General features: G+C 39.7%; 2 protein-coding genes and 1 non-coding gene across 11 annotated transcripts; 1 reads left to right on the forward strand and 2 right to left on the reverse strand.

Annotated features, from left to right (window-relative positions):
• Window positions 1–1,047: 1,047 nt before the first annotated feature.
• AGGF1 (angiogenic factor with G-patch and FHA domains 1) lies at window positions 1,048–28,633 on the forward strand. Its single transcript, XM_007079823.3, has 14 exons — window positions 1,048–1,606; window positions 4,272–4,374; window positions 5,471–5,670; window positions 6,602–6,766; window positions 9,535–9,723; window positions 11,687–12,017; window positions 13,017–13,128; window positions 14,374–14,425; window positions 17,118–17,219; window positions 18,084–18,249; window positions 20,030–20,112; window positions 22,785–22,912; window positions 24,537–24,636; window positions 26,432–28,633. The coding sequence occupies exons 1-14, from the start codon at window positions 1,397–1,399 to the stop codon at window positions 26,630–26,632; spliced, it is 2,142 nt and encodes a 713-aa protein (XP_007079885.1). The 5' UTR covers window positions 1,048–1,396; the 3' UTR covers window positions 26,633–28,633.
• Window positions 28,634–41,551: 12,918 nt separating this feature from the next.
• ZBED3 (zinc finger BED-type containing 3) lies at window positions 41,552–59,123 on the reverse strand. Of its 9 annotated transcripts, none has more exons than XM_042988815.1 (6): window positions 59,040–59,116; window positions 52,572–52,719; window positions 49,503–49,640; window positions 46,199–46,271; window positions 44,559–44,694; window positions 41,552–43,696 (listed from the first exon to the last, which is right to left on the reverse strand). In XM_042988815.1, exon 6 carries the CDS (start codon window positions 43,677–43,679, stop codon window positions 42,978–42,980), a length of 702 nt encoding a protein of 233 aa, XP_042844749.1. In that variant the 5' UTR covers window positions 43,680–43,696; window positions 44,559–44,694; window positions 46,199–46,271; window positions 49,503–49,640; window positions 52,572–52,719; window positions 59,040–59,116; the 3' UTR covers window positions 41,552–42,977. The 9 variants fall into 9 exon arrangements, with proteins under 9 accessions (XP_042844749.1, XP_042844745.1, XP_042844768.1 ...); XM_042988811.1 differs by having other exon boundaries at window positions 49,503–49,688; XM_042988834.1 differs by lacking the exon at window positions 49,503–49,640.
• Window positions 46,398–46,535, reverse strand: LOC122232402. Its single transcript, XR_006209753.1, has one exon. It is a non-coding gene; the product is annotated as a small nucleolar RNA SNORA47 (small nucleolar RNA).
• Window positions 59,124–72,089: the final 12,966 nt, after the last annotated feature.

Here is a 72,089-nt window from a genome sequence, read left to right on the forward strand (position 1 = left end):
GGCTGGTGAACAAATGCCTGTTCTACACAGGTGAAGCAGCACATAAATCTGCTGAAACAGAGCATTTTTCTCTCCCGTTTTCACAGGATATAGCTGCTTATTTTCTCACCAGAGATGTTCCTCTCTGCAACTCGGCTCAGACTTAATGAATCTGCTTTCATCTCCTGGGGGCCTCAACTCACAAAATCAGCAGAAATGGTAAGTAAGCAGAGCATCCGAAAACTATTTTCTAGTCCTTGTCTGGCATTATCTCTATAAACCATGACAAATTATTTCTGGAGTTTCAGTGTTCTCATCTGTGAAATGAGGAGCTAGAACGTGGACTCTGCAAAAAGTGTGAAAACTTTTTGCTAGTAGGTGAAGGGGTTTAGGACAGTTACTGCCCCCCTCCCAATATGCCACTTTGCCATGTGGATTATCCTGAGCTGAAGTCACTTGAGGCCCTGAGAGCTCGAAGAAATTTTTGTCCTTCCTTACCAACAGAAGAACCTAAATTGGGTCTTTTCCAGAATAAGGGTTATTAACAGAGATAAATTTTATCCGAGTGACCCATCTGCATGGTAGGGCAAACATCTAAGTACCAAACAGCTACCCATTTTATCATTCTGTGGAAGTGCATTCCTTTCCTCTTAAGTCCCAGACCTCTACCTTCTTTTTAGTTCAGAATGACATAAAAACCTCATTTTGCTTATCTTTGAAATTTCCTCTTCTATGTGCATTTCCCCATACCTACGCCTGTTAAATTTGATTTTTCTCTTGTTAGTATGTCTCATGTGAATTTGATTCTTAGAGCAGCTATAAGGACCTTTGAGGAGACACGAATTCTTGCTCCCTGACTTAGCCAAGTGCAAAAAACGCAACCATTGGAAGCGACCTTCAGCCTAGCTTCCCGGGCCTTGCACACAGTTTCATACCGATTCTCTTGAGGCGCGCAGAGAGGTTCGGTGGTAAGGTAGAGAGAATGCGCATGTGTCGTAAGGCCCTTCCCAGTTCCCGTAGTTTCCTTTTAGGCTTTGGCCCCGCCCACCACCAGCGTTTCCGGCTCGGCCCAGGAAGCTTCCGAGTTTCTGGCCACTGCTCTTCTGGCCGACCATTTCTCCAACGTTTTTTTCAGCTTTTTCGGTTGTGGGGAAGGTAGCTGCCAATAAAGTTTCCCCGTTTCAAAGTCTGGCGGATTGGGCCGGGCTCATCCTCTGTCCCCTTGCTTATTGCCCGCAGTCTTTCTAGGCTACTGGCAAGGAGCTTTAAGGTGTCATGGCCAGGGGCCGATCGGGCCCGGCCGGTCTGAGGCCAACTTCGGTTGCCCGCGGGCTCTCATGGCTTTTGGTCCCGCCGGCGACCACCTCAGCGTGAGCGCAGTCCCTCCACGCCCGCGGGCCTCCTTGCGCAAGACTCCATGGCCTCCGAGGCTCCGTCGCCTTTGCTGTCGCCGTCGTCACCACCCTCCCCCGAGCCTGAACTGGCCCAGCTGAGGCGGAAGGTGGAGAAGTTGGAATGCGAGTTGCGGAGCTGCAAGCGGCAGGTGCGGGAGATCGAGAAGCTGCTGCATCACACGGAGCGGCTGTACCAGAGCGCAGAGAGCAACAACCAGGAGCTCCGCACCCAGGTGCGCGGTCCGCTTCCAGCCTCGTGCCCCATTCCACCCAAGGCGATGCCTCCGGAGCCTTTGATAGCCTTGGAAGGGCTGCCTGGCAGGGGCCCAGAACTGCTTTATAGAGTTATCTGAAATAAAAGTTCAGGGCTGTTACAAATCCAAGTACTTTTGGAACTAGCCTAAGAGTTTGGGTTCCTCGTTTTAGACAAGTGCGTGAGCTGATGGTGGGAAGTGAACTTCATTACCTTAGTTTTGGTTCTCATTTGTAAAGTTCCCTTGGCGTTAGGAACATTTATACTATTTTTTCTAGATCGTTTTTGAGTTTGTTAAAGCTCTGGCCTTGAAGTAGGGTCCCATTTATCACTCATTTGGTGTGAACTGATGTTGAGCCTCGGTTGGCCGTGAAATGAGAATGTTAGTACCACACAAGCAAATTAAGTGTGAGCAAATGGTTTTAGAGTTTTACACACTGTTGAACGCTATATATTTGCCAGGTGGTTATTCTGGGCATTTACCATCTTGAGTTTTCTGGTGAAAGTAGGGAGGCCCAAACTGTCTTTGTTAGAGACTTTAACCAGCTGACTTCATTTCCATAAAATGGCGTAAGCATAAATATTTAAGCAGTCACACTTCTTTTTTTCTCACTTTTAAAAACGAGCATATTTTTTTTTTTCCTCAGCTTGATTTGTTGGGCAGTTACACTCTCCCAACAAATTATTTTCCTTTAATTATTAATGTCAGTTAAATTGTCTAGTTCTTTGTGATATACTGGTACATTTCCCAAAATTGCACATAAAGGCTCTACATGAAATGGCAGCAAACTTTGTTATGCTTTGTTATCAAATGATCTGTGAAAAAAACTGCCGAGATGCAGTGACTTGTGTGTCCGTTGTATAGGTTGTTGATAGGACGTTATAGAAAATATATTTGTTTGCTCAGTAACTAGTTCTTGAACACTTAACATGAGTGCATAAGGACTGTGCTAGGAGATTACTCAAATGGTTAAAATATGAGGAAAGGGGAGCAAAATATGACAGCTTTAAAAAAAACCTTTTATACTTATAAATTGTTAAAGTACTGCTTGTTACAGAGATCTAAAAGAACATTTTTTAGTCTTTGAAAAGCCAGCATCTTGTTACTAGTATTAATTTGATATGGTGGTCTTAACATGAAAATTGGAATGCATAAAAAACCTTGAGTCTACTGTTGATAGTAACTCCTCTTTACCCTCCTCCTAGTGAGCCTCCCCTGGTGGTGGGTATGGTTTCAATGTTAACTGTCATCCCAAATCACTAGTATTTTATTTGGAGTGGCTTGAGAATTGAGGGTGAACTGATAAACATAATACAGGTTTGGGAGTCAAAAGAACTTTGTGCAAATTACTTTGTTCAGATTTCTCGTGCAAAATGGTGGTTAGGGTCACTATTTTGTAAGGTTTTTGGAAGAATTAATGAGAGGTTATCCAGAGTACCAAGTTCAGGGCCAAGGATGTAGCAAATACTAAGTAAATTATCTAGTAATAGTGGTAGTAGCCAGAGCCAGGACTGGGGCAAGGCAATCAGTAACCCAGGGCAAAAAATTTAAGGAGTACTCATTGTCTGGTACAGACCCTCTACTTCTGTGAAGCTGAGAATGAGTGCCTCCTTAAATTTTGTGGTCTTGGTGCCTTGTTTGGTTCACTCTAGTTCCACTGGGTGGTACTAATAGGATCTGATAACTAATGAGGTGGCTAGATAATCTGTGTAATCAGATTACCACCTTTCGCCTTTTAAGCTTTATGTGTCATTAAATATTTAACTTTTTCATTTTTTCTTTTTGTTTTTTAGTTTTATGCCTATAATAGACGTTGTCTCACACTGAGATATTTCCCAAATGAGATGTATTTATGGGATTGCTTGTCATCTGCTTATGGGTGTTTCCATACTGCTGCTCTGACCTTGGCATTCAGTGAGGCACAGGGAGGATAGATAGCCCTCTGAGGCACACCTCCATTCCCTTTTGCTGCAGTTACTTAGTCATGAGACTGTTTAAAGAACAGACTGTTTAAAGAACATGTCTGCTGTTTAAAGAAAAAAAGTGCATTAAAGCATATGAGTATTAATATATTTAGGTGAATAGTTAATTCCAGGTGGAGGACACTGAATAATGCTAGATAGCTTCATCTGATGAGTAAGAATTAATGTTTTTTTAAAATTAATTCTTTAGGGAGAACTGATTAAAATTTTAGTATAAAAACATTTGTATTGTTAGAAATAAGGGATCCTTTTTGAAAAGTCCTGTTAATTTAATTCATCTGATTTTTGGAGGAAATATTTTGAGATTTGGCAAGAGATTATAAGAATAAAAACATCTCTGGACTGCCTGGCTGGCTCAGTCGGAAGAACTTGTGACTCTTGGTCTCGGAGTTGTGAGTTCAAGCCCCATATTGGGTATAGAGATTACTTAAATAAAAAAAATTTTAAAAACCTAAAAAAAGAAAACATTTCCCTATGCAAATGTGAAAGGTGAAAGAAAGTCAGTTATAGCATTTTTTATTTTTATGAAAAGGGGACTAGAAGCTTTGGTACTTCTCTAAAACTTTTACCAAGAAATACGATTGTTATAATTTCAGGAGCATGGTGTGTATATTATTAGGTTGCTATACGATTTATTTTCCTTAAGTCTTGTTTTCTTTTAGGTAGAAGAGCTCAGTAAAATACTCCATTGTGAGAGAAACGAGGATAATAAAAAGTCTGATGTAGAAGTACAAACGGAGAACCACCCTCCTTGGTCAATCTCAGGTATTCAACTTATAATGAAATTATCTTAATGCTGTTACTTTCACATCCTGCTAAGGCAGAGTTTTCTTTAAACTTAAAATAGACAGATATCTAAATAAACATGAGAACTGTTACATTGACTTCTCTCCATATGATTTGGTGTTTTCAGGTAATCTATATGCTGCTCTGGTGGGAAAATAGAAATGTCATTCCTGTAAATATGTAGTATTGCTAATATGTTTTCAGTGGCACATTAACTGAGTAATGTTTGCCATGCTGTGAACCATCTACTCATATCTGGCCTTCCTGGTGACCAGGCACATGTGTTTTCTTGTTGTTGCATTCCACTTAGTGTTGTGTTCAGTGCCATTCTCTTAGGCTCTCGTGAGAGTGATGAGCTCACAGCTATGACCTCATCAATGACATTGTGAGGCAAAATAACTGAGCAACTGAGTTTTAATAAATACGGATCACAAGAAATGATCTTTGCATTAAGTTTTGCTTTTTTTAAATTCAGTATGTGATTTGACTAAATTGTTAAACACAGCAGTAGAATTAACATTACATATATGCATGATATATATATATCATATATAATATGATCACATATATTATATATGTATATGATATATAACATATATAACATGATCACACACACACGTATATATATATATATATATATATATTTTTTTTTTTTTTAAGTCAGCATCATGAGAGAAACTTGACCAAAAAAAATCAGCTTGATCTTTATCCCATGATCATTTGATAGGCAACTATATTAAGGTTGTACATGATGAGAAGCTCATTTCTTTTGACAGAACACGACCTATATACCTTTTTTCTTTTTTTACTCTTGCTATGGAAAAATCCAAATCTACCACTTTTTTTCCTTTTTAGTTTGACAGCAGGGGTACTGAAGGTGATGTTACAATCAAAGATACCTACTTCTGCAGGTTTATCTGCACTATTCATTTTAATCTGTTAAATTGTATACAGTTATAAAAATACATTATGTTTGCCTTGTGTGCTGTTTTGTGTTCAGTGCCAGTGGTTTGGAATTAACTTCTTTTATATATGTTTTTATAATATGATATAACCTAATTTGTTTTTGCTACAGATTATTATTATCAGACATACTATAAGGATGTTAGTCTTCCAAATAAGGTGACTGAACTCTCAGTTCACCAAGATCAGGATATCGAAGCTTCTACTTTTAATTCTGAAGACCAGTCACAAGTAGAAAATGATGCTTACGCTGGTACTGATATAACAGAACATGTTAAATGTACGGAAGACCATTTTGCCTCAAATTCACAGGTAACGTTTAGTGTGAAACTGTTGATGGGGCATCTGGCTGTCTCATGTTGGGTGTAGAGACTACTTAAGTAAATAAAACTTAGAAAAGAAAAAAAAAAAACTGTTGATGCCCCAAACATATCTTTCTCTGTTGTTATTATATAGAAAAATAGACTTCTTTTGTCCCTTATGGCATATATTAGAGTTACAAACATTCTATGCATAGTTATGCAGTGAATACTAACAGTTTTTGGGAAACAAAAATTGGAACTTGTTAATATATATAATTGTTTTTCTACTCTATTGTGTTCTAAAAATTTGTGATACACATAAGCTAAAAGAAAATTTATCACTATATTTTGACCCAACCAAAAAATTTTGGGCAATGGCCACAATATCTTGTTCACACTAAAAATTTTTTTTTAAGATTTTATTTTTTAAGTGATCTTGCCACCCAGTGTGGGGCTTAAACTCACAACCCCGAGATCAATAGTCACATGCTCCACCAACTAAGCCAGCCAGGCACCCCCATACTAAAATTATTTTAATTCTTATTTAATGTCAAATATCTTCCCACTATTGCCTGAGTGTCATAGAAATTTGTTTCTTCACTTTCAATCAGGATCCCAGGATCCGAAGATATTCTTAAAGAATATATCAGAGTCTATATTTTGTAGATTATTACCTTGTAGTATCAGGAAGTATTTTTGAGTAATGGTCACTCACTCACTTCTAATATCTTCAAAACTGGATCAAAATTGAATTAACTAAAACACTAGTAATATTTTTTACACTGGACCACACTGTAATTGATAGCCATTTCTTTCTATTGCAGAAATTGAAGTCTTATTATTTAAAATTGCTTTAAGTCTATTTTTTTTTTAATTCTGCCAACTTCTAAATTGACACAAGGAAGTATTGGTCTTACTTGACATGAATGTATCTTACCTAGGAGCCAGCGTCCGTATTAGCAACAGAAGATACATCCTTAGAAGGTTCTTCTTTAGCTGAAAGTTTGAGAGCTGCAGCAGAAGCTGCAGTGTCTCAGACTGGATTTAGCTATGATGAGAACACCGGACTGTATTTTGATCACAGCACCGGCTTCTATTATGATTCTGTAAGTATCTCCGACCGTTTAGTGTTGTATGGTTGTGTCCTTGCTGCTCGATACCAAGTATTCAACCTTAAACAAGAATTAAGAAAAGCAAGAGGCTGTGTTTAAATTCAAAACTATTTGATTCAAGGCTATTTGACATGAATAAAGAGTTGTAGAATAGCTTATGATGCTACATTTCTATGTTCTTAACTAAATAAGTTAATTGTGGTTATTATAGATTAATATTTCCGAAAGGTCTAATAACCTTTTATATGTCAAGTAACATGCAGAGATGTTAGCGTGTCAATACACTTGATCTTAGCCAAAAGGCCAAGAAGCGATTTTAGAGTATTAATAAAAACAGTTAACTATATGTTGTACAATGTTTAAAAACCTAAACTAATATTTTTTCATAGAATTGATAAGGAAGTGACATTGTTAATGCTAGGCTTGGCCTGAGATACTTTAGAGTTGTTTCAAATACTTAATCCGTTTGAGCCCCAAAGGGAGTCTTTTTCTGGAATTCTCAATAGCATGTTTATTATTAGTTTAAAACTTGTTTGGCTTTTAAGCATTTCTTTTTATTTTTTCATTTTTATTTTTTTTAAGTTTATTTCTGAGAGAGAGAGAGAGCATGAGCAGGGGAGGGGCAAAGAGAGAAGGAGAGAGAGAGAATCCTAAGCAGGCTCCACATTGTCAGCACAGAGCCTGACATGGGGCTTGATCCCATGAACTGTGAGATCATGACCTAAGACGAAATCAGTAGCCAGACACTTAACTGATGGAGCCACGCAGGTGCCCCAGCATTTCACTTGGTTTAAAAATCAATGTTAACAGTGAGAACTAGGGATTTAGTATAGAATCAGACATGTTATGCGTGTAATGGACCACTGACCAGGACAGAATGAGAAAACAAAGTTCATGATTTATAATTCAGTATTATGGCTGTTGCCGTCTGGTACTTGAAATGGGATTTCATTTAGGATTTGATGAAAATGATGATGGCACTTAAATATGTATTACCTCAACCTCAGTGGCTTAGGCATGTGATCTCCTCAGGAATTATAGAATGTGGTACCCCAAAGTGGAGCAGATGTTCACCATTCCAGTCACCGGAATTATTGTTAGCTAATTGAAGGAACATAATGATAATACTAAATAGTTAGATTAAAGATTTCATTAGCTTGTCAGTTTGCTCTTGGTTTTCTTTGTAAATCCCTTATGAAGAAAGGGTTTTCTTCCACAGAGGTATGCTAATTGACAATGCTAATTAATACCCAAAAAATTAATGTTTTTTATTACCAAAGAGAGTAGCTGTTAAATATTTATTTGGTTTTGAGGAGAATACAGAGTTTGTACATATATGATGTTAGTCTTCATCATTCGTCTACCTTCCTTTCTGTCTCTTTCCTCCTACATCTCTTCTATAAGTGGTTATGTGTAACATTGTGTAGGTTGTGTTTTAGTAAATTAGGGACATCATTGTTTTGCCCTTTTTATTGTGCCAGTTTTCATTTTATTTTTTTATTTTAATTTTCATTTTTCTTCTATTTTTGAAAATGTGTTTTGGACTGAAAGACACGAGATTAAATAGGTTTGAGTTATAAAAGTTTTATTATCATCACTTCCATTCAGTTTTTTTAGTTTCAGGAAAGATAGTGAGAATTCTCAGTATTTTTGTAAGAGATCCACAAAGTGAATTAAACACAATAAATTGCAGTAATATCAACTCTTAGAAAATAGTCTTTTCCAGGCAGGTTTAGTTGGTTAACCTTAGTATATTGTAAGATGTTTCCAACTCTGATCTATATAGGTTTATGATGTAAATAAAACATAGATTTTTCCATTAAATCTTGATTATAAAATATGAGCCAGTATCTAATAAATATAGATGATTATATAAATTAATCGTTGTGGTTTTTATCCATAATTTGCCAAAATTCATTTTTGCATAGCTCTTTTACTTAATTAATTACTTACGGTAGAATTAGTAAAGACAGTTATGTATCACTTTCTTTATATAAACTATTATGTTGTATTTATGAGCTTAATTTTTGTAAGTTTGAGGGTTTGTTTTGTTTTGTGAGAGAGAGAGAGAGAGCGAGCAAGCACAAGCTGGGGAGAAGGACAGAGACAGAGAATAGATCCCACAGCCCTGGGATTATTACCTGAGCTGAAATCAAGAGTTGGATGTTCAACTGACTGAGCCACCCAGGCACCCCAGAGCTTAATTTTAATTTCAGTTTTTCTTCAGAGCTTTTAGTCGTGAACACTAAAAGGCAGATATTTGTTTTATGACATTGAGAGGATGGTTGGGGGTTTTATACTACCAAAGCATTATTGGGTAATCATAAGGATAATAAGTCTGGAATTGCTTTTATGGTCAGCTGTTTTTGATGCATGCGTTAGTTTTCATGACTTCTGAAAGGTTTTTTTGCTGTCATTTTTCATTAATGTATTAAGTTGAACCATATGAAATTCCTGTTTTTTTGTAAATGTGAAAATGGTCAAATATTGCCAGTTTCATGAGATTCAGTTTAATATTTAAATGTATTCGTTTTTCATACTAAGAAAATCACTGCAAATATTGCATGGCAAAGTATTTTGGAAAATTATAAGTATTTTCCTTTCTGTCATCTTTACTCATTATCTTCAGAAAATACTAGAAACATTTATTAAAAAAAAAAGAAACCTTTACTATTTTTGAATGTATTTGGTTTATGTTGTTTATTTTTAAATTTTATTTCATCGTACCTGATTAGAACTTACTGTTTTCTTGTCTTTGAAAGGAAAATCAACTATATTATGATCCTTCCACCGGAATTTATTACTACTGTGATGTGGAAAGTGGTCGATACCAATTTCATTCTCGAGTTGATTTGCAACCTTATCAGACTTGTGGCACAAAACAAAATAAGGATAAAAAATTGAAGAAGAAAAGAAAGGATCCAGATTCTTCTATAACAAATGAGGAAAAGGTAATGTCTTCATAATTTTAAATTTTTTTTTTTTTTAACGTTTATTTATTTTTGAGACAGAGAGAGACAGAGCATGAACGGGGGAGGGTCAGAGAGAGGGAGACACAGAATCTGAAACAGGCTCCAGGCTCTGAGCTGTCAGCACAGAGCCCGATGCAGGGCTCGAACTCACGGACCGCGAGATCATGACCTGAGCCGAAGTCGGCCGTTTAACTGACTGAGCCACCCAGGCGCCCCCATAATTTTAAAAATTTATATAATGATGTAATTCTGTCAAAGTTTTTGATGAAACTGAAAATCATAATTCAGTAACTATATTTCAAGCATATCAAGATAACAAGATATCAGAATCTATCAACCAAGGAGCATTCACATGGGGGCGAACATGTACTTTTTCACAAATTCTCAGTCACTACAAATAGAAGGAATTTCTTAAAGTTTGAAGGAGGTAGATTTAGGGCAGATAAAATATTCATGTGTTACATAATTTGGAAGAAGAGCAGTCAGACCCTCAGTCAATTGTGTAATTGCACAATTTACAATAATAAAAGAAAAGCACAGATTGTATGTAGGTGTAGATAAAAGTTCAGCTTCTTAATCATGTTGAGCTATTTCTTACCTATTATGTTAGCAAACATTAAATCAGTTGCTAGCAAATACAGGGTAGTTACGTATTTATTAGAAGTGGAAATTGGTGTGTTTGGGGAAAGTAGATGGGCCCTTTGTATCAATCACCATAAAAATGTTCATATTCTTTAACTGGAAAATCTCATTTCTAGTAATTTTCAAAATCCAAAGAAAGAAAAATACTTTGTTATATAGCAGTATATTTTTTTTAAGTCTATTTATTTTGAGAGAGAGACAGCATGAACAGGAGAGGAGCAGAGAGAGAGAGAGAGAGAGAGAGAGAGAGAGAGAGAGAGAGAGAGAGAGAATCCCAAGCAGGCTCCATACTGTCCATGCAGAGCCTGACGCAGCGCTCAAATTCACAAAACCGTGAGGTCGTGACCTGAGCCGAAACCAGGAGTTGGATGCTTAACTGACTGAGCCACCCAAGTGCCCCTATATAGCAATATTTTTAAGAACAGAAAAAAATGAAGAGTTCATATGGCCTGCAAGATCCTGGTTAAGAAAATGATAGTATGTTTAATTGAACAAACATTCTTTAGGTCTTAAAATGGTAATATATAAAGACAGAGGGGAACTTTAAAAATGCTTGTGATACTAGGGGCGCTTGGGTGTCTCAGTCACTTAAGTCTCCAACTTCGGCTCAGGTCATGATCTCACAGCTCGGGAGTTCAAGCCCCAATTTGGGCTCTGTGCTGACAGCTCAGAGCCTGGAACCTGCCTCAGATTCTGTGTCTCCCTCTCTTTATGCCACTCCCCAACTCGCCTACTTGAGTGTGCTCACGTTCATTAATCATTTTATAGTGATAAAATGTTATTTATATATAATAAATGATAAGATTTTGTAGATACTAGGTAGATAAAATAATAAAATGAATTTCACCTGCTTTTACCTTTTTACTGTGGTTTCTAGGAAAATTTAAAGTATATACACGGCTTATATTATATTTTTGTTGGACAGCAGTGGTCTAGGCTGTCGCATGGTCTAAGCAATATGTGATAAGAGCCTGTTCTAGGACAAATGATAAGGAGAGAGAATTGGGATAAAGTATAAACATAGTCCATAGCCCTTGGTAATTGATTCCATGTAATAGTGAAGGGGATGTCAAAGATAACTATACGAATTTTGATGTGGATGGTAAATGGATGGTAATGTCATTAAGCAAGAAAGGGAACATGAGAGGAAGAGGGGCTATAGGTAAGAGCTGTTGTTATTTCATATATAATGTACGTATATCTTCACTAATTCATTGAAACATTTGGCATTAAACATTAGAAGATGGTCATGTTTAAGACATTTTCCTCTGTTCCTACCTCCCTACCTACCTCTTTCCAGGATTTGAATTCAGAAGATCAAAAAGCATCCAGTGTTGAACATATAGGCTGCAGTGAGGGAGAAGATTTTGCAAATGTGAAAAAGAAAGCCAAAATGGACATTCATTACAAAAACAGTCCCACCAAATTCACTGTTCCAGTTAGTGGAAAGACTGTAGAATCTTCTCTTAATGAAAACATTTATAATTCAATGTCATTTAAAGATGAGAAAATCGTGGAGACTGATAGTGAGCCAGAAGAAGGTGAAATTACAGACTCTCAGACAGAGGACAGTTATGATGAAGACATTACCAGTGAGGACAATGTAACTGCAGAAGATACTGAGGATGAAGGTGAATAAATAACCATTGTTTAATTTTCTATAAAGAACCCAGTTTGGTCATTGTAAAAGAGCAAGACGTTAAAAATGTTAGAAACGCATGTAATGTATCTGCCAAAAAATAAACTGTTTGAAGCTGATTATTTTAATGATAGTGTTGAAAATTATGTGGGCTACCACTTGGTTATTTTTAGAGGGAAGGATTTGAATACATGACTAATACTTGGACCTTTAAAGTTTTATTGCATCGAATGGCCTAATCAGTAGAACAAAACCAAGTTACATATATTCTAACCCTAAAGATACATGTGTTGTCTGTCTGAGTGGGCTAGATCTTTGGAGGCCACTTACGAAATTGAAGGGAAAAAATAAATTGCCTTTAAAAACATGTGGTCCATAAATTAAGCTACATAAGTATTAGGGTAAGTCTTACATTTTTTAACTTGAGGTCATAAAGGCATACTTTTAAAACCCAAGATTTCATATTAGGCCATATGAACTTATTTTCTTCTTGAAAATAGTCACCCCCCCCCCTTTTTTTTTTTTAAAGGAGGACTCAGTTTTTCTAAGTTAATATAAGAATTCTTGTTTAGGAGAAATTTGTTGTTGTTTTTGTTTTGAGAGAGTGCTAGTTGGGGAGGGGCGGGGGGGGGGGATGGTGGACAGAGGATCTGTAGCAGGCTCTGTGAGGACAGCAGAGAGCCTCATGCAGGACTTGAACCCACAAACCTTCATAAGATCGTGACCTGAGCCTAAATCAAGAGTCCGATTCTTAACTGACTGAGCCACCCAGGTGCCCATAGGTTGATCCCTTTAAATCTTAAGTGTTAAAGCCTTACTTATTATGTATGTCATATAGCAGAATTTAAGAAGGTTGTTTCAAACAGAATTAAGATTTTGATCAATACATTTTATTTTATGGATGCTTCTTATTCCTGCCTAGAAATTAGACATCTCTAACTTTTTCCCATAGCATTTGGATTAATACTTGACCGATTTTTTTCTTTAACAGATGAGGAAAAAATTTGGCCCCCATGTATTAGAGTAATTGTTATTAGATCACCAGTGTTGGAGACAGGATCGCTTTTTATCATTACAGCTGTTAATCCTGCTACAATTGGAAGGTAAAAATGTTTAATGTTACTATGTTTGTATATTTATCTTATTCCAGTGGATTGTACATTACTCAAGCTGTTACCTTGAAATGTGCAAACACTTTTTGCCGGGCAGACACTTAATGACATCCATGTTCCTCCCTCTTCCACTCAGAAAATATTGTTGATACTTATGTTTTCTCACAGAGATTTTGTCATTTTCTTAACTTTTTAGGTTTAAAGTACTTACTTAAATCCAGTGTTTGTCTGGTATTTAATCTTCCTCCTCTGTTTCTTTGTGACTCGTAACCAGCTTGGTAGAGAGGTAGGTTTCAATCATGAGTAGGATAATTTCATTTTTTGCCAACCGGAAAGAAAAATCTATTCTTAATTCAGATTCTATATAGTATCTTAACTTTAAATTTTTGAGAATAGTATGGTCCTTTTACATGCAGTACTAGAAATGGCAAATAGTCAACAGATTTGGAATAGGTGATTGATACTAGTACATAGGATATGTTGTCCCACTGGATGTTTTATTATTATTATTTTAAAAAATTTTTGTTTTGAGAGTGTGCGTGCATGAGCATGGTGGAGGGGCAGGGAGAGAGGAGGAGAGAGAATCCCAAGCAGGCTCCACACTCAATGCAGAGCCCCACGTGGGACTCCATCTCAGAATCATCAGATGGTAAACTGACCCGATATCAAGAGTCAGATGCTTAACGGACTGAGCCACCCAGGCGTCCTACTGGATGTTAATATTAACTTGGGGTAGATGTTTCAAAAAGTAAAAGTTGTCTTGGAACTTCGTTTCAAATAGGAAGTTTAGAGTAGGATTAAGGAAACTGGACTTAGTATAATAGAAAGGCTTGTATTTTAACATTATATTTTAAAACAACAATGACAAAATCTTAAAAAAAAAAATTGTTGGGATGCCTGGGTGACTTAGTTGGTTAAGCATGTGACTTTGGCCCAGGTCATGATCTCACAGTTGGTGAGTTTGAGCCCTGTGTCGGGCTCTGTGCTGACAGCTCAGAGCCTGGAGCCTGATTCGGCTTCTGTGTCTCCTTCTCTCTCTGCCCCTCCCCTTCTCACGTGCATGCACCTGCGCGCGCGCGCGCTCTCTCTCTCTCTCTCTCTCTCTCTCTCTCTCTCTCTTTCTCTCTCTCTCTCTCTCTCTAAATAAATAAATAAATACTAAAAAAATTGTTTCTTTGTTAACTGTAAGTGCTTTATATATGGTTCAAAAATTGTTAAAGACATCTTACTTTGCAGAGAAAAAGATATGGAGCATACTCTCCGAATCCCTGAAGTTGGTGTTAGTAAGGTAAGCTCTTTGGCTTTTCAAATGTGTAGCTTCATAGATATTGATTTTATGAATCTTCATTATGGCAGAAAACTTAGGGGCTTTTTCATTTAGTAGAAATTTAATAGTTTAGGTAGTGATGGTAATGAAAACAATTTAGATTTGTTTATTCCACTGCTTGAGAAAATAACGTTTTATCAAAATTTGAGTAAACAAAATTATATTTAATTTTTAACAGGTTGGAGCGGGAGTAGAAATGTGGATTAATTTAAGTATTAAAGTAACACCCATTTAACAAACATTTATTAAATGAAATAAATGTGCTAGATATGATTGTAGTTTAAAAATGAATCAGACCTGGATTCAGGCTACGTTATTAGACGGTTGTGATTCAGGCTGTTATTAGACGGTTGTGTTTGAGTCCAGAGTATTTTACAACTCCAGAACAACCTGTCCTCCACCACCCAAGGCTCTCCATTTATAACTCTTCCTAGTTGCTCCTGTAATGGTTTCAGGAAAAAGAACACTTGGGTTTTCAAATGAAACAGTAAGAACAGAGTTACAATTTTAGTTACAAGAAGAAAAACAAAAGGTTTTGCTACTGAGACTCTGTATACTTGATATTATCTTCTTGTGTATTTTCTGGTGTTTTCTGCTTTTATGGTTGTTATCTTTTTTCTTTTTCTGATCTTTCATAATCCCCATTTTGTTTCTATTTAGTAGAATGTAATATGGATTTAAAGTATATATTTTATGTGATTTTTGTCTTGTGGGGATGAAACTTGTTTTCCATTATTTGTTCAAAAGTGTACTTCTTTTTACTTTGTTTTGACTCATTTAGAAGGGAGGAAATTTTCATAATTTTAACTCTGAGCAAATTATCTTGCTTTTTTACTTTACTATGACTCTTAATTCTTCTGCCTCCAAAGAAAACTGTGATTTAAATAGCAAAGAAGTCCTTCTCCCACTCTATCTAAAATATAGGTAGTTGTGTGGTGGCATTTCTGCCTTTTCTTTCTTTCTTTTAAACTAAGGTGTTCAGTGATGGGGTAAATAGTTTCTTGCTGTGTGAAATCAGTTTGACAGTATATATCACACATTTCCAAGTTGATGAAAAAATTTAAAAAAACCCACACACTTAATATTAGGGGAAAAAATAGAAACACATATTTAACCACTGGATAGGAGAAGAACTTCTAAGTTTAGAAAAAGGAAAAAATCACAGAAGACAAGATAATTTTGAATAATTTAAGTTTGAAGTTCTTTTTTAAACAAATTCAAAAGGCAGACTAGGTGGGGCACCTGGCTGGTTCAGTCCATGGAGCATGTGATTCGTGATCTCAAGGTCGTGAGTTTGAGTCCCATGTTGGTGATAGAGTTTACTTTAAAAAAATTTTTTTTTGTTTTGAGAGAGAGAGCATGAGCAGGAGAGGGGCAGAGAAAGAGGGAGACAGAATCTGAAGTAGGTTGCAGACTCTGAGCTGTCAGCACAGGTCCCAATGCAGGCTCAAACCTATGAACTGTGAGATCATGACCTAAGCCAAAGTCAGACACTTAACCAACCGAGCCACCCAGGCACCCCATGTAAAGAAAGTACTATGGAGCAAGGAGGGAATGCTTGGTCCTGAGTATTGAAAATCTGGAAAAACTTCCCTGAGAAGTTCATCTTCAGGGGCTTCTGGCTGGCTCAGTTAGTAGAGCATGTGACTCTCAGGGTTGTGAGTTTAAGCCCCATCTTGGGTGTAGAGATTACTTATAAAAATAAAATTTTGGGGCGCCAGGGTGGCTCAGTTGGTTAAGCATCCGACTTCAGTTCAGGTCATGATCTCACAGTTCGTGAGTTTGAGCCCCGCATTGGGCTCTGTGCTCACAGCTTGGAGGAGCCTGCTTCTGATTCTGTGTCTCCCTCTCTCTCTGCCCCATCCCCACTCATGCTCTCTCTCTGTCTTAAAAATAAATAAAAACATTAAAAAAAATTTTTTTTTAATAAAATCTTTAGGGGTGCGTGGGTGGCTCTGTTGGTTAAGCACCCAACTCTTGATTTCACCTCAGGTCGCGATCTCACATCAGGCTATGTAATGATACCACGTACAGCCTGCTTGGGATTCTGTCTTCCTCTCTCTCTGCCCCTCCCTCGCTTGCCCTGTATCGCCCTCAAAATAAGTAAAAATAAAGTTAAAAAAAATAATAAAATTTTAAAAGTTCACCTTGAATATTTTAAATCAACTTTTATATTAAGAATTTTCAATGATAAATACCAATACTTACATTAGGTGAAAAATAATTTCAAATTGTTGTTGTAATATAATCTGAACTATGTTATAAAACTAGAAAATGTAAGACACACACTAAATTATTAATGGCAGTGATAGACGGAATTATAAGGAACTTTTTTTCTGTAGCCGTCACATTTCTGCCAGGGGTATTACAATATTTCTGTATTCAGAAAAAAAAAGTATGAGAAATAGCAAAAGTTGGGGCACCTAGCTGGCGCAGTTGGTAGAGTTTGCAGCTCTTGATCTCGAGGTTGTGAGTTCGAGCCCCACATTGGGCCTAGAGCTTATTTAAAAACAATTTTTTTTAAATAGCTAAAGTTATCAGAGCCTTAAATCTATCTTATCCTATCATAGAGAAATTATCTGTGGTTTAAAAAAAAAAGTATTAAATTTTATAATTACTTCAGGGTTTTTTTGTTTTTTTTTGTTTTTTTAAGTTTCATGCAGAAATTTATTTTGACCATGACTTACAAAGTTATGTCCTTGTGGATCAAGGTAGTCAAAATGGTACAATTGTTAACGGAAAACAGATTCTTCAGGTGAGTGTATATTTATTAATTACTTGCACATCAGTTTTAAAAACCGAACTGAAATTTTTATTCCTGAAGGCCATAGTTATTATACTTATCATTTGGTTCAGATTACTGTTCAAGCCCAAATGTATTACATGGAAGGGGGTTCCCAGAACGAGCTGAAAAATGTATATAAGTGGATACTTAACTCTTGACTTTTATCATAATTGTATATCTTATCTTATTTTAGAAATAAATGCATTTTAAAGCTATTCAGAGTAAACATTCTTACAGTAACTTTAGGGGCACTCCTTTTTTTTTTTTTGGTGTTTTTAAAAAAATTATTTTAATGGAAATACCGCTAAACTGGAAACTCCTTGAAGACAGAGGCTGTGTCTATCCAGTGAACTCTTTAAGGTGCTTATTAGCACGTAATAAACTATATGGAAGAGAGTGAGGAATACCTTAATTTTTAGTCTGTAAGAATAAAAAATGAAATAAAACTGAATTATCAGAGACAATAAGAGGAAAAAAGGGAAATGTGCCCTTATCCCCTTAACATTTTATCTTTTTGACTGTGATGGATATTTGTTTTGGTAATAGATTGTTTGATGTTTGGGTTGGGTATTTCTATAAGATTGTGCATGGAGCCAGGGAGATTAGGGGATTTGATAATATAAAAGTTAGAAGTTGCTCAGTTCAGCTTTCTTCTCCTTTAGTTGAAAGTTCTATCATCCTCAAGTTGTGGAAATGTATGCCGTATGTGCATATGTGTGTCTTTCTCAGTGAGAACCATCCTAAATATTTTTTTTTAATCAGACATTACTTAGCATAGACATAAAATAATCTCATGTAATACTTGGGTTTCTGTTTTGTAATTTTTTCTTTTAGCCTAAAACTAAATGTGACCCTTATGTACTTGAGCATGGTGACGAAGTGAAAATTGGAGAGACTGTACTGTCCTTTCACATCCACCCTGGCAGTGATACCTGTGACGGCTGTGAACCAGGACAGGTTCGAGCTCACCTTCGTCTTGATAAGAAAGATGAATCTTTCGGTATGTGAAATGTATTGTTACATGAAAGCATGATAAGTTTTTTGCTTAATTCACTGGAGTGTTCTAAAATGTATCAACTACCAACTTTCATATCTACTTGATATAACACTATATTGAGATACATTTGGATTTCAGTGAATATTATCACATGAGACTAAGGAATGACATATAGTTGAAATTTGAAACCTAGACTAGTAGATTATGATTTTAGTTGATTTTTCTGTGTAGCAATTTAGCTGTGCTGTTACAGCATTAGGTTGCTTTCTGACATGTAATGATGAGCTATTTTTGCTAATCCAGTTTAGTAGGCTTTGGAGGCAGCACTGCAGTGATAGCTAAATGTCCTTCAAAAGAATAATTGTGGGGTCGCCTGGGTAGCTCAATCAGTTAAGCATCTGACTTCCACTCAGGTCATGATCTCATGGTCTGTGAGTTCGAGCCCCGCATCAGGCTCTGTGCTGTCAGTTCAGAGCCTGGAGCTTGCTTCAGATTCTGTCTCCCCCATTCTCTCTCTCTGCCCCTCCCCCACTCACACTCTGTGTCTATCAAAAAATGAATAAACATTTAAAAAAATTTAAAAAAGAATTGTGACATAATTATAGTAAAGATTGGTTTGCTTTTGACTTCTGTTTGGGGATATGAAGAAGTTATCCACAAACTCTGTCAGATAATAACATAGAAAATAATAGACCAGGGTATTAAGAGTTATTGGTTGATAACATTTGCTTTCCTACTTACAGTTTGTGTTGATATATCATTTGTGTATATACCATTATTTTCTTTTTTTTTTTTTAATGTTTATTTATTTTTGAGACAGAGACAGAGCATGAATGGGGGAGGGACAGAGAGAGAGGAAAACACAGAATCAGAAGCAGGCTCCAGGCTCTGAGCCATCAGCCATCAGCCCAGAGCCCGACGCGGGGCTCGAACTCACGGACCGCAAGATCGTGACCTGAGCTGAAGTCGGACGCTTAACCGACTGAGCCACCCAGGTGCCCCAATATACCATTATTTTCTATAGTAACGCCGTAAGAGGTTGCTATCTTGCTTTAAAATCCACTCATCCAAGGGCACCTGGGTGGCTCAGTCAGTTAAGTGTCCGACTCTTGATTTGGCTCAAGTCATGATCTCATGGTGAGTGAGATCAAGCCCTGCTGACAGCACAGAGCCTGCTTGGGATTCTCTCTCTCTTTTTCTTCCCTTCCCTGCCTCCCCTGCTCATGTGTGCACGCTTGTGTGTGTATGCATGCGCACACATGCACTTTCTCTCTCTCAAAATAACATTAAAAAAATATCCACTAATCTAAGGTCACCCAGGCACCCCCTATTTTCTGTTTTCTGATACTAGATTATGAAAATGAGTTATGGTACATTACACAATAATATGAATCTTGGGTTCAGTGATTTTTCTTTTGAACATGCCTGTACTCCTTTGGAAAATTAACAATATTTCTCCATTTAGGATTCTATTAAAATAATATTAAAAAGTTAAGATAATATTAAATATGATAATATTAAAAAACTCAGTGTTTCTTTTGGTGTCCATACTGTAACATTCTTATAACTTTTGGGTTTTGGTTTATTTTCCAAGTAGATTTAGTTACCAAAATGCTGAAAGGACATCACCACAACCCAAGATTCTTTTATATTAATGCTTATTTGAACTTTTAGTTGATATGCAGGTGGATTAGTATTAATTTTATTATTAAACAACACTATTTTATGTAAAATCTGTCAGGTTTAGTTTTTTTTTTTAAAGAAACTCACTTTTTCCTTTTAGTTGGTCCAGCACTAAGTAAGGAGGAAAAAGAGTTGGAAAGGAGAAAAGAATTAAAGAAAATACGAGTAAAATATGGTTTGCAGGTAAGGATGTTAAATATTGTTACATGTATTAATTGTTCATCTGGTTCTAAGTTAAAAATGTCTTTAGGTATGTTTAGTTCATTTTATATATAAAAATAGAACTGTTTATAATGATTTTGAGATTTATGTGATTTCTGTAAGTTGGTTACTGTTTACCTCAACAACTGTTGAGGCTAGAGTAGAAAAATGATAATAATATCCAACATTTGAATAGCCATTTCTGGTTTTTAAAAAATATGCATTAAAATGATACCTTTAAAGGATGTTCTTGGAGGACTGGTACTACCTGATCTCAAGACTTATTATAAACTACAGTAATTAGTACAGTATTGGAATAAAGATAAATGGATCAGGGGAACAGAATAGTGACTTGAAAAATAAATTGATAGGTAGATAGATAGATACATAGATAACGCTTACCGCATAAGTGGAGTTCCCATTGGTCCCCAAATAATGTTATTAAAATATTCATATTCCCTATTCTGTACTTTTCATCTCCATGGATTATTTATTTTGTGACTGGAAGTTTGTACCTCTTAATCGCCTTCACCTATTTCATGCATCCCTTACCTCCCCTCCCCTCTGGCAACCCCCAGCTTATTCTCTATATTTATGAGTCAGTTTCTGGTTTTTGTCAGTTTGCGTTTTAATAGTCTATATATAAGTGAAATTGTATTGCATTTGTCTTTCTCTGACTTATTTCACTTAGCATAGTAACTTCTAGGCCCATCCATGTTGTCACAAATGGCAAGATCTCATTCTTTTTTATGGCTGAGTGATATTTGTGTGTGTGTGTGTGTGTGTGTGTGTGTGTGTGTGTGTGTGTGTGTACCACATCTTTATCCATTCATCTATTGATGGACACTTGGGCTGCTTCCATATCTTGGCTGTTGTAACTAATGCTCCTGTAAACATAGGGGTGCATATGTCTTCTTGAAGTACTGTTTTCATTTTCTTTGGGCAAATATCCAGTAGTAGAATTCCTGGATCCTGTGGTATTTCTGTTTTTAATTTTTTGAGGAACCTTCATCCTGTTTCCCACTGTTGTTGTACTAATTTACATTCCCACAAAGAGTGCATGGGTTCCCTTTTCTCCACATCCTCACCAGCACTTGTTATTTGTTGTCTTTTGCATATTGCCCATTCTCATTAGTGTGAAGTGGTATCTCATTGTGGTATTAGCAGCTTTTTTTCTAGTAACCAGTAACTGGAAAAGACTCATGTATCCATCATGAATGGATAAACAAATTGTAGTAAATCTATATGGTCAAATACTCCTTAGCAATAGAAAAGCATGAACTGCTGATACAGGCTGCACTATGGAAGAAACTCGAAATAATTATGCTGAGAGAAAGCAGCCAGACAACAAGAGTACATACTGTATACATCCATTTGTATAAAATTCTAGGAGAGCGAATTAACATATCATGACAGAATGTGTAGTGGTTGCCTGGATACAAGAGAGGAAGGATGCACAGGGAGAGTCTGCAGTGATGGATTACGAAGAAAGATGAAGATACTTTTGTGGGAGATAGATCTGTTTATTATCATGATGGTGGTGATGGTTTCATAGGTATATACAAATCTCAAAAGCACCTAATTGTATACTTTATGTGCAATTTATTATAGTTAATTAAATTGCAATAACAATTAAAAAAAGGTGGTGGGGCGGTTACCATTTAATCCCATAAGTGGACCAGGAAGGTAATTAGTATTTCCAGTTTACATTTGGGAAACTAGGCTAAGGGTCACCCAGCTGCTAAATGGCAGAATTAGTTGCGGGTTTTTTTTTGTTTTTCTGAGGGAAAGCATGTGTGCGTGCGAGCGGAGGAGGGGCAGAAAGACTGGGAGAGAGAGAATCTTAAGCAGACTCCGTGCCCAGCACAGAGCCCGATGTGGGGCTCGACCTCACAACTGTGAGATCATGACCTGAGGCTTAAGCCAAAATCAAGAGTCAGTTGCTTAACTGACAGCCACCCAGCTGTCTCCATTCAGTAAACATTTCTAGAGCAGCTGTCTAATCATATAAATGGAACACTGTTGAAGCAAAAAGCTATTATTACTGTAAAAGAGTACCACACTTTTTATATTTTTCCCTTTCAAGGAATAATGCCACACTATTTTAGGTCCTTTTGAACTTTGATTTCCTTAGAGAAAAGGAGAAAGATTTTTGCCAACCCCAGGGGTTCTACATATTTCTTTGAATACTGTCAGTTCATATGAGACTATGAATACATAGTATTAAGTCAAGACATACAGTATTTTCACTGTATTATTTCTTATGATTACATTTTATGATTTATGTATGATTTATATTATCTTCTACATACAGTTTATGTTCTACAACTTGAAATAATATAAACTTTTTTGGAGGGGAGAGAGCACACACGTGAGCAGGGAGGGGGAGGGGCAGAGGGCAAGGAAGAGAGAGAATCTTAAGCAGGTTCCATGCCCAGTGTGGAGCCTGACACAGGACAAAATATAAGCATTTTAAAGAAGATAGAATAAAAATAGCATACTCTAACATAATTGTATCAATTTATATCATGGTCTGCTTTGTTATTTTAATAGAGACCATTTTGAATCATATTTCCAGGTAAAGCAAATATGCAGATAGTACATTTGTATGTATCAGTTTTATTTTCTTCAATGAATATTTCATGTTTATAAAGAATACAGACTATGAAGATGAAAAGGCATTGAAGAATCCAAAATATAAAGATAGAGCTGGAAAACGTAGGGAGCAGGTTGGAAGTGAAGGAACTTTCCAAAGAGATGATGCTCCTGCATCCGTTCACTCGTAAGTACTACATTTGAATTGCTTGAAACATTCTTTGTACCATAATCACATTTGTAGGGTAATATAACTTACAGGGTTGTATATTCTGATAAGTAGCCTTTAAAGGAATGGCTCATAACAAGGTGGAAGTATTCCTCTAATTAGAATTTCATTCCCTAGAAAATTGCTTAGCATATACATAAGTACACATACTTAAACATACATATATACACATAGCTAACATTTTAGCCACCCACTTGAGTAAACATATTTTTATATACTAGATATCTAGAAGGTTGGGCTAGTAAGAAATTAGTATGGACTGGTATCTTTTATAATTATTTCAGTACTCATCCACTTTTATTCTTGTTGACCCTGAAATACTATTTGTCTTATTTTTTGATTCAGTACTGTTCTTTGGGTAAAGTAGCAGTGATAATATGAAGAATATAATTTTGAGGCCTATACAATATGACCGTATTTCTGCTTTTAATATTTTATCAGCTACATTTTTTTCCTGAGAATATAAATGCAGGGTTTAGTTAGAATTTAAATCTTTCAGGTAGGACTGGCAGCTAATTATAAACTTTTATTAAATATATTTTATTAATTCTAAGATACACTACTAGGATAGAGTTTTAGTTACATAGGACAGCAATTTTTTTCTTTATGGTACATAAAACAACATTTCATCTTATATCCATCAGATTTGATAGAATATAACATTCTGAATTAGGTAGACTCAACAACATGACACATTTTAAAGTTTAATATTTTTTGATGTAATGGCTGGAAAATATGAAGATTGTATTAAAGTAAAGGCAGAAATAAAAAATGAAATACATTGGTCTGACATTGCTTGGTTTATTGTTATTGAAGAGCTAATTTAACATATTTTGTAGTACTGAAAATACAATGTGTCGGAACATAAAATTAAAATACCCTTAAACTAGCATAAAATAAAGTCATAGAACAAAATGCACACAATGAAGGAGAGCTTTTATTTCATTTTATTTTTACCTTTTTATTGATATATAACTTACATACCAAAGAAGACACAAATTAAGTATTAATTTTAATAATATATTGTAAGATTAACACATTGCAGAATACACATTTATCAAGAAATAGGAAATTATCAGTAACCCCCAGAAACCTTCCCTCCTAGTGCCTCCTCCTGATAGCTATTTGTTTTTTTTCCTTTCCAAAGGCAGCCACTCTCCTGACTTCCAACAGGAACAGATTAATTTCACTTGTTTTTGAATTTTAAATGAGTAATTCACTGTTTATTTTGTGTCTATATTCTTTTTGTCCAACATTATTTTGTTAGGTATATTTTATTTTCAATGCTCTATAATGTTCTCTTACATGAGTATGCCACAATTTATACATATTACCATTGATAACATCTGAGTTGTTTTCAACTTGTAGTTATTAGATTTGCTGCAGAAACATTCTTGTACATATCTTTTTGGTGCACTACTTTCTGTTAAGTAATATGGGGAGGAGAATTTGTGTATCTTTATTAGGTAGTGCCAAACAATTGTCTTTAGTATTTGCACCAATTACTTTTATTATTAGTTTATTATAAACGTGACCTACATGTTCTTTTAGAAATCAACAACTATCTTAATTTTCTTTAAAGTGAAATTACTGATAGCAACAAAGGTCGGAAGATGTTGGAGAAGATGGGTTGGAAGAAGGGAGAGGGCCTAGGGAAGGATGGTGGAGGAATGAAAATTCCGGTAAGACTTGTGTTTTCTTTCATTCTTTATTCTTATAGCAGATATGTTTACTGTGTTCCTGCTATGTGCCAGGAATTGCCTTACATTTCAGGAATATAATATCAAACACAGGATTACCGTTTTTGTGGTATTCACAATTACCAAATATATATATGTGTATGTGTTCTGTTTTTAACGTTTTTTGGAAACCCGTTAGAGTTTTTTCCTTCCTCAAAGCTGGGATAGTAAATGTCATTTCCTGAGCCATAGGTTCTTCTGTGTCTTTTAGTTGTTATTAATGACTTCCATGCTATGTCTGGTACTAAATAGTGTGGGAACAATCACAGTGTTACTTTACAAACAGGCAGATTCTGTATTAGATAATCTGTTTTAGATTTAAATAATCAGGTCATGTAACAAGCAGTAGAGGGAATAATGTCTAGAAAACCGTATAGTGGTTTAATTCTGCAGTCCCCATGGTTCATCAGAGGTTTAAATTATCTTTTTTTTTTTTCCGAGACTTTTTTTTAATGTTTATTTATTTTTGAGGGAGAGAGAGAGAGACAGAGCATGAGTGGGGGAGGGGCAGCGAGAGAGGGAGACACAGAGTCTCAAACGGGCTCCAGGCTCCAAGCTGTCCACACAGGGCCCGATGTGGGGCTCGAACTCACAAGCTGTGAGATCATGACCTGAGCCGAAGTTGGATGCCTAACCGACTGAGCCACCCAGGGGCCCTGAAATTTAAATTATCTTTTATAAAAACCTTACAAAGTAACATGATTAAAGAACTTTCTTGGGGCGCCTGGGTGGTTCAATCGGTTAAGCGTCTGACTTCAGCTCAGGTCATGATCTCGCGGTCCGTGAGTTTGAGCCCCGCATCGGGCTCTGTGCTGACAGCCCAGAGCCTGGAGCCTGTTTCAGACTCTGTGCCTCCCTCTCTCTCTCTGACCCTCCCCCATTCATGCTCTCTCTCTGTCTCAAAAATAAACATTAAAAAAAAAAAAAGGAACTTTCTTGATAATTACCTGGTACCTAAAGAAGTAATGGATACATCAGTATGAGGTTTAATGTGAATTTTCTTTCTTACTGAGGTACAATGAGAAGAACATGGGTTTTGTAGTCAAATCTACTAAATAGAATTATTTTGTTAGAATAGGTGCTCTATCACTTACTAGTTGTGTGATGTAGGGCAAGTTTGGACTTCAGTTTTCATCAGTAAAAATGGGGATTATAAGGATTGTTTTCTAAGAGGTGTCATGAAGGTAAAGTCCCAAGTGGGGTACTTGACATACAGTAGGCATTTAGTAACTAACTGGTGGCTTTTAATGGTTCTCAAAATAATGAGAAGTCCTTTCCCTCTTTTCATGAAAATAAACAGTCAGGTTCTCTTTATGACTCTCTTTGTCCCTCTTTATGACTCTTAATGTTTAATCTACCCATTCACTTTCTTAGGTAAGGCTAGGATGATAGTAGTATTACCTTTTCTTCTGGCTAGAGTGGGATTAATGACAGATTGTGCAGCATCTCATTGAAATTCGGTGATGGCTATTTAAGGAGCACTGTATTTTCTGTATTGAGACAGCTGTAATTATTGATAGACAGTACATAGACATTATTGATAGACAAGACATAGTAGAAAAATGAGTTCAAGTTCTATGTATAATCACGTATGTATTTCTTTATGTATTTGATGGATTTGACAGGTTTTTATTTTGCATCAGTCTTTCTAAGTCAAAGAATTAAAGTACCACGTTAGGTACAGCAGATTTCAGTGTATTTAGACTCCACAGTAAGTCATCTCACTTTTTGGTAACAGATCCAGCTTCAGCTTCGGCGAACACATGCAGGCTTGGGGACAGGAAAACCATCCTCAATTGAAGACATTCACCTTCTCCAAAACAAGAGCAAAAAGAACTGGGAGAAAGCACGCGAGAGGTTTGCCGAAAACTTCCCAGAAACTAAATCTCAAAAAGATGTGCCAGCGACCGTCCCTTGGGTCAAAGGGACTGTAGAATGAATGTCAGTCATAGAACACAATTCAAGCTTTTTTAAAAGAGTTTGGAAACTCTTACTTTATTGCAAAAGTTTTCCCTCCAAAAGAGTCCCTAACATGAGGGAACTGTATCACAATTTACCCCCTCATGATTCAGAAATGTGTAATAAAGGGTGGTTTGCAGCTTTTAAAAAACATTTTTTTTAAACTAATAAATAGTAACTGAATTAGATTATGCTGTGAGCAAACTAAAGTTCACAGGGCACGGCTGAGTTTATCAGACTTTGTTATTTTATCTTGTCATTTATAAGACCCATATAAGCAAAATTCATATAACCAGTAATTTTAAATGTACATTTGTCCTTGTCTCCATATATTCATCATTATAAGATATAAAGCAAGAGAAACATCGAAAGTTTATAAAAACAAGTATGATTACAAGCATCCTTGTTTATGCCCTTTAGAACCTAGGTGGAAAATGTTGAGAAAACAGGGGTAGTGGTGCATAAATTTTATTCCTAAAATATCCTAAGTAATATTGTTGAAGAACTAATGAACAGGTGATATGTTATAGAAAATTAGTCTTTCATTGTTTTCTTCTGTGAAGAATTTGTTGGTTTGTACTATATAATAAGCATTTACACTTGGTTTGTTTTATAGCTGAAATATTTAGATATGAGCAATTGAGTACAGTATTGAAATATTCCATGTGCTGGCATTTATAGTTTTGATAAATCCCATTGCTGGCAATGGAGTTGTGCCAGAGAAATCTGATTTCTATTGCAAAAGGATTGCCTAGCCCAGGCCTCAAACTCAAGATATTTATTGAAAATGTCTTCAAATGCAATAAAAACATTATAATCATAATATCAAAAAGAGTGATTCATTGAACCAATGTTTTAAATATATTGGTCTGCTTTGAACTCACGACCAGCCAGAATTTTCTCTTTAAATTGGCAGAGTAGTAACAACAGGAGAACTTCAAATATTGGAGAACTGCAGTGCAGCTTTCTGAGTGCAGATGTCCCTGCCCTGCCAGTTATCACTGTTCTTTTCCTCTCCATTTAACTTCTGTCTCAGCTTTTTGCTGGGAAATTATTGCTGGGACTTTCTCTTTCCTGGCAGTGAATATCAGCTATAGCTCACCCCTCATCTACTATAAAGAAATATCTTCAAGATTTAGAAATAGGAAAAGAAAGTTCTGAAAAAAAAGTATGTAATGGGGAAGATAATTCAGAAAGAAAGACGCCCTGTTGGAATTTCTACTCTGGATGGTACAGGGTACTTAGGAAGAAAGGAGGAGTGTGGGGAAAGAAAAATAAATTTATTACAAAAGATGGGACATATGACCAAACAAGTCGTCAAGACCCTACAGGCCTAAACTGGGATAGTCAGAGGCCCTATAACTCCGGATCTGCAAAAAGTCATTTTCTGTATTGTTTCTAGCCACCTACACAACCCAGCACTTCTTTATGTACATTAGACTTGAAGGCAACAGAAGTGTTCTGCATTATTTTCTCTAAAATAGAAAACAAAAATTTACATGTGTTTCTGGCACTTGGGCCCTGTATATAGGTAATAGTATAGGAGGCCCAAAGTAGAATTGTGGTAGATTTTACTCACTGAGTAAAGTACAACTATGTATATAATATTTCCCATTTTTATTATTAGATTGTAGAAAACTTTTTTCATTGCTTTCTTTTGTTAAGAAAATGGAGACTTGAAAATGGTGATAAAAATGGAAATATATGTGACATTTATGTTATTAAAACCCTTTGCAAATCTAAAGTCTCAGGGCTATACTATATGGTAGATAAAGGACTGAATAATGTCTAAGTCTATTTCCATCTGTGAAATACGAATAATATTTATCTCACGTGTCTGTCTTGAATAGAAAATGAGAAAATGTATATAAAAGCAGTTTGTACACTGTAAAAGTACAGAGATGTGAGCTTCTGTTTGTTTAGAAGCGTAGATGTGAATTATGTAGTTTGGATTACACATAAAATTGTTTTGTGTCTCATATTTTAAATTATATTCACACAGTGTAAATTAATTATGGTAGCCTTTAAGGGTTTATTTTTTTATTTTATTGAAAAAAATTTTTTTTACATTTATTTATTTTTGAGAGACAGAGAGAGACAGAGTACGAGTGGGGGAGGGGAAGAGAGAATGAAACACAGAATCCGAAGCAGCCTCTGGCCTCTGTGCACTGTCAGCACAGAGCCTGATGCGGGGCTAGAACTCATAAACCCTGAGATCATGACCTGAGCCGAAGTTGGATGCTCAACCAACTGAGCCACCTAGGCTACCCAAAGGTTTATTTTAAGTGGAGCTACAAGTTGCTGGATTCTTTTTGCCAGAACATGAGAAGCTGGTGAAATTTGAGAAGAGAAGAAACCGTCAACATGAGAGTAAAATAAAGAAATTATTTTGTAGAATTAAATAGCTAGGTAGCAGTTTTTCCTCATAACAGACTTTTCTCCCTGCTTTTAAAAGTTTTTACTTCTGATGTTTCATTTTTATTCTGTTCTGAACTTAATGAAAATTAATGGCTCGCCCAAATCAAACACCTTCCAACTTTTCATGTTAAAGATTATTTCTTAGGGGTGCCTAGGTGGCTCAGTCGGCTAAGCGTCTGACTTTGGCTCAGGTCATGATCTCATGGTTAGTGAGTTTAGGGCCTGCATCGGGCTCTGTGCTGCCAGCTCAGAGCCTGGAGCCTCCTTTGGATTCTGTGTCTTCCGCTCTGCCCCCACCCCACTTGTGCTCTGTCTCTCAAAAATAAATAAATGTAAAAAAAAATTTCTTTTAAAGATTATTTCTTAATTTGGTACGTTTTCTTTTTTTTTTTAATAGTATTGTAAAATTTATTTATTTTCTTGTTCATCTCTTTTTTTTTTTAATATATGAAATTTATTGCCAAATTGGTTTCCATACAATACCCAGTGCTCATCCCAAAAGATGCCCTCTTCAATGCCCATCACCTACCCTCCCCTCTCTCCCACCCCCCATCAACCCTCAGTGTTCCCAGTTTTCAAGAGTCTCTTATGCTTTGGCTCTCTCTCCCACTCTAACGTCTTTTTTTTTTTTTTCCTTCCCCTCCCCCATGGGTTTCTGTTAAGTTTCTCATGATCCACATAAGAGTGAAACCATACGGTATCTGTCTTTCTCTGTATGGCTTATTTCACTTAGCATCACACTCTCCAGTTCCACCCATGTTGCTACAAAGGGCCATATTTCATTCTTTCTCATTGCCACGTAGTATTCCATTGTGTATATAAACCACAATTTCTTTATCCATTCATCAGTTGGTGGACATTTAGGCTCTTTCCATAATTTGGCTATTGTTGAGAGTGCTGCTATGAACGTTGGGGTACAAGTGCCCCTATGCATCAGTACTCCTGTATCCCTTGGATAAATTCCTAGCAGTGCTACTGCTGGGTCATAGGGTAGGTCTATTTTTAATTTTTTTGAGGAACCTCCACATGGACTATTCTACTAGCTTCCCAGCTGGTCGGCTTGTAGTCACTCTGTCCTCCCTCCAGTCCATCTTCTACGCTGCAGGCACGGACAGTGTCTTCACAACCCCTCTTTCATCATTTCCTATTTAAATCCTCCTGTGGCTTTCCATTACTCTTGAGGACAGAAAACAAAATCCTAGCCCATAACATTCTACCTGGTCTAGCCACTGCCAGCTTTTCTGGTCCCTGTCAGAGCAGGAACCTTTTTTTCAGTTCTCAAACATGCCACACCTTCTCTTACCCTAAGGCCACTTTTATTCTGGTATGTCTGGAATGTTCTTCCTATACCCTTATAGTTAACTCTGACATTTAGATCTCTGCTAATTGATTTTCTTCAGGGATGCCTCCCTTGTCCAGTAGACTGGATTGCCTTTGATAAATGTTCTTGAAAATCTTTATTTGTTTCATTTAGACTATTTCAGTTCACATATATTAACGTGATTAGTATAGCATTTGTCTGTCTAGATTCTTACATGTCATGTAGGCAAGGCCTGGGTTTTTCTCACAGTTGTATTCCTAGTACCCAGCCTGGCTTGTATACTTAAAGGCAAACAGTGAAAGAGCAAGGTGGGTTTGGGGAACTGCAAGTGGCTTGATACAGATGGGTTTTGTGTGACTGAGGAAACATGGAAGGAACTGAGGCTACATAGAGGGTATGAGGTAATGGGTTTCAAACCATTTTGACCATGGTCCATGTTAAGAAATACAGTTTATATGACAGCTCAGTATGTGTCTTGTGTATGCATTTATAGCAAGTTTTATACACCAGTACTTAGCTGTTAGTTCACATAATGGACTCTTTATTTTGTTTTCCAAGTCACTGATTCCAGCCACTAAATTGATTGTATAATCCACTGATGGCCTGTGTCCTACAATTGGAAAAATATGGATTGAAAGCTTGGTTTTCAGATGGTTTGACAGAATCTATGACATTGACGCTGCCTTACAGAACTGCAGGTGTGTGTGTATGTGTGTGTGTGTGTGAGAGAGAGAGACAGACAGAGACAGAGGCAGAGAGAATGGGTGATGGGGGTGGGAAGAGGTTGAGGTGCCAAACTGGTGACTCTTGTTCTTGTGTTGTTACCAGAACTGGCCTACATTGACTGGTTACAATTCAAACTTCCAGATAGATTTCATATGGAGAAAGGTTTTACCTCTTTAAGAGGAGTCAGTGGGAGGGGCACCTGGATGGCTGAGTCAATTAAGCCTCTGATACCAGCTCAAGTCATGATCTCACAGTTCTTGACTTCGAGCCCCACTTTGGGCTCTGTAGTGACAGCTCAGAGCCTGGAGCCTGCTTCAGATTTTGTCTCTCTCTCTCTGCCCCTTCCCCGCTTACATTCTCTCTTTCAAAAATAAATAAACATTAAGAAAAAACAAAACAAAAAAAAAAAACAAAAGAGGAGCCAGTGGGGAGGGGAACTGAACCACATACCTACAGCTATTCTCAAATATTGTGTTAAGAAATTTGGATTTTTTGTCTCTTCATCAGTGAGGAATTCCTGGAGGATTTTAAGCAGAGAATCTAATTCTGATTGTATCGCTTTATAGCAAAATAGCTATGACTGACTGAAGAGGGCCAGAGTGGAGGCTGACAGACCTCTGTGAGGGCTTTTCCCCCTCTATTTGGTATTTATTGAGCTGTGCAGACCTGTGAAGGCAGGGACCTTTTTGGTCTTATTCTCTGCTGTATCTTCAGTACTTATCACAGCATTGGATGTTTAGGAGGTGTTCAGTGAGCATTTGTGGTAGGATGAATGGAACACACATTTGTGCTATGTCAAATACTGTGCTGAGCACTTAATATATATTATCTTCTTAATTCCTGCCACTATTTTATGAGTTAGAAAACTGAGATTTGGAGACTTTATTTTATTTTCTATGTTTTATTTATTTAAAAAATATTTTTTTGATATTTATCTGTTCTTAGAGAGCATGAGCAGGGGAGGGGCAGAGAGAGAGGAAGACACAGAATCTGAAGCAGGCTCCAGGCTCCAAGCTGTCAGCACAGAACTGATGTAGGGCTTGAACCCACAGACTGCGAGATTATGACCTCAGCCAAAGTCGGACACCTAACTGACTGAGCCACCCAGGCACCTCTAAAAAGTCTGTGTGGCAGAGTGGTAGAGCTTGGGTTTAAATCTTTATTCTTTTCATCCCAGTGGACTATTAAGAGCACCAGCTTACGAGTCTGACTGACCTGGATTCACATTACAGCTCAACCACTCCTGAGCTGAGTGATGTTTAAAAGTTTATTTAAGCCTGTATACTTTAATTAGTCTTCATGGAGTTACTGGGAAGTTGAGATAAGGCCTATGTCATATTGAACAGTACATAATACTGTACATACATAATATGTACATTATTATGTACAGTACATAATAAGTCCTCAAATATTAGCAATTTTTTGTGTTGTTATGCCCTGCTACCCATAGCAAGGGTACAGTTTTAGGAGTAGCATTCTGCAGTGGGTATGGTGGTTATTGAAGTGAGAGCAGTGGGGCAAATAAATGGATGGGTCATCTTCACTCCTTGAGGTGATGATAGATAGGTGTGGATAAGAAGGCTGACTCAGGAGCTGGAATTCTTTCTTTCTTTTTTTAATTATTTAATGTATTTCTTTAATTTACATCCAAGTTAGTTAGCATATAGTGCAACAATGATTTCAGGAGTAAATTCCTTAATGCCCCTTACCCATTTAGCCCATCCCCCCTCCCACAACCCCTCTAGTAACCCTCTGTTCTCCATATTTAAGAGTCTCATATGTTTTGTCCCCCTCCCTGTTGTTCTATTATTTTTGCTTCTCTTCCTTATGTTCATCTGTTTTGTCTCTTAAAGTCCTCCTATGAGTGAAGTCATATGATACTTGTCTTTCTCTAATTTCACTTAGCGTAATACCCTCCAGTTCCATCCATGTAGTTGCAAATGGCAAGATTTCATTCTTTTTGATTGCCGAGTAATACTCCAGTGTATATATATACCACATCTTCTTTATCCGTTCATCCATCGATAGACATTTGGGCTCTTTCCATACTTTGGCTATTGTTGATAGTGCTGCTATAAACATTGGGGTGCATATGTCCCTTTGAAATAGCACACCTGTATCCCTTGGATAAATACCTTTAGTTCAACTGCTGTGTCATAGAGTAGTTCTATTTTTAATTTTTTGAGGACCCTCCATACTGTGCTCCAGAGTGGCTGCACCAGTTTGCATTCCCACCAACAATGAAAAAGAGATCCTCTTTCCCTGCATCCTCGCCGACATCTGTTGTTGCCTGAGTTGTTAATGTTAGCTGTTCTGACAGGTGTAAGGTGGTATCTCATTGTAGTTTTGATTTGTATTTTCCTGATGATGAGTGGTGTGGAGCATTTTTTCATGTGTTGGTTGGCCATCTGGATGTCTTCTTTGAAGAAGTGTCTATTCATGTCTTTTGCCCATTTCTTCACTGGATGATTTGTTTTTTGGGTGTTGAGTTTGGTAGGTTCTTCGTAGATTTTGAATACTAACCCTTTATCTGATACACTGTCTGCAAATATCTTCTCCCATTCCTTTGGTTGCCTTTTAGTTTTGCTGATTGTTTCCTTTGCTGTGCAGAGCTTTTTATTTTGATGAGGTCCCAGTAGTTCATTTTTGCTTTTTGTTTTCCCTTGCCTCTAGAGACGTGTTGAGTAAGATGTTGCTGCAGCCAAGATCAAAGAGGTTTTTGCCTGCTCTCTCCTCTAGGATTTTGATGGCTTCCTGTCTTATATTTAGATCTTTCATCTATTTTGAGTTCATTTTTGTGTATGGTGTAAGAAAGTGGTCCAGGCTCATTTTTCTGCATGTCGCTGTCCAGTTTTCCCAGCACCACTTGCTGAAGAGACTGTCTTTATCCCATTGGATATTCCTCCCTGCTTTGTCAAAGATTAGTTGGCCATACATTTATGAGTCCATTTCTGGGTTCTCTATTCTGTTCTATTGATCTAAGTGTCTGTTTTTGTGCCAGTACCATACTGTCTTGATTACAGGAGCTGGATTTCTTTTCTCTTTTTTAAATTTTTTTAAACATTTATTATTGAGAGACAGAGACAGAGCATGAGCATGGGAGGGGCAGAGAGAGGGGGAGACACAGAATCCGAAGCAGGCTCCAGGCTCCAATCTGTCAGCACAGAGCCCGACGCGGGGCTCAGGCTCACAAACTGTGAAATTATGACCTGAGCAAAAGTTGGACGCTTTCCCGACTGAGCCACCCAGGCGCCCCCAGGAGCTGGATTTCTTAACGAGTACTGCAGAATGAGCAGGAGACTAGTAGATGATGGACAGTGAGAAAGGGTAGAAGGTATTGTATGTGACCGTTTGAGGTCATCCTCCAAGAAGGGGTGGATTCTGCATGACTTTGGGAATGAAGCTTCTGGAGAAGGTGACAGGGACATCTAGCAGGCCCACCCTGGTGTTCAGTACACTCTAGAAGCAGGAGAACTATAGGGAGAACTGAAAGAGGAACTAGATTTCAGACAGTAAAATCTTTCAACAGCACATATTCATTCAGCAGATAGCTTTGGGGCACTTAATACAGGCCAGGCACTATTCTAGGCACGCGGGATACAGTAGTAAACGGGACAAGACTGTCGTCTTGGAGCTTATGTTTATTTTTAGATGGTATTTGTAGAATGTAAAGGCCAACTGGTCACATGAAGCCCTTGATAGTTCCTGAGCGTTAAACAAAACAGTTTCTGTTCATTTCAGAGTTTTTGCGAAATTTCTTGGGGTGGGAGGGGAGCAATTTGTGTTTTTCAAATGTTTTCAGATCTGTCTCTAAACAGGACCTTTTTAGGGGAATCTTATCATCTCTGCCTTCAAAAAATTTGTATTCATGTTTTTGAGGGTTTTGGATATATAGACAACAGTAAAACCTTACTGAGGCTGCAGCCCTTCATTCAATTATGTATCTCCTCTGGTTACCTGAGAGTGATAGTGACTCTGCTTACTCAGACATTGGGTATTGTGGCTCTTAGTCTGAACGATAGATCATTGAAGTACCAAAAAACAAAACAAAATTAAAACCATGAATCAGGTCATTGGAAATTGGAGTTGATGGAGAACATGTAAATCAGAAAGTCCCTGGAAGATGAGAAGCAGACACCCTGGGGAGGAGGTTAATGTGAATGGAGGCATACATTGTCTTCTGCCTGCTACCTTTTTTCATCTGCGTTAAGATGCCATGGTATTTCATTGTCCAGAAAGCAAAAGACAGGGAGAAGTTGGTGGAATATTATTAAATGTATTCAAGCTAGTGACAGTGTGTTACTTAGCTTCCAATTACTAGTAGACTTCAGAGGCCAGGAAGGTTTCCAACTCATTCATCTGATCATTACTTATCTTGACCAAAGGCCCAGGAGAATATATACCGAAATAATAAAGCTTTCATTAGCACTTAATGCTTTTCCTTAAAGCCTTTATTTTAATACTATGAAATCAGATTTCAGAGAATGTCATAATTAAGATTTTCATGAAAAGAAGCATTTAATACTTTTTAAATACGTAATGACTCCCAGTGCTATCTGAATTAATTCACATCATAAACCCACTAAAGTGAGCTTTAATGTCTACTATGGCCAAGCTACCTTTATTTAACCTTAATATATAACACTATCAAGACCAATTTATGAACCACACAAAAATAATGATTGCTTTATTATAATCACACTTTATTAGCCTGAAATGTTAATCTGGTTAACCATCTACTGTATTTATCAGCCTGGGCTCTGAATGACTGGCAGCTTTTTTCAAAAATCAAAATTTTCCTGGAAAGATGAGTATTTGCCAACTTAATGATGTTTTAAAGAATGTGTCAGAGACTCTGAGAGCAACTCTAAAAGAGGAGTTCCAGAGGTGTTTTAAGCATGGAAACAGTTTTGGAATAACTGTTTAGTCTTTCCTTTTTTTTTTAATCTGATTTTTTTTTTCATATTTTAAATGAAATTTTGAAAGAGAAAGAGAGGGAGAGAATCCCAAACAGGCACCACACCATCAGCACAGAACCTATTGCAGGGCTCGAACCTGCAAACTGTGAGATCCTGACCTGAGCCAAAATTTAGTCAGATGCTTAACCGACTGAAGCCACCCAGGTGCTCCAAAACTATTTAGTCTTTCAAAGTGACTACTTTGAAGGGAAAAGCACTTAGATGGGTAGATTTTGATATATTCACTTATAAGATTGTCAGACTATTTTATAGTCACAAGTCATATAGAATTTTGACTGGATTAGCTCATTTGCGATAACAGGTATGGAACTTATGTCTTGATAGAAAAGGAATTCTGTCGTGAAAGAAAATGACTTGGCCAACTTTTGTGACCTGTGAGCAGCTGCTCTCAGGAATCATCTGAGGGAACCTGCTCTTTCTGAGATCCTTTGGATTGGTTTTGCACTCCTATTCATGTAAGAGAAAGAGAAAGAAGGCATAGTTATTGAGTTTAAACTCTGTATCAGAATTTGCCTGAATAACATCTTACTTAGTCATTATAATAACTCTGTAAGGTATGTATTATCTCCATTCTACTGATGAGGAAGCTGGGTTTCAGAGAGGTTAAGGTGGTTGCCAAAGTAACACCTAACATACCCTGTTTGGGAACTGAGATTTTTTAAAAGTATTTCAATATTTTTCTCCATTGTAATATTTGAGTTCTCTCTTTTTTTTTTTTTTTTTTGAGCTTAAATTTTAATTCCTATCTGAGTCCAAAGGCTTGATCAGCTCTTCACATATCACCACCTGGCCTTCCTAGTCACCCAGATCCTAGTTAGTGCTCAGATATTTAAATATTTAGTTCTCGACATTATGGAGGCCTCTGATTTACTCCCCAAGGCATTCTTCACACCCACCTTTCAGGTATCTGTCTCAGAAAAGTTTGTGAGTACTCCCTGCACCTGCATGAGGCAGATTTACAAGGCGGGAAGGTTAGGACCCCCACTAAAGTATTGATTTCTGGAGAATAGGGGCCCCCCTTCAAGCTCTGCCTTTCTCACGTACCCTCAAACCTGAGCCAGGCAGGATAATGCTGTGGTAGGCAGATAATAGACCCCCACCCTTGCCCCCCAGCAAATGTTTATGTCCTAATCCCTGGAAACTATCAATATGTTACCTGGCAGGGAAGAATTAAAGTTGTAGAAAGAATTAGGTTGTTAACCAACTGACAGTAAGATAAGGAGAGAGTCCAGTAAATATGGAAGAGGGTAATAGAGTGATGCAATCTGAGAAAGATTGGCCCTTGCTGACCTTGAAGGTAGAAGGGGCCAGAAGCCAAGGAAGGTAGAAGGGGCCAGAAGCTGGAAAAGGTGGCATTCTCACCCAAGGCCTCTAGAGAGGAACACAGCCCTGCCGACATTGAGTTCCATCTCAGACTTCTGACCTGCAATTGTAATAAACTTGAGTTGTTTTTAGCCACTATGTTTGTGGTAATTTGTTACAGCTGCAGTAAGAAATTAACGCAAAGGCCAACCTTACTTCCTTAAGGCCTGGCTTACCATCAGCCCAAGAGCTTGTGGGTGGAGAGGAGCCAGCATCAACCCAAGTGTCCGTAGGTGCTCTAGCCAGGATAGCACTGGTGAAGAGGTGGAGCAGAAGGGAGGCCTGGAAGGAGGTGCAGCTCTAGCCCCAGGTATGGCCGGGATCCGTGGATTGAGCTCCAACCTCCAAACTGTGGTGTGAGGCCACACCCTTCAGCAAGGTGAAGTGACCAGGTGAAAGACCACGTCACCTTGTTGGAGTATGTGATCTCATTTGTAAAATATGGGCAGCTAAACCTGCCCTACCTGCAGGGTGTCATGAGGACAAAAAGAGTGGGTATGAGAGAGTGTACTCATTACTGCTGTACACATTTTCAGTTCTAGGGAGTGAGTGATAGAGTTAGTACCTCAGTACTATGGAAGAAGTTGGATCCACTAGTATTATTTTTTTACTAATAGGCTTGTCACTTTCAACATTTATTTCTAAATTTGCAATTAACAAGAAAATCCAGTTAAATAGAACAACTCATTGACTTAAAGGACAATTGATGTTTAACTATTTCATGGGATCATACCATGTTAGCAGCCAAAGAGGACTTGAATGATGACCTCATCCATTTTTCAGACAAAGAAACAGATTCAGGTTGTGGAAAAGTAAGAAGTTCAAAACATTTAGATATATAGTTCCCTGATGAGTGTCAGCAAAACCAAAGCCCAGTCTTTATGAATTCCTTCCAAGATGTTAAAGACATGGACAGTCATTTAAAATAGAAACTCAGCTCAAACCAAGCCAAGCTTTCTCCCCTTCTGCAGCTCCCAGGATGACAGCTTAGATGTGTAAAGGGCCCTAGCTGTTTCAGCCTTGGCTGTTAGTACTTTGTTTTGCCTCCCCCTCCTCCCTGACAGATTTTAACTGAAAGAAGTGACTAATCACTTCACGTCATGGCAGGCCTTCAGGAGTTGGGTTCAGGGCATTGTGCACCCCCATTCCAGCCACCCACCTCGCCACTGTGTGCATTGCTCTCAAAGGCAGCACCTGGATGACACTCTTAGTAAGCCCAGGCACATAAGTCATGGAAGCCCGGCCAATATAGGTGAGGTGTGTCCCTATCACCCATTGCCAGTGATAACTCTGTGAGCCGACTGTCACAGGCAGAGAGGCCAATGCAGGCTTATGAGTCCTGACGGCCCTCATGCTTTGCTGGACAAGCCAGCGTTAAGTCCTCAAGGCCAAAGAGGCACAGTATCTATTGAGGTTGGAGTCAGGTGAACCACCACAGCTGCAGTCTTCTGATTGAGAGCAAGCCACCCTGGGGCTTCTTTTTCCCCCCTCTGTCAAATGATAGACCGGACAAGGGCTGCGTTTCTTTCTAGGCTTTTCTAGAAGTGGGGATTACATCAGTCCTTGTATTGGAGGTTTTGTTTATTTTAACTAAGGAAGTAGAAAGCTGATGGTCAGGAGTTCTCATTTGAGAAATGTGAATTATTTTATTTTTGATTATAAAAGTAATTCATGCTTGGTATAAAAAAAGTACAACAAGGCAGAAGTATATAAAAGAGAAAGTAAAATCTCTCCCACAACCAGCACTAAGTTAATCAGGCCCCTGATATTGTTCTCCTGTCCCCTAAACAGAGGCTACTGGTGCTCCCATTAGTCATCTTTCTTGAGGAGGCAGTTAAAATTCTAAAACTCAGTCTTTGCTGGTATTAACGGTTCCAACAGTTGGTGGAATAGAAGAGTAACATTGGTAGAAGCTTTTTTTCCCTTCTAAAAATTCAAATTCCTATAGTATAGCCCAACTTTCAAATCCACGTGAAGAAGTTAAATTTCAATACTTAATAGAAATAACATACTATTATTAGATAATGTAAAAATTATGAAATACAAAAGAATAAAATACATTAAAAAGTTTACAGAAGTTTTACTAAGATGACAAGACTTTGGGGGATTGTTTTGTTTTTTTTAATTTTTTTTAATGTTTATTTTTGAAGGAGAGACAGAAAGGGTGTGAGCTGGGAAGGGGCAGAGAGAGAGAGGGAGACACAGAATCTGAAGTGGGCTCCAAGGCTCTGAGCTGTCAGCACAGAGCCTGATGAGGGGCTCAAACCCACGGACTATGAGATCATGACCTGAGCTGGAGTCAGAGGCTTAACTGACTGAGCCACCCAGGCTCCCTGGGGGATTGTTGTTTTCTGATTTCTTCCTAGATTGGGGCATTGCATTTGCATTACTTGTATAATGAAAAAAAAATGTTTTAAGAAAAACATTCCTGATAATGACATACTAGTACAATTGATTGGATTCAAACCAAACAGCCCAATAATGGACACTTACATACAAAATGCCATGAACCCAGAGAAGTAAAGAATCGTCTCTAAATTAGAAATCAAGGAAAGCTACATGCAGGCAGTCAAATTTGAGCATGGTCTTTGAAATGGGTGGGATTTTTCATACACAGAGTTTGAGGGGGCATTTTAAGTGGAGGGAAGGCCATAAGAACAGGACACGTCAGGAAGAACAAAGAGTCTAGTTTGGCTGGAGCATACAGTACATGTAGGGGAAGGGACAGATAAGACTGGCACCAGGGTGGGGGCACTTGAATGTCAGGCCACAAAGTTGAAGCTTAATGATGGGTGATGGGGCTGGGGGTGGGGGCTTTGAGCAGGAATTGTGATATAATCAACGTTGGCTTAGAACAGTTCCTTTGGCCAAGCTGAGTGTTAGGAAGGGGGCAATTGGGGAAGACGAGGATGGGAAGATGAACCCCAGATGAATGCTGAGGCTTGATCTTAGCAGGTGGCATCAGAAGGAAGACAGGTGTGACACTTTATAGAAATAGCCTCAGTACATTAGGGGCCTAGGATTGAGTGAGATGAATTCAAACCTTTTTTCTTTTCTTCTTTTAGAGAGAGTGAGAGTGTGAGTGGGGGAGAGGGACAGAGGGGGAAAGAGAATTTTAAGTAGGCTCCATGCTCAGCAGAGCCCAACACAGATTCCACGGCCCTGGGATTATGACCTGAGCCAAAATCAAGAGTAGGATGCTCAACCAACTGAGCCACCCAGGTGTCCCTCAGTGAGATGAATTCAAATCCCACTCTCCCTCATCATTACTTAGTTCCCTGAGCTTGTCTCTTCCTCTACAAAATGGGCATAAGAATAATTAGGTCATGGGGTTGCTGCCCATGCACTTATTCTAAAGCATTTGGCACAGCTCTGGCACATGGTGCCAGTATACCTGGAATTAGTTAGGGAGGAAACTGGTGTCCACACAGTGACTAGCAAGGGAGATGGTGCAGCAGCTAGGAACAGGGCATCTGGAGGTATAGACTGAATTTGGATCTCAAAGCTACTACTTACAACCTACTTAGCCCCTATCTCCGTTTCCTTAGCTGTAAGTGGGCACAGTATTACCTCCTCAAGGAGCTGCTGTGAGAATAGAGTCGGATGGTACATGTACAGTGTGCAGTATATACCTAATACTTTCTCAGAGCCCCATAAATGTTATAATCGGGTGAGGGGTGGGGATGTGGAACTGAAGAGATTTGCCCTTTCCATCTGCAGTGGCACGCTATACAGAGATAGAGACACACAGCAGGGATTGGACATGAAGGGCAGAACTTGGGAAGAAAACGTGAGGCTGGAGGTAGTCAGGAGTCACTGGCACAGAGGCAGGTGAGCCACGAATGAGCGCATAAATTGGGTTAAGGAAACAATCAAACCCAGAATAAAGGGCATTCTAGAAGCCAGAGGGCTGGGACTCTCAAAAAGTGTCATGGAGGGGCGCCTGGGTGGCTCAGTCGGTTAAGCGGCCGACTTCGGCTCAGGTCATGATCTCGCGGTCCGTGAGTTCGAGCCCCGCGTTGGGCTCTGTGCTGACAGCTCAGAGCCTGGAGCCTGTTTCAGATTCTGTGTCTCCCTCTCTCTGGCCCTCCCCCGTTCATGCTCTGTCTCAAAAATAAATGTTAAAAAAAAAAAAAGTGTCATGGAAAAAAAAGTAATAAGGGAGCTATTCTAGACTAAAAGAGACTAAAGTTATCAAAAAGTAATGTATGAACCTTGATTGGACCCTGTTTTGTAAGAAAGATAAAAAGACATTTTTGAGACAAGGGGGAATTTTGATTAAGGACTCTGTATTAGAAGCTATTAGGATATATAGACTGAAATACTTCAGGATGAAATGCCATGTATGTTTGGGATAGAGGGCAGAGAAAATAAGGCAATATGTTAACAAGTGTTCAGTCTAGGTGGAGGGTATATGTGGGTGTTCATTTTAGTAGCAAGATGAAGGCTGAAAACAAATTATATTCAGCTTATGGGTCCAGTGTAGAATGGGAAGCTGACCTCCAGGAAAGGACTTAAGTATGGGGAGGAAATACAGGCAGCAAGGATAACTGGACCCCTCTTGGGTAGTGTTAAGCTGGGGACAGTCAAGCTGGGCAAATCTTTCTTTTTAGTACAAGGGGAGACTTGTTGCTGAGGAACCAGAGTAGTCTGGGGAAGGGAGGGAATGAGTCAGAGGAAAGAAGAAACGGTAATGGAGCAAAGGTCCAGTAAAGGTGGAAGAGGAATGGATGCAAACGGGAAGAAGTAAAGGTGACCTCAGATGGGAGAGATGTCTTCTCTTGTGGCCCAGAAGTGAGGACTGTTTTGTGGGGAACCAAGCTCCCTTCCTAAGGAGGGAGGAGCTCATGTTTTGCTAGTAAGGAAGCGTAAGGCACAAACGCACCACAGCTGCCACTGGGTCTTAAACGGAAAGGGAACAGCTGGGGTGCGCTCTCTTCAAGCTGGGGAGCAAACAGGGGTTCTCCCAGATTGCTCTGATGAGGCACTAGGATGACAGGGTAAAGAACAGTTGTGGAGGCTAAATGGCCCCCTTTTCAGAACCTCGTGCCTGGCAAAGCCAACTTGCCAAAGATTTATTCATGAGGAAACGAATAAAACTCTCCTTGGATAAAACGCTCGATCCTCATTTCCGTGCTCCCTCCACCCTGGGTTGCCCTGGCGGGTGTCCAGCCACGTGGTGTGGCAGTCTTTGGTACGTATGGAAGTTACAGGACTCCGGGTAATATAGGACGGAGCTGTCCTTCCAAGAGGAGTTGCAGGAAAACCACCTCCTTGCACCGAAGCCCAACAGCAAAGGAGGCCCCTGGAGCTGGTGCTCCCAGGCATCCCGAGGCGTGGCGGGGCACAAAGCATTAAGTGATTTTTGGTTCTGCTCTGGTTTCCTAAGTGCTTCTCAAGGGTCCACATTCGCAGATCTTGGTGGGCCTGAGATTCAGCTCCCAGGTGAGGCTGATCCGTGGACCACTCTTGGAGTAGCGCTGGCACCGGAGGGGTTGGGAGTGGAAAGCGGCCCAGACCTACAGGACCTTGGTAATTATGTAGCCGTCCCTCTCCCCCAAGGGCTCTTCTTTGAGCGGAGTCTGCAGCGGAGTAGAGGCCAAGGCCAGGGCGCCTTCGCGGCGGCTCACTTCCCGCAGCCGCCCCTGCAGCGCCTCCCTCTCGGCCTGCAGCTCCCGCCGCGTCTGGGCCGCCGCGCGCTCCTCCTCCTGCAGGGCCCTGCGCCTCAGCTCCAGGGCGCGCTCGCCCTGCTCCACCGCCGCCTCGCGCCGCGCCAGCTCGCGCTCGCGCAGGCTGCAGCGCACGGCCAGCGCGCCCATCTGCTCCAGCAGGCGCGCCCAGTCGCCCTCGGCCGAGGGCCCGCGGGGAGGCGGCGGCGGCGGCAGCGGGCCCGGGGCGGCGGCCGGCGAGCTGCGGGCGGAGCTCTTCTCCAGCTCCCGTCGATGCGCGCTCTTGAGGTGCCTCCACAGCGCCGGGGTGCCCGAGTGGAAGCCCGGGCCGCGGCTCACCTGCTCCCCGCACAGCCGGCAGGTGGCCCACTGGCCCGCCGCGTGGCCCGGGCGCGCGGGGGCCAGGTGAAAGTAGCCCCAGGCCTCGCAGTAGGGCGCCCCCAGGCGGCCGGGAGGGGCCGGGGCCAGGCCGGGACACGGGCCGCCCTGCGCCGTAGCGTCGTCCGGCGCGCCGCTGTCTTCCATGGGCGTCGTCGGCTCGTCACTCCTCATTCTCTCCGCGGCGGCGTCTGCGTTCGAGGGAGAAACAGGTAAGGGCAGCCGCCAGCCACACACACACATACACACACACGCACGCACACACACGCACACAACTGAGGAAACCCCTTCCGTTCGGGTAGTACCTGGGGTGCTTTTAAAGTGTTAACTGTTTATTCCTCAGAAAATGTTCAACGTGTCCAGGCCTTCTTCCCTGAACTAGGAACGCTCTTCAAAATCACGTGGGTCCGCAGCTAGCGGGTAGTTACACTAAAAACTGGGAAGTCAAGCTTCTTCAGTGGAAAAACCAGCTAAATAAGTGCTCTTGTATGTATGAGTTTTAACTTTTTATTTTTTTTAATGCTTTTATTTATTTTTGAGAGAGCGTGAGCGGGACACGGGCTGAGAGGGGGAAAGACACAATCCGAAGCAGGCTCCAGGCTCGGAGCTGTCAGCACAGAGCCCCACATGGGCTCGAACTCATGCACTGTGAGATCATGACCTGAGCTGAGCTCACAGCCTTAACCGACTGAGCCACCCAGGCGCCCCTTTCCTTTTCTTCTTAAAAATGTACTGCCTTTTCAGAACAAGAGCAAGGCTCCGTTTTGTTTTCTTCTCTTAGTGTTAGGGAACAAACTGTAGAAACGAGCTGACAAGAAAGCTTTGGGAATGAAAAATGTGTTTCTTACACTTTAGGGGTGAAAGTGCCAGTTGAACAGCTTTTTAAAAACCTCTCAATGAGGGAACTTTTTTCAAAATAAGTCTTTGTTGTGTGAATTTAAAAACAACGTGCTTATGAGGAAAATGGCAGCACTAAAAACCACTAAAACTTTAGTTTTAAAAATGTATGTCTTTAGGAAAACAAAAATACAAAGCAGTTTTCTAAATCGTTACCTTTAAATTAGGTATTAGGCCATGTCCTCTCGGCCTTGGGGGGTCCCTGTCATTGCCTCATGGTTTCCAGCCAATGTAAGTTCTCAGGTGGACACACTGAGCAGGAATCCTGAGTTCTGAAGAACCATCAGCAGTGCTAGGAGTAAATTCAGAGGACAGGCAGTGAGTAAAAGAAATTCAGCAAACCGCTCCCTAAACATAGATACTAGAAATGCTGGCTAGCACCACGTTCGAGTGTTCATGTTTTTCTGACCCTGTCACAGGTGCTCCAGTTACAAAACAAAATTTGTTTTCTTTATTGCTCATCACAATGCAGTGTTCCCTTCTATATATTTAAAAGATAAAAGGCTTGATCACTACTTTTAATGAAGGAAGAAAATAAAGAAAAGTAAGAGCTACTTGCTCTGTCCAACGTGTATGTTGTTAAAAGGATCCAAACACAACCCAATGACTGTCACTGCAAAGTCTTTTCTGTTAAAACAATTTATCATAGCAATAACCTACCAACCAAGGGGGAATAAAAAAGGTGAAGTTGATTCTTCAGAAAGTAGCTTCACAAAGGAGCAAATGTGTGATTCTAAACAACTTTGTTCTGGAACTTTAAAAATAGTAAGAGAACACGTGGAAGACTTGGAGCTCTTCTGAGAATTTATTTCAGGGGGAATATCAAGGCCAAGATGCGCCATGAGATTGTCAGTGCCCATTCATACTGTCAGGCTTTGAGCCAGCAGCAGTGGAGGTAATAAAGTTCCAGAATCTTTTTGGTTAAACGTTAACTGGGAATGATGGAAGGCAAAGTTGGAAAAATAAGTTGCTATAATAGCAGTAGTGTTTAGCGTAAGCTTTTATTTCAATTGCTAAGATTCTTGTTACAGATACATTACAGTTTTCCAAAGCTCACTTTTCCCCCACCAAGCAAGTCTAATCAGGCTCAGGCATGACCTTTAACATATCGCTCGTATTTTTAAAAAAAGAGGGAATTTACCAGAATCATCAAAAAAGACAAGTACCAGCCTTCTTCTAACAAAAGAAATAGCTATTTACATATTTTCTGATACATTAGGCATTGATTTGAATATGGTTACTCATGAAGGCCAATTATGATAAAACATCTTTAAAAATTAAAGGCTAGACTTTCTCCAAGAGATTTACTAAATCCCTGAAGTCCACAAAAAGGGAGTAATAGGATGAGGAGGGGAGTTACAGACCACTTTCAAGGATAATTTTCTTTACGCTTAGTAAACATTATGGTTATATAACATTATGGGTAGTCAACAGACCAGATTTTAGTATTAGAGTTTGTTTTTGTTACCCAAATTTACCTAAAAAAAATTTTTTTTAGAATTCCATTTCGTCTACATTGGAATCTTCTCTTTTCAGAGTTCCTTGTTTTATTGCTAAACATAAACAAAAGTGGAGAGAATAGTTTTATGAATCCTTGTTTTTTTATAAATTAAAAGAGATTTAAAGGTATTCTAGAATATCAAGACTATTACTTTGAATTCTGATATGCTTTCTTGAGCTGGGGGTTGAAAACTATGCATAAGCTGTAGACTGTCTTACCTGTGCCACACTCTGAGAGTGGTCATTACTGAAGTGCCCCTAAAAGTACCAGAGGTGAACAATTAGTCATGCTTTACCTCCCTGCAAGATGTCTCTGGGTTTCTTCAAAATCTGGGATGCCCAGAGGAGTGCCACATACATGAATGCCATCTGTTATAAGAGTGAAGGTGGAAACAAGAGTGAGAAGCACTGATTCTGATGTCTTAATCAGAATTAAGACTTAGTGGACTTAGACTTAGTGGACTGCCTCATCTGAGCCATGGACAAGCAGCACTACAAATGTCGGCCAGCACAGCGCTGCCCCTCCAAGGGCAGCAGAGGGACATCCTCTGCCTTGGCAGGCCTTCGCTCTCGGAGGTCTTAACCGGTGGAAGGCAGCACAGTACTGAACTGCCTCACCTTCTCAGTCCTCCGCATACAGCTACACTCTGGTTCAATACAGTCTTCTGTTCAGACTAAGTATCTAAACGGTGACCAGCAGTCTGTGGCCACAAGTCATAACAGCCTTCCTAGTTCTGCTAAACAACCCCTCAGCTTGTTTCAACTTTTCCTACAGTGCAGAGGGAGGGAAGCCGCCTAGCCAACCATCTTGGCTTGGAAGAGAACCCTTAGTTAGCATCTTCAGTCACAACCCTAATACACAAAGAGCTCTAACAAACCGTCAAGAAAAAGACAAATAACCCAATAAAAAATGGGCAAGAAATATGAATAGGCAAATGACCTAAGAACAAAATTAGATGGCCAAGAAATATGTGAAAAGATACACATCACTTCTATTCAGGGAAGTGCTATTAAAGTAACAATAAGGTTTCAGATCCGTGGCACTAACAAAAATGAAGAGGTCTGTCAGCCAAAGCTAGAAGGGAGGCAAAGAAAAGGATACGTTCATACATTACTAGTGGAGATGTGAAGGCTTTTAGGAAAGCAATCTGGCAATTTCTATTAATTAAAAATAAATACAATCAGGGATCCACTCCTGGGAATCTATTCTGTAGAACTAAAAGTACTAATACGTAAAGTAATGTATTAGGATATTTAATACAGTATTATCTGGGATGTCAAAAAACTGGAAACATGGGAACACCTGTCAGAGAATAGCTGGGTAAATAATGTGTTCACACCAGGGAATTTTGTGCAGCCATTCAAAGCATGGATTGGAACTCTGCTAGATGACCTAGAGGGATTTCTGGAGGAATTCTACAGGGAGAAAAGTCAGATGAAGTATGTATAATATGTCATTATTATTAAATAATATATAGATCTGTGTAGGATATATTAAGATTTTATATATATCTGAATAAAAATAAGGAGATACACGGTTGGTTGAGGGACGGTTGAGGGTGTGGCAGCTAGTGTGAAAGGAGAAAGGGAAGCATCCAACACAAAAGAGGAAAAAGGTACTAAGAAAGCATGCACATCTGTGGACACATTTAGGTAGACTACATATATGGCAGGGTCTGTACATACGTACAGAGCAAGATGGAGTCACTCATGTCAGGCAAGGATGTAATGAATCAAGAAAGCAGACAAGGGTGATGAGCTGAGAACAGATACTGCTAGAACTGTTAACTGCCTGGGGGCACCCAGAACTGATAACCAGCAAAACCAAGGGAGCCTGGAAGAACCGAGAACCGATAATCTTTAGACCCAGAAGAAGTCTGAAAGGGCTAGACTGATGAAACTCGTTTAAAAAGGGAAGATTGTTGAGGCAAACTGCCAGATTCTCCAGATGCTGACCCTTCCATGTCCCACTGGCATCAGGCAACTGCCACTGAAGGCTCTGCTCGTTTGATCTCTGAAAGTGATGGAGATCCTCCACTGCTTGAACACAGTAAGCAGGAAGCGCTGAGTGGACCCATACTGGTCAAGGCCTCATCCCAGCTGTGTGCTCATGGACTGACTTCGCATTTCATTCATTAACTTACCCTTACTGTATCTTTCTTGTTTTGCGTGTCACGTACGACGCCAAGTTAAACGCGTAGTGAAAGGTCTTTGAGTTTGGAATTCTGAATCTGCTTTACAATTATGTTAACCTTGCTTTATGATTAAATAAAGCTGACATTGTGGAAAGACAGAACTTGTGTACATGCCTTCACAGAGTGCTCGTGACAGCATAAATACAAAATAATTTAATGAAACAATCCTTGGGTATGTGAGCTCAGGCTGGGCTAAGCAACCTTAACTATGGAGACTGGAGGATCAGTCCGATGGGGCATAGGGTGCTTCCATCTGGCCGTGGAAGGAACCCAGTGTGGAGGGTTGCTCGATATCAGGTGGTTTGCTGTGCCCTGCCTGAGCAGAAGGAGAGTCTCGATCCACACCTCACTCATCTCCCTAGCACAGGCAGGCACTCAAGGGACACTGCATTCAATGTAATGACCTGACTCTACTTTTCTTAGGCCCAGCTCACCAAGTCCCAATCTCCCCATCTGTCAAGGGAAATGATAAGATTATCTGCCTCTAAACTGGTGGCTGAAATCAAATAATGCAGATGGTCTCACTGTTGGACTCTCCAGTGCTATATCATATAAATTCAAGGCATGAGCAAAAAGAAGCTACCAGCATTTACTGTTCATACATGCCCACATTAAGATCTTAGTAGCTAAAGGCAGTGTTATGTCTCTCTTTGACATTCTATTATTCACTACAATAGGTAGTTTAAGTTGGAAGAATTCCCTTGAGGGTTTTTGAATATAAAAAACAAAGAATCACAGATCCACCTTCCCTCCCCAACCCAATTTATTTTCATTTCCTAAATTGACCTGCATGCAAATTAGGTTGCTCACCTCTCAGGTAGAAAATGATGGAGGAAAAAAAAATTGATGGGGAGGTCTGGTTTCCTGGAGCCCTTTGATATGCATTTCTTCCTTACCAAGTACCCAACAAAAACACACACCTATTAACTTACGGTTAGCTAATATGAAGAAAATGAAAAATAAGAACTCCCTAAATTTTTCCTTAGTTTTTTTTTTTTAAGACAGAGGTGGTTTTTTTGTTTTGTTTTTATGTTTATTTTTGAGAGACAGAGAATATACACCTTTGAGTGAGGGAGGCACAGAGAGAGAGGGTGACAGAATCCAAAGCAGGCTCCTCGTTGTTGGCACAAAGCCCAACATGGGCCCCGAACCCATGAACCAGGAGATCATGACTTGAGCCAAAGTAGGACGCTCCACAGACTGAACCACCTAGGTGCTCTTCTGCTTAAACAGTTTTTAAATTATAAGAAAGGTGCCAATGAATGTGATTATTTTCCTTACATCCATTCACTCCATCCATTCTCATTCAAATTGCTCATTGTGCACCTGCTCAGGGTCAGGCAAGGGCTTACTACCCAGGATGCCAAGGGAAGACCCACATAATCCATCCCCTCCAGAAGCTTACCGTCTGGTGAGGAGAGATGCTTCCAGCAATAATTCTGATAGAGGTGGTAAAGGTCAGAGCAGTGTTCACTCATGAGGGTGAATTCCATCACACGGTGTCCATGCTGGGGAAAGGGTAGGCCTTGGGGGCCCTATACAACTGTTCATGCAGAGATTCCTGCTTCAGCATCTCTTCCCTTTCCACCTCCTTCAGGGCCCAAAAACACATTGCCACTAGTGCTAACTCTCACCAAGTTCTTTAGTTTTATAACTAGACCTCCAAGCTCATATTTTATTTTTTTAAGTTTATTTATTTATTTTGAGAGAAAGCAAGAGCATGAGTGGGAGAGGGGCAGAGAGAGGGAGACAGAATCCCAAGCAGGCTCCATGCTGTCAGCACAGAGCCTGACATGGGGCTCGATCTCACAAACCCTGAGATCATAATCTGGGCCAAAATCAAGAGTCAGACACTTAACTGACTGAGCCACCCAGGTGCCCTCCAGCTGATATTTTAAAATAAAATTTCTTCTTTTTTTTTTTTTTTTAACTAGGCTCCATGCCCAACATGGTGCTTGAACTCAAGACCCTGAGATCAAGAGTCGGGTGCTCTACCAATTGAGCCAGACAGGTGCTCCTAAAATAAAATTTCTTGATGCTAAATGAAAGTAGCTAGGGGCACCTCAGTGGCTCAGCTGGTTCAGCCTCTGACTCTTGGTTTTGGCTCAGGTCATGATCTCTTGGTTTGTGGGTTCGACCCCCACGTTGGGCTCTGTGCTGACAGCATGGTGCCTGCTTGGGATTCTCTCTCCCTCTCTATTTGCTCCTTCCCAGCTCATGTGCACATTCTCTCTCTAAATAAATAAGTAAACTTAAAAAAAAAAAAGTGGCTAGCATGAAATGAACAGTAGAAGTTTTTTAGTCCGGTTTCAGAGGGAAAAAAGCTGAAAGAAAAGCAGATTTTTGTTATTTCATGGAAGAGGAGAGAGTAGTAGTGTACCACCCTCTGCTCTCTCCCAAAGGGAGTTTCATTTGAGTATCCACTATTTGGAAGGGATGGTAAGAAGTTAAAGTCTGTGGAAGATAATAAATTCACATGAATTACTTCAAACTGCATTTAAAGTTTTATTTGCAGTTCTCTGAAGTTCCAGTCTTCTCAAAACCTATCAGATTAAAATGGAGATTCTTCAGTATGACCCCCCTGAATACCAGTATAGAGAATAAGGGAGATCAAAACCTGGATGAGTAATTTGTGTAAATATGTGTGTATGTACATAAAAAACATGACTGGAACATTAAAAAATCATCCTATAAAACAAACTAATTTTTTTTATTTTACACTTAAACCTGAACATAGACAACATATTAGGCAAGCTAAAGGCCAAAGAACCAGGCAATGTTCTCAAAAGGGAATAACAAATGAATTATAGCTGTATTTGTCCTTCCACACCCAAGGCCAGTCACTTCAGATGGATTAATCTGGCAGGATTACAAACAAGTATGTGTAGGTTGAGCCTGGATTTTAGTAAGAAATTCACACTAATGCAAAATCCACATAGATTTGTGTGGAAACAATAAAAACATTTTCATTTACTTCATCCACCAGTAACTTTAATCAAAGCAGAACATAATAATTAAAACAAATAATAAGCCTTGACAATTGACCCAAATATCAAGGAAAACACAATTCATTCATCTGTTACTTGTCCATCTCTGTAGAAATATTAGTTTACTAATATTAATTAATGAATTAATCTGTTTATAAACAAATCGAGACAATTAGAAAAACTAGTCTGGAATCACCAGGCTGAAGACTTTGATGAAGTTAAAAACCAAGTAAAGTGTAGATACTTGGCTCAGGCAAGAAAGGGATAAGTGTGAAAATATTAGATAAAGGTTACACATGGACTTTAAAAAAATTTACTGGACCCACAACTAATTATATGGAGAGTCAGAGATGTTCTCTACATGTCTTAAGCCAAACTCTTAGATACCTCTACCATTAGCTAAAAGGCTCTGATGTATTCTCTATTCATGCATTTTTTTAAATGAAAATTTTCTACCCTGGTGTGGACCTTTAGTTCAGACCTACATTACTTTAATACATATGTTCCTGAAAAGAAGAGTGTTGATCCATTTTGTCTTGTAAAATGCATACTTTGATATGAATTAGAAGAATTTAAAGCTGTCCTACTTTGAAGGCCTTTGTAACAAATAATTTTTAATTGAGAATTTCCTTGTTTTGGCTCTTGGCCATTTTACACATTGTTGTATACTTTTTATTGTCCTTTGCCTCAAGCTATTTTTGGCCAAAAAGGGTGTACAAATAATAGATTAATGCGAAGTGCATAAAATAATTACCCTAATTATGTTAATTTATTAAGCTCGCTCTACAACAGTTTCTCTTAAACACCCTATCCATGTAGTCTGGGCTAATTAGAAGTTCGGATGGTGGTTATTTTTTTCTTTCATGGAAGGAAAAATAATTTTGCTTGGTAAGCTTGGGGCATTTGGCTACTGTCAGTAGTTACAGCAAACTGCTCCTGTGTACTCAGAGAGGATCAGAAAATTCTTTTGTTTGAGTATCATGGAAGTGGGGGCAGGGATTGTTTGAGCATTTGGCTCGGATTCCGTTTTCTCTTCTCCAAAATTTGAGACCTTAAGATAATCTCAGAGAAAGAGCACACTACAGGGCACCCAACCACTTGCACTGTTAAAAGTGTGACTGCAAAAAAGGCAATTTTACTAAAAAGGAGAGCAGATGATTTTCGATATTCCCAAATAACTTTTTTGAAGGGATACTGTGGAGGAGCAAAAATGAGGTGCTAAAAGAAGCTGATCGGTGCCTTTATTCAGACTTTGGGGCCACACGCATCTTTTACACCGGGGACAACCTGACCACAGCGAAGGAAGGGCACGTCCGGCGGCCTCTGCACCAGCCAGTCTGTGATAATAGCGGACACTGGCGTTTGCGGGTCGAAGGCTCACCTGCGGCCCCGAGGCTTGTGGCTGGTCCCCTCCCCCCACCCCTGGCCTGCGGCGCCCTGACCCAGCCTCCGGGAGCGCCACAGCATGCGTGGTGGCGCACACTCACCCCATCACCCCCGAAGCGTGGCGGGAGCGGAAGGCGGGCTGGAAGTCTGGGATCGCCCGGTCGCCTCCAGGATCCTCGCAGACATTTTGTCCTGTGCGGAAACCACTGCGCGCGTCTCCCTTAAAGACACAGCGTTCAATTCACGCTTCTGGGGGTAAAAGTGGGGGTGGGGTGGTAACGTGTGGCCTATAGGGGAAAGGACTGGGGAGTCACTCCTTAACTATCCAGGTCCACGAGTGACAGACTTGTGGTTGCCAAGGTTTAAAAATGATACAATTGTTTAGTGCTTTTAGAAAATGTAATTTTTATTTTATACTTTTACATTAACCTTCCAAGACCTGGATTCCTATCTTGAGTCTGAGTGCAGTTTGCATCTTTTCAGGTTTAAGGAGTCTGATGGTTCAAGTTGTTGCCAACTGAACCACGGTCTGGACAGATAAAGGTTGGGCTCGTTGGTGCTCTAAAACTTAACAACGCTAGCTAGTGGTATCAGTCACCTTTTTCATGGATTATGTTGAGGTAACAACCCCTACAACTCAGTGATTTACAATAACAAAGATTCATTTCTCAAGCAAATTATATCTGCTGCAGGTATCTTTGGCTCTATTCCACTAGTTTCATTCACTCCAGGCTCCAGGTTCAAAGATCAACTTTTTTGGGACACACTCACCTCACCACGTGCTGGAATCAACTTTGAGGGAAGAGGAGTCCTAGTTTGTAGTGTTTGCTGTTTCCATGATGTAAATACTCACCTGTGATGTAAAAACCCACTATGGCTGATTTCAAGCTACTTTTAACAAGCTACTGTTAACAAGTTTAACAAGTGGCTTGCCAAATTTCTGGAAATGTTACAATCAGCTCTTATACACCACTGGTAGGTGCTGCTCTTAAAACTTAAAACACATTCTGTGCACCTCAGTTCTGCTCACATTTTATTGGCCAAAGCAAGTCATATGACAAAGCCTGTTGTCAGTGGGGCCAGAAAGTACACTCTCAAAAGGAAACCTTGCAAGTTATATGACAATGGGCAGAGATTGTATAATTCTCTTAAAAGGAGGACAGGAAATTTTTGGTTACAATAATATAGTCCACTTATATGCTTTGGTTCAAGTAGTTTTTTTTCAACCTTATTTTTTCTATAAATTAGACATTTTTCTAAGTTTCAAAGCCTATTAATGGAATTTCTCCTTACCATTCCAAGAATGGTTTCAGAAGAGACTGGTTGGATGTCTTAAAAGGGATAATTTTGCAATGTGAAGATTAACTATCAGGTTAATGTTTTTCTTCTCAGAAGGATACTTAATGCTGTGGATGTCTGCTTAAAAGAATAGTAACTAGTATAAATGAATCTGGTTAAGTCATCTCTTATTCATGGCTTAATTCATAAACAAAATTTTAAAGTTTATTTTTATCTGGCAATCCTTTTAACAAGAGGCTTTATTTATTAAAAAAAAATTTTAACGTTTATTTATTCTTGACAGAGAGAGAGAGACAGAGCATGAGTTGGGGAGGGGCAGAGAGCGAGGGAGACCCAGAATACGAAGCAGCCTCCAGGCTCTGAGCTGTCAGCACAGAGCCCGACACGGGGCCCAAACTCATGGACTGTGAGATCATGACCTGAGCTGAAGTCGGGCGCTCAACCAACTGAGCCACCTAGGCACCCCTATTTATTTATTTATTTTTAACGTTTATTTATTTTTGAGAGGCAGAACAGAGCGTGAGCTGGGTCAGAGAGAGAGGGAGACAGAATCCAAAGCAGGCTCCAGGCTCTGAGCTGTCAGCAGAGCTGACAGGGCTCAAACCCACTGACCATGAGATCATGACCTGAGCTGAAGTCAGATGCTTAACCGACTGAGCCACCCCAGCGCCCCTAACAACAGGCTTTATTACTTTGAGTACTTTAAAAATCCATTTTTTAGACTGATTAGGTAATGAGGTACATGATATTTTCATTAGTTCATAGAATAGTTTTTACTAAGTGCTGGTTGTGAACAAAGCACTGTCCTAAACCCGAGTAGGAGTCTGGAAATTTGAGAGACCATTCCTGCCCTCAGGAAGATTATACTTCAGTAAGACAGTAAGACAAATTCAACTCCAAGAAGAAAGTGGAAAGTTATATAAGAGGAAACATTCAAGTGCCACACCAATTTGAGAACAGCTCCTTTTTTTTTTTTTTTTTTTTTTTTTTTTTTACTGGCAGCATTTAACCAAAATTTGAAAAAGGGTAGGATTTGGACTCTTGAAATTACATGTTTGTTATCCTAGCAAGATGTGCTTTGGATTTATTTTCAAAGTCCAGAGAAACAGAGTCTGTTTGTCTTCTGTGTTTGATTCAATGCCTAAACTTTCTTATAATCTAAAACGTCTTTCTTATAGTTTTAAATTAACTTTTAAATAAATTATAAAATATTTCTCAAATACCTAATAACTCTTCTTCTTTGCCCCACACTCTTCAAGTTTCAGCAAGAAAAATGCTCTTCAATTCTTGTTTTGGTAGTGGCAGTTCCCCTAACCTTCATCATGCATTTATTTTTTTTTTAAGTTTACTTATTTATTTTGAGAGAGAGAGAGAGAGAGAGAGAGAATATGAGTGGGGTAGGGACAGAGAAAGAGGGAGAGAGAATTCTAAGCGGGCTCCACACTGACACAGACAGAGACTGACATGGGGCTTGAACTTTTGAACTGTGAGATCATGACCTGAGCTGAAATCAAGAGTCAGATCCTTAACTGATTGAACCACCCAGGAGCCCCCATCATACATTTAGCAATAAATAAATAACATTTAGTTTTCATCAGAAGACCTCATTTCTCTCCCCTCCTCTGGATGTTAGCAAAGCATTAAGACCTGCATTTCATTGGTAACATGGAATATTTACTCACCAGATGCTTGCCAAAGATTATAGCCTTGAAATCTGCTGTCTGACCTTACCAAAAACCCATTGTGAGAAAACTATTTATGGAAATTACCTCAAAGACATAAAATTATAGAGCTGTGTACTTGGACCATACTCTTTTGGTACATTCTATATGTGCTTTTGGTCTGCAGTTTCCTTGTGGCATTTTTGTCTGGTTTTGGTGTCAGAGTAACACTGGCCTCATAAAATGAGTTGATAAGTATTCTTTCCTCCTTTCTGGAAGAGTTTGCAAAGAACTGGTGTTTGTTTGTTTGTTTGTTTGTTTGTTTGTTTTTAATGTTTGGTAGAATTCAACAGTGAAGCCATTTGGGCCTGGGCTTTATGAGTAGTTTTTTGATTAATTCAATCATTTCATTTGTTGTAGGTCTATTCAGATCGTCTCTTCCTTCTTTTTTTCTTTTTTAAATTTTTTTAAAAAATTTATTTTAGTGAGAGAGTATGCCCAAGTGGGGGAGAGAGGCAGAGGGAGAGACAGAGAGAATTGTAAGCAGGCTTTACGCTCATCATGGAGCCCAACGTAGGGCCCAGTCCTTGACCCTGGGATCACGACCTGAGCCACAATAAAGAGTTGGACACTCAACTGGTTGAGCCACCCAGGCACCCCCATCTCTTCCTTCTTGAGTCAGTTTTGGTAGTTTGTATCTTTCTAGGAATTTGTCCATTTCATCCAAGGTGCCTAATGTGTTGATGTACAGTTGTGCCTATTATTCCTTAATTAACTTTTTTTTATTTCTGCAAGGTTGATGGTAATGTCTCCTTTTTCATTTCTGATTCCTAGATGTGCACCTTGTAGGAAATAGCTGCATAAAATTTCTTATTGGGGCTAGTGTCATGATGCATCCACATGTTGTCCACTGATTCCTACAGTGGTTTTTTTTTTTCTGTAGGATGGAGAGGAGACCATTCTCTGATCTCTCAGTGTCATAAAAAGCTGTGCATCCCCTGAGCAAATAGGACCATTTAATCCTGTGGGCACTGTGGATCATTCCACAAACTGTTTCCTTGCTTCAGCTGCTAGGAAGAGACTAAGAGTCAAATATGGGATGCCTACTCTATTAGTTTTCTAGCACTGCTGTAACAAAGTACCACAAACTCATTGGCTTAAATAATGGGAATTTATTCTCTCATAGATCTGAAGGTTATAAGTCCAAAATCAAGGTGTCAGCAAGGCCATGGTCCCTCTAAAACCTGTAGAGAAAATCCTTCCATGCTTCTTCCTAGCTTCTGGTGGTGGTGGCCAGCCATCCTTGCTTTCTTTGCAGCTGTATCACTCTAGTGTCCACCTTTCTTGCACATGATCTCCTTTGTGTGTGCTGTATGCAGGTTTCCTTCTTATAAAAACCCCAGTCATATTGGATTAAGCCCTATCTAATGACCTCACCTTAACTTGATTACATCTGCAAACATTCTGTTTCCAAATAATAACCCCAGGTTTGGTACCTGGACTTAAGACGTCAACATATCTTTTTCTAGGGGGAAGGATACACAATTCAGCTTGTAACACCTACCAGTTCCTGTGCTAATCTTTTATTTTCCTTTTGTCCTGATGCCCTGGAATACTTAGTTTTTTCTTAATTATATGCATCTTGGCAGAATTTGAAGGAAAGAAGGCAGAAAGGAAGGAAAAAAGGAGGGAAGAAAAGAGAAAAAGGAAGGGAGGAAGAAAAGTTTGCCAAGAGAAATCAGACACGGAACTTGGAGAACAGAGTTGCTGGAATGGGGAATGGAATGGGGAAGACTGACTGGAAAAGTGTTCTCAGAATTACTCTTTTAGGAGGACTACAGCTTAGCTGACCTAGAGAAAAGTGGAAGGTAATTTGAAGAGCTGAGAATTGGGAGACAGGTATGATCTAGCTACCTTTAAAAAAGTATTTATTTACTTACTTCATTACTTATTTAATTCCAGTATAGTTAACATACAGGGTTATATTAGTTTCATGTGTACAGTACAGCAATTGGACAATTCTATACATTATTCATCGCTCGTCTTGATAAGTGTACTCTTAATCTCCATCACCTATTTCACCCGTCACTCCACCCACCTCCCCTCTGGTGACCATCAGTTTGTTCTCTAGAGTTAAGAGTCTGTTTTGGGTTTGTCTCTTTTTTTCTTTGTTCATTTGTTTTGCTTCTTGAGTTCCACATATGAGTGAAATCACATGGTATTTGTCTTTCTCTGACTTATTTCACTTCGCATTATACTCTCTAGCTCCATCTGTGTTGTTGCAAGTGTCAAGATTTCATTCTGATCTAGCTACTTTTTAATACCCATATTAATAGACATCAGGTTTTGTGGTGCTTGAAAGCATACACAGTGTTGAGAACCCATGTATTCTAGTTATTGGGGACACAGACCCATAAATCATTGATTTAATGCATACAATTTACCTTAGAGGACAGCACCCTATCCCTACAGGATATTCCCTAAATGACATCTTAGCTGACCGTTTAATAGGTTGTTCTAATGGTATATCAGGCTAGTTGCTTCTGGATGTGTATATTTTATAGAATCAGCCAAAGATACCAAATAAACCAGCATTTCCTCTTTCATCTGTTCCTCATCTTAATCCATTACAGGTGAGAATCTTTCTCCTGCTGTTACAGCCCACCAAGAGTTATCATCACTCCCTTACAACCAGAAATGGGGTTCTTGTTACCATCAGGTGGGTAAACAACCCAGGTCCAGAATCCCATCCTGAGGTTTGGAGGTTCTAAGCTTCTCCTTTCTGGGACCACTCTGGTACCTACTCTCTTAGCTTCGGTCCCCCCAAATGCAGTGACTGAGACAAGAACTGAATGCAGGTGGTCTGAGAGGTGATCATGGGAAGTGAGGCCCCGGCAACAGGGAGAGTAAGAAAGAAATGCACACCAAGATGAAGAGGCTTAGTTTGTTAACTATAAATGTGTCTTTCAAATAATGTTTTCATTTTATACTTGCTATTACACTTGTAACAAAACTTATTCCCATATAGTAGACTATATTCAATCCTCACCTCTAGGTTTTTTCAGACCCAACTTCTTCATTTTTTATGTCTATCATTTTCTGCCATCTAATGTTTAGAAAAAATGTTCACATAGATTTTATGCTTTTTTCATTGGTTGGCTTTTTGCTTGAAGATTTATGAAACTATTTAGACGTATCTTTGAACCTTTACATTTTCACTGTAATTACATATAAATGCACTTTTCTTTTTTGCTCGAAATATAGTGAACTAAGCTTGAAGTTTATCCTGAAGGAAGTTTTAAGCAAGAGCATTGATAGTGACATTTATATTTTAAGTATACCACCTTGGGGAAGTAGTGGGACCGTGTTTGAAGAACACAAACTAGAGACCTGTAGGCCTGTTGGAGTATTGCAATATTGTGGACCAGAGCTGAGATCTTTTTAAGATTCACACTGTTCAGTATGTAGCGGAAAGTAATAACCAAGAGAACAGGTGGATGATGGCTTAGTAATAAGTAACTCCCCCATCTCCCTGCTATCTTTTACCTGCCTCAGTGTCCTTGAAGAGACTGAGCTCCTGCTCAGACAGTAACACGCCTGTGTACTCACCTCTAGAAAGTAGTGCTTCCCAGGGGGCCTTTTCCAGGTCACTGGAACGAGAAGAAAGCACTGGTGGCGGCCCTTCCTATGGGAATTCTCAGCGAAGCATTAGACAAGGATTTCTATTTCTCAGAACTGTTAGGAAGAAAGAGTACAAGGATTTATCTCAGAATTCAGTACCTTTGCAGAATCCATTGGTTCCCTATCCTGTGTTCTTTTGTGATCTATGTGCATCCATTTGCCATGGACCACTCCATGCCTCTGACTGTGGGAGGCTTGCAGGGCGCACTTGATAACATTTTACATTTTTCTTCTCTTAGGGCTGTAAAATTCCTCGTAAAGGCCCATGGTGCACTTTCTGGCCACTTCACTTGGCCCCAAAGTTGCAATTTCTGTGAACATACATACAGTTGAATGGACAGAATCAAACCTTGTTGCTGTGAGACGCGCTGAGGAATGTTTACGTCTAAAGTCAGGACTACCTTTTTGTTTACTACTACATCTTGAAGGGAAGAAAGGGAGGCCAGGAAGAAAGAACACACAAGAAAACACATGGAGAGAGGACACCTGGGTGGCTCACTCGGTTAGGCATCTGACTCTTAATTTCGGCTCAGGTCATGATCTCACAGTTGTGAGTCCGAGCCCCATATCGATTTCTGTGCTGGCAGCGCAGAGCCTGCTTGGGATTCTCTCTCCCCTCTCTCTCTGCCCCTACCTCACTTGATCTCTCTGTCTCAAAAGTAAATACATAAACTTAAAAAAAGTGTTAAAAAAAAAAGACAAGGAGATATGATGCAGCAGTGCAGGCCTTACTGTTCTTACACAGAGTCCTTAGCGAGGGTTATGCTTACAAAGTGACGTGTTGGGTGCTGCTCCATTGGCCACTTGCTCCAAATATTGGCGGCAGCGGGGGAAAGTGGGGGTGTTGTGGACTGCTTGTTTAAAGGACTTGTGTGGCTGGTTAGTGTGAGCATCTGGAGGCTTATCTCACCACAACCCCAGGGGTCTGTGTCCCCAGCTGTGGTCAGAGTTGATGTGACCTGACCTGGTGTCAGACATTCCTCACAAGTTTCAGAAGTTCTTACCAACTCCTTTTGCCAAAGGAGAAAGACAGACTTGCACAAAAGACCTGGTTGGGCTATTTCTTGACGTAATTACAAAGTATAACAACAATAAACATCCTTTGATTTTCTTTTGTGTCTGTTTTGCAATAGGAGAAAAGGAAACCATTGCATGTATGGCTTGGGTCTGCAACCAGAAGTCTGATTTCACAGGTCTAGGGTTTATCATACTATCCTCAGAAAGACAGGATCAGAATGCTGTGGCCCACTGGCTCTGGCTCTGGCTGCTTGGGAAGATCCAGCCTGCCTCAATGTATGAATGATTTAGTTAATCCAGAACCTTCCTCCACGCCCAGCCAAACCTCATTCTCATTCCTCGAGTCACCACTCCTATGAAGACTTCTTGGACTATACCAGGTTATGGTGGATCTCGCTCATTTAAATTTCTCCTGTCCTCCAGGTTGGTATCATGCACGTACACATTCACATTGTATCTTAGAAGCTAGCCTTGCCTTCACAGCTCAAGTACAGCTGACCCTTGCACGACACAGGGATTGGGGCATTGACCCCCTCCTGTGAAGTCAGAAGTCTTCACATAAGTTTCGACTTCCCAAAAACTTAATTACTGATAGCTTACTGTAAATCAGAAGCCTCACCAATAACATAAGCAGTCAGTTGACACATATTTTGTATGTTATATGTATTATATACTATATTCTTTCAATAAAGGAAACTAGAGAAAAAATGTTATTAAGAAATCACAAGGAAGAGATGTACATTTATAGTTCTGTGTTGATAAAAAAAAAAAACAATCCACATATAAGTGGACCTGAGCAGTTCACACTGTGTTGTTCAAGGGTCAATCATATAATGATCTTAGTGGCAGGATTCAGATCTCATATTTTATACATTCTGTCCATAAAGCCTAGCACAGTGCTATACAAATAGTAGGTTTCAGTAAACAGTTGGAGGAGTTGAAAATTCAAAGCATAGACTATCCTACTTATATGAGGTACTCAGAGAAGTCGAACTCAAAGAGACAGAAAGTCGGGGTGTCTGGGTGGTTCATTCGGTTAAACATCTGAATTTGGCTCAGGTCATGACCTCACAGTTCATGAGTTCGAGCCCTGCATCAGGCTCTGTGCTGACAGCTCAGAGCCTGGAGTCTGCTTTGGATTCTGTGTCTCCCTGTCTCTCTGCCCCTCCCCCCATCACACTCTGTCTCTCTTTCTCTCTCAAAAAGAAATAAAACACAAAGTAAAATTAAAAAAAGACAAAGTAGAAGAGTGGCTGCCAGGAGCTGGGAGGGCAGGAAAATGGGAGTTAATGTTCAATGGGCACAGAGTTTCAGTTTAGGAAGATGAAAAAGTTCTGCAGATGGTTGGTGGGTGAGCAACGTGGATGTACTTAATGCCACGAAAAGGGTTTAAAAGGGTTAATATGGCAAATTTTACCACAATAGAAAAAATATTTCTAAAAGTCACATTCTATAGAAATTTGAGGCTCTTCCCTAGTTCTACTCTCATCTGCCTTCCCTAGTAACCCTGTGCAGGGTCAATACTATGGGTGAACGAAATTACCAGTTTGATGGGCTTGCTGGGTAGGCTCAAGGGACTGGGTTCAGCTCTCACTTGCCAGCTCCATGGATACAAAAAAAAAAAATGAGAACATTTATACCAGGCTTTTAGTTTAGATTTGTTTTTGTAATTTGTGCCTACACAGGAATGGTTAGGAGGAGTCCAAATCTAGACCAAGCAGTGTTACAGTTGCCCTCAAAGTAAGGGCAAAAAGCTAGTGATGATGTGAATATGGGCAAGTTACTTAGGACCTCAGCCAGAAACACAGCTGCCAGGAGCTCCTTTGCTCTCAGGCTCTTCAAGTGTGAAGAATCTTGGGACCCAGCTTGGCTGGCTTTCTCCCCTGTGTGGTCAGGGGGACGGGTTTGGCTGCTCTTACTTGACTCAGAGTGGGGGAGGGAGTTTTCCCAGTGGAGAGTTCTGTGTCCTGAAATAAAGGGGTGTTGGGCCAAGAAAAATGGCCACCCCACACTGAGCTTTGTGCTCTGGGCAAGGCAAAGAAAAATCAGCCAGGGGCCCTACCCTCAAGTATCTTGTTCTTTAATCATTAATGACCTGTATGTCTGTTTTCAAAGAACAGTTGTTGTATGTTTCTTCTTTTCTTTTTTTTTTTTTTAATTTTTTTAAGTTTATTTATTTATTTTGAGAGAGACAGAGAAGCGTGAGTGGGGGAGGAGAGAGAGAGAGAGAGAGAGAGAGAGAGAGAGAGAGAGAGAGAGAGAGAATATGAATCCCAAATCCCAAGCAGGCTTCCAGCAAGTGCAGAGATCAACATGGGGCCCAATCCCATGAAACCGTGAGATGATGACCTGAGATGAAACTGAGAGTCAGATGCTTAACCGACAGAGACACCCAGGTGCCCCTGTTTCTTCTTTTCAAAGGGAGTTGAACACTTTGGTCTTAAGGGTTTTTAAGTTGGCACCTAAAATCATTTGACTTTGGTTTAATAAGGGGGACTTATCAGGTTGTGGAAGTGAAAATGCTTCATGAAAAATACTTGAAATGAACTCAAGGCCACATTAACATTTGATCTCCACCTCCAAACAGAAGCTATTTTTACATTCCTATTTACTAGTATGCTATACTATAAACATTTTTCCCCATGACTCAATAAGATGGGATATTTTTCTCCTTTCTTCAGATAGTTCTCAATTTCAATGTGACACAGAGTTCTCATTTTCCCCCATAAATTGCATATTTATAGCACACAGGAATAGCCGGAATGCCATGTCTCTCAAAAGTACTTCTGTATTTGAATTATAGAGAAAATGACTTAATACGATTCTGAACTTTGGGCACTCTTGATATAGCTGGAGCGGGGGAGAACAGGACTCCGTGTTCCAGGCCTGGGTCCTGTTTGTTCAGAAAACTGTCCTCTGAGCCTGCCCCCAACAGTGTGCACTTGGTGTAGGGTGATGAGGGGAGGGACCGGAGTAGGCAGTCGGAAGCAGAGCTCGTTCACAAGCAAAGTCAGTGTGGTGGTTAAGAACACAGGCTTTGAACATGGTGCTTGGGTTCAGCTTTGCCATATACTAGCTCTGAAAGCTTGGAACGGTTCCTTAGCTTCTCTGCTTCCTTCGCTTTTTCCTGTCTAAACTGCATAACAGAAGGAGTCACACTTAGCATTATGACAAGAATGGAATATGATAGCACATGAAAAACTCTCACCACAGTGTTTGCCCAGAGTGACTCATTAGTCAACCATGGTAGTTGTCCCTGAATGAGTTATAAAGCAGCACAAGGGATATTTTCTGTTCATTGTACCCTTCTTCCCCTTCCTCCTGAGACCGGCTCAGCTCCCTACTTGGGACGAGGTGCCCTTTATTCCCTTGAGAAAGCTAAGTGGGATCTTAGGGTGAGGGTTGCACAGAAGGCCCTCAAACCTGCCTCTGGTCCAGGCCCCATGTTGGGGTTCTTGTGGGGCTAGTCCTCTTCACCATGGTAAGGGACTACACCATGACCTGGGAGCCAGGTACACATTTGTCTGGAGGAGCCTAAGTACAGTAGATGTCCCCTTTACAAGCCTATGATTTAGGTGACAATGGGCAGCTAGTGGAGCATTGAAGAACTTGTTTTTTTATTGTTGCTTTTTAAAATGAATTTTACAGGGGCACCTGGGTGGCTCAGTCAGTTAAGTGTCCAACTTCAGCTCAGGTCATGATCTCAGAGTTTGTGAGTTCAAGCCCCGCATCGGGCTCTGTGCTGACAGCTCAGAGCCTGGAGCCTGCTTCGGATTCTGTGTCTCCCTCTCTCTCTGCCCGTCCCATGCTCACACTCTGTCTCTCTCTCTCTCTCTCTCTCTCTCTCAAAAATAAATAAACATTAGAAAAAATTAATAAAATAATGAATTTTACAGGGGCATCTGTGTGGCTCAGTTGGTTGAGTGTCTGACTCTTGATTTCAGCTCAGGTCATGATCCCAGGGTTGTGGGATCAAGTCCTGTGTCAGGCTCTGCACTAAGCATGGAGTCTGCTTAAGATTCTCCTCTCTTGGTCAGCCATCTGGATGTCTGCTTTGGAAAAGTGTCTATTCATGTCTTCTGCCCATTTCTTCACTGGATTATTTGTTTTTTGGGTGAGTTTGATGGCTCAGTCAGTTAAGCATCCGACTTCAGCTCAGGTCATGATCTCACTGTTCATGAGTTGGGCTCTGTGCTGAGAGCTTGGAGCCTGTAGGCTGCTTCGGATTCTGTGTCTGCTTCTCTCTCTGCCCCTCCCCTGCTCGCTCTCTCTCTCTCCTTCAAAAACAATAAACATTAAAAAAAATTTTAAAAAGTTTCTCTCTCTCTTTTTCTCTCTCTCTCCATCTCTGCCCCTCCCCCCGCTTGTGCATGTGCTCTCTCTCTCTCTCTAAAATAAAATAAAAACTAAAAAAATTAAAATGAACTTTACAGTGCAATTTATGTACAGTAAAATGCTACCATTTTAAATGTATAGTTTGATGGGTTTTGAAAAATGTGTACAGCCATGTAAGCACCACCTAAATCCAGATACAGAATATTTCCATAACTCTCCCAAATTCTCTTATACCCTGTTCACTAAATCTTCCTTTTTCCCACCCGCAAGCAACCACTGATCTGTTTTCTGTCACTACAGAAAAGTTTGCATTTTCTAGAATTTCATACAAATGGAATATAAAAGGCTTCTTTCATTTATCATAGATAGTGCTTTTGAGATTCACCTATGTTGCATGTATCAGTGGATTCTTTTTTTTTTTTTTTTTTTTTTGGCTGAGTTTTATATACCACAATTCATTTATCCATTCCTCTGTTGATGGACATTTGGTTTTTTTCTGGTTTGAGGGTATTGTTTATACAGTATTTTGAAAATGCTGCTATGAACATATGTGTATAAGTCTTTGTGTGGATATATATGATATATATACTTTTAAGTTTTTTATTTATTTACTTTAAGTAAACTCTACACCCAATGTGGGGATCAAATTCATGACCCCAAGATCAAGAGTCCAATGTTCTTCCGACTAAGCCAGCCAGGCACCCCTGTGTGGATATATATTTTAACTTCCTTTGGATAGATACCTGAAGTAGAATGACTGCATAATATGGTGACTGTATGTTTAAATTTGTGAGAAACTACCAAATGTTTTCTGATGTAGTGGTAATGTTTTACACTCCTAACAGCAACATATGAGAGTTCCAGGGGTTCACATCCTCAATGACATTTAATATGGTCTGTCTCTCATTTTGGTCATTCTAGTGGGTGCGAAGTAGTACCTCATTTTGTTTGTTTTTTTATTTTGTTTTTTGAGAGAGAGAGAAAATGCCTACGCTTGGGGGGAGGGGCAGAGGGAAAGGGAGAGAGAGAGAGAGAGGGAGAGAGATAATCTCAATCAGGCTCCAGGCTAAGCTCCATGCTAAGCCCTAATGCAGGGCTCAATTCCATGACCCTGGGATCATGACCTGAGCTGAAATCAAGGGTCAGATGCTCAAGTGATTGGGCCACCCAGGCACCCCCTCATTTTGGTTTTAATTGGCATTCTCTTAATGGCTAATGATGTTGAGGTCTTCTCGTGTATTTATTGGTCATTCATATAGCTTGTTTTGTGGAGTGTGATTTCAAATATTTTGCCTATATTTAATTGGTTTCTGTCTTCATAGTTTTTTTTTTAAATTTTAATGTTTATTTTTGAGAGAGAGAGAGAGAGAACATGAATGGGAGAGAGGCAGAGAAGAGAGGGAGACAGAGGATCTGAGGCTCTGTGCTGACAGCAAAGAGCCTGATGCGGGGCTTAAACTCACAAACTGTGAGATCATGACCTGAGCTAAAATCAGACACTTAACCGACTGAGTCACCCAGATGCCCCTCTGTCCTCATAGTTGAATTGTATTAATTCTTTATGTATTCTGCATACAAATTCTTTGTCAGATGTATGTATTGCAAATATTCTCTCCCATTCTATGGGATAAAATAGAGTGCTCTGACTTATATGACAAATTTTAAGGTGATATGTATCACATGGAATCCATGACCTGAATGAAAGGTTAGGGAAACCATAGGTTTTTAATGAGAAAGTCAAGTTTAATTAATTATCCTCTGATGAGTAGATTTGCATTGGGGTTTGGCAAGTGAAGTTTAACAGCTAATTACAAGGACTGTCTGTAAATAATAAGTAACCTGTATCCCCAGTTTCATGTTGGAGATGTCACAGTTGCTGTTTGTTGAAGGACAGCAAGGCAGATGGAATGAATACTAACTGAAACCTTATAGGGGCCTCCCAAAAACAGTGCTCTGAGAGTTGAAGAATGGATCTCAGTTGTCAACCACAGATTGAGATGGAACCAGTAGTTTCAGAGTACATGCTATGTGCCCAGTTGCCTTTGAATCATGGAGGCAGCAGAGGCTTCCAGATGGCGTCTAGTTGTTTCCCTTCTACCAGGCCATAATGCATCCAGTTATTTCAGACAATATCATCTTGCTCTGTCCTTCCAATTCTATCTCCCATTTAGCTAATTCCCTTCAATACTTAGGTAACAGGCAAAGTTCGTATAATTTACTATATCAAGAGCATTTGGCAGAATTCAACACCCATTCATGACTTAGCCATCTTGGAATAGAAGGGAACTCCCTTGACCTAACAAAGGGCATCTATAAAAACCCTATAGCTAACATCATACTGAATGGTGCATGAGTGAATGTTTTTTCCTTAATACTGAGAAAATCACTTTGGCTGCAGAATGCAGAATGGATTGTAGAGAGGTGGGCAAAAGTCAGGATATAATGCCATCTAGGAGGTTATTGCAGTAGTTCAGGCAAAGTTGAAAGCTTAGACTTGAGTGGCAGCCAGAGAAGTGAGAGATGGCCGCCAGGCAGAACAGACGGCGCTTATTCACAGATTGGATATGGGGATTGAGGGAGTGTTGTGAGGGTGACTCCTGGGTGTTAGCTCACTCAGCTGGATGCATGGTGCTGCCACTCAGTGAGCAGGAAAATCAGGAAGATGAGAAATGGACGTTTTCCTCTGCAGGGACTCTACTCTCTATATACCATGGCCCCCCAAAGTCAGTAACAAGAGTCTGCTATCTGTGGAAGAGATATGTATTCAGAAGGGGAGTAAGGTATTTTCAAGTGTCTGAAAATATATTCAAATACACAGGCCTCCGTGACTATACATGCATACTGAAGGAGAAACACAGGGCTTATGAAATAAATTGTTGGGAAGATGTGCCAATTCTGAAATAGTGGAGAAGTGAGAAGGATAGATTTCAAGATGCTTGATAATGAAGCTCTTTTTTTTTTTTATTTTTTTAACGTTTTATTCATTTTTGAGACAGAGAGAGACAGAGCATGAACGGGGGAGGGGCAGAGAGAGAGGGAGACACAGAATCTGAAACAGGCTCCAGGCTCTGAGTTGTCAGCACAGAACCCGACGCGGGGCTCGAACTCACAGACCGTGAGATCATGACCTGAGGTGAAGTCGGACGCTCAACCGACTGAGCCACCCAGGCACCCCTAAAGTTCTTTAACATATTACCTAATTTAGGTATCACTATAGCCATATGAGATAGAATTTTTCTGATACCTGCTTTCAGATGAGAAACCAGAGGCTCACATTTATTGATTTGTTCAACACAAATCAATAGTGAAAGGGGGTTTTAAATTTAAATCTTATGATGGTAGTGTCCCTGACCTTTTCAGTGCTGCAGTGAAAGTTAACTTCAGCCAGGAAGAGGGTCATCAGAAAGAATTCAGGTCTCTATAGGCTGTGTCTTCTCTTACAGGCTGTTTCTTTTTCTCCTACCCAGCTCAATCCTACTTACCCTTCAAGGCTCAGTCCAGATTGTTCAGCTTTCATAAATCTTTTTATTTTTATTTTTTAATTTTTTTTAACGTTTATTTATTTTTGAGACAGAGAGAGACAGGGCATGAACGGGGGAGGGGCAGAGAGAGAGGGAGACAGAATGGGAAGCAGGCTCCAGGCTCTGACCCATCAGCCCAGAGCCTGACGCAGGGCTCAAACTCACAGACTGCAAGATCGTGACCTGAGCTGAAGTCAGACACTTAACCGACTGAGCCACCCAGGCGCCCCTCATAAATCTTTTATATCCATTCATGCCTACTGATTTCTTCCATTCAAAACATTTAAATCATATTTTATTTAATGCAATATTTCAAAAATAACATTTCAACATGTAGTCAATATAGAATGGAGATATTTTACATTCTCTTTTTTTCTGTACTAAGTCTTTGAAATCTAGTATACACTTTACACTTACAGCACATCTCAGTTTGGACACATCTATTTTTTTACCTACTGGTTTGTCCACCGTCTCCTCCTTCATTACCTTCTCTTCTGCTGTTACTGAGAAGATGGTGCACTTTCTAGTTGTCACTTCCATGGCTTTCACCCCAGCCATCACCTGACACCCCAACCCATCTGTGCCACATATTTCTAGAGCCTTCTGCCTGGCAGGGCATCACAGCTGTCCACCCTCAGAGTCAGTTTTCAAGCTGCTGTTGCTAGCCACCCAAGCAGAGGCTGCTATCACACACTCTGTGAGGAGTGAAGCCTCTTCCTGCCCTGTTTTGTTGGCATTGTGACCATGACTCCCAGGGACTCAGACCTGGGCAGTGTAGTCAGAGCCTGCAGAGTTCAAAGATGGAGTCCCTCTTCTGGAGGTGGGAGTAGCGAGTGTGAGATGGTCCCCAAGCTGCCACCACCTGTGTCTGCCATCATCAGTATCTCTTTGGCTTCCTCAGGGCCTTTGGTACTGATGTGAGTCTCCTGGGCGTGGTTGGGAGTAGTGAGGCCACAGGTTTGATCAGCCCCAGACCAGTTGACAGGTGGGAGGAGCGTGTGTTTTCCTCTTCCATAATTGGACCTCCCCATGGAACTTACCCTTTGTATCATTCTGTGTGATATGTGTGTGTTTACCACATACTATTTTGTCCTTTTACTTAAATCTACATCTGTTCACTTATGTATTCATTATTTTTCAACCAACAGTTACTGAATGCATATGCACAAGGCACTGTTCTGGGTAATAGTTCTGTGTTCAAGTCTACAAACCTCAGCTAAATTTTAAGGTTTATTTCTGTTGTTGGGGCAGAACATAAGCATAGGACAGGCTGAAGGAGGTGGGGGGGGGGCTTCTTTCTCAGGCTTGTTCTTTTGGTCCTAGATACTGGAGAGTCGTGAGGTACTTCAGGGTACTCTGGGTGCAGAGGAAAGATGGTGTCCACTATGTGAAGGCCAACCTGGGTCTCCTGTGAAGCCCAAGTGATGAACAGAAGAAGAATTTTGGTTTTTTAATTTAATTAATTAATTAATTAGCGTGCGCGCATGAGAGAGAGAGAGAGGGAGAGAGAGAGAGGGAGAAAGAGTGCAAGCAGGGGGAAGGAGCAGAAGAGAGAGAGAGAGAGAGAGAGAGAGAGAGAGAGAATCTTAAACAGGCTCCACGCTCAACACAGAGCTTGACACAGGGCTCAATCCCACAACCCTGGGATCATGACCTGAAGCTGAAATCAAGAGTGTGATGTTCAACAAACTCAGCCACCCCAGGTGCCCCAGAAGAATTTTATTTTTCTAAGCCATTTCTCTGCCTGTTTCTTAAACCAATGTTCTTTGTGTTTGAACTTAGTGTGAATGACCATCTTAGTGATTCTAACAATGACAATAGAAAATTTAAAAAACATAAGATTTCGTTGATTGTAAAAGCTATAGAAACCCACCTGCATTTAGTCAGTACAGAATCCTCTCAGTCGTAGGTGCATTTTTCTGGATACCCCTCCCCTCCATCACACAGAAGCCAGCCTAATGACCTGTGAGGGGTGAGGTTTTACCAGAATAGAGAAGCATCCCCTTTGCTATTTTCACAGGAAAGGGGATAGGATGGATTTGTAACCTCTTAGCTCTTCAGCTGTTTCTGATATCTTAGCTTGGATATCCCTATAGTAAACCCAAGACGAATCACAAACAGGTAGTTTATTTGAGAAAGGATACTAGACGCCAAGTGTGAGGGATAAGGGAGTAAAACAGGAACGGTGGAAAAACCAATACAAGAATGCACTCTCAATACACAGGTGAGCACATGGAAACGTGCCCAATATCATTAGTCATTGGGGGGATTAAAATTAAAATCAAATGAGATACCTGCTGGAGGTCTGCGAGAATGGCTAAATTACAATGGCTGGTCGCAACAAATTGGCAAGCCTGTGGAGTAGTTGGAGCTCTCATAAATAAATTATTGGTAGGAGTGTAAAATGGTGTATCCGCTTTGGAGAGGTCTGGCAGTTTGTTATAAAATGAAACACACATAGGGTGCCTGGGTGGCTCAGTCAGTTAAGCGTCTGACTTCAGTTCAGGTCATGATCTCATAGTTCACGATTTCAAGCCCCACCTTGGGCTCTGCACTGACAGGCAGAGCCTGCTTCAGATTTTTGTCCCCCCCCTCCCTCTGGCCCTCCTCCTCCTGCATGTGCTTTCTCTCTCTCACTTTCTCTCTCTCTCTCAACAATAAGTAAATATTAAATTAAAAAATAGAATAAAATGAAACACACATCTCTATGACCCAGCAGTTCCTTTCCTAGATGCTTACTCAGTGCAAATATCTACATACAAACAACCTTGTATAAGAGTGTTCACAGCAGCAGTATTTATAATAGTCAAAAACTTGAAACAGCATACTTACAGAATGGATAAGCAAACTGTGATATGTTCATGCTGTGGAGTACTGCTCAGCAGTAAAAAGGAAGACTATTGATACAACATATGGATAAATATTAAAATATGCTGAGTGAAAGAAGTATTATATATAGCCATTTACACAAAAGGGTACTAAGTGTTTCCATTTATATGAAGTTCTAGAATAGGCAAAACTAATCTACAGTGAAGAAAAAATAGTGGTATGTGTGTGTTTTTAAATGCGGATTGACAGAAAATGGGTATATAAGGGAGTGCTATGTATCTTCAGAGGGTTTGGGTTACACAGGTAAATTTATTTTTCAAAATTACTTAGTGATACTCTTAAGATTTTTACCTTTCACTGAATGTGAATTTTGCCTTAAAAGAAAAAAATCATAAACATATTGAATTACAGTCAGTGATATTCATGCTGAAGTATTTAGAGGTGAATTATACTGTTATCTGTAAATTACTATGAAATGCATTAAAAATAAGATTACTTAGTAGATGGATAGAAGGATAGATAAATGAATAGACATGTAAGAAAGAAGGAGTGAAATGTTAATTGTACGATCTAGATAATGGACATGGGTTTGACTGTAAAATTCTTTCAATTTCTCCTTGTGTTTGAAAAATTTTCATAATAAAGAGTAGGGTAAAAAGAAAAATACAGTATCAGTGTAGACACAGCTGAGCAAGTCCTGTTGAAGTCTGTTGGAATGTTCTGAGGAGTCTTATGAAGTCTACCTCAGAACTTAGCTTGTTGGTGGTGAAAGGTAAAGCATTTATTCATTGGTTTCTTTCTTATCACATGAATAATGGAAGGCCTCTGGCAGGTGCCCCACACCTTATAGAATTCCTGTTGTAGGAAGCTAGAAGTACATAGCATGGGCGAAGGTTGGATGCTTCAGATTACATTTGGGTACATCTGGTCAAAACCTGTGCAGAACTGGTCACTTGCAGCAATAGCTGGAGTTAAGAGTCAGACAAGAGGTTATAAAGTGCTGCAGAAGTATTGTGTTAGTTACCTATTGCTGCATGATGGATTACCCCAAAACTTAGTATCTCACAACAAACAATTATTTTTTTAACTTAAATTTTAGGTATCATACAGTGCAATGTGGATTTCAGGAGAAGAAGTCAGTGATTCATCACTTACATACAACACCCAGTGCTCATCACAAGCGCCTTCCTTAGTACTCATCACCCATCTAGCACATCTCTCACTCACCTCCCTCTGTCAACCCATAGTTTGTTCTCTATCACTAAGAGTCTCTTGT

Source organism: Panthera tigris, chromosome A1, assembly GCF_018350195.1.
Source record: "Panthera tigris isolate Pti1 chromosome A1, P.tigris_Pti1_mat1.1, whole genome shotgun sequence".
NCBI classification, from domain to species: Eukaryota; Metazoa; Chordata; class Mammalia; order Carnivora; family Felidae; genus Panthera; species Panthera tigris.

Excerpts from the sequence above, each read along its gene's own strand:
- AGGF1 (XM_007079823.3), top strand. The coding sequence starts at position 1,397 with ATGGCCTCCGAGGCTCCGTCGCCTTTGCTGTCGCCGTCGTCACCACCC. Across the intron at positions 14,426-17,117 it reads CTGAAGTTGGTGTTAGTAAG|TTTCATGCAGAAATTTATTT; the intron begins GTAAGCTCTTTG and ends TGTTTTTTTAAG. Across the intron at positions 20,113-22,784 it reads GAGTAAAATATGGTTTGCAG|AATACAGACTATGAAGATGA; the intron begins GTAAGGATGTTA and ends ATGTTTATAAAG.
- ZBED3 (XM_042988804.1), bottom strand. The coding sequence starts at position 43,679 with ATGAGGAGTGACGAGCCGACGACGCCCATGGAAGACAGCGGCGCGCCG.